The sequence below is a fragment of the Ascaphus truei genome, chromosome 5 (genome assembly GCF_040206685.1).
Source record: "Ascaphus truei isolate aAscTru1 chromosome 5, aAscTru1.hap1, whole genome shotgun sequence".
Classification (NCBI taxonomy): domain Eukaryota; kingdom Metazoa; phylum Chordata; class Amphibia; order Anura; family Ascaphidae; genus Ascaphus; species Ascaphus truei.
This window is the reverse complement of record NC_134487.1, coordinates 138,609,804-138,681,892: the sequence shown is the minus strand read 5'-3', so window position 1 is coordinate 138,681,892 and position 72,089 is coordinate 138,609,804. Positions and strand designations below refer to the sequence as shown.

General features: G+C 44.3%; 3 protein-coding genes across 5 annotated transcripts in view; 2 read left to right on the top strand and 1 right to left on the bottom strand.

Moving 5' to 3' along the window:
* GRPEL2 (GrpE like 2, mitochondrial) overlaps positions 1-10,307 on the top strand; it is a 34,018-nt gene extending 23,711 nt beyond the window's left edge. For both annotated transcript variants that reach the window (XM_075600960.1, XM_075600961.1), the window contains 3 exons: positions 3,375-3,531; positions 5,032-5,113; positions 7,600-10,307. In XM_075600960.1, the coding sequence (XP_075457075.1) occupies positions 3,375-3,531; positions 5,032-5,113; positions 7,600-7,934 (574 nt within the window). In that variant the 3' untranslated portion in view covers positions 7,935-10,307. The remainder of the gene's footprint in view (positions 1-3,374; positions 3,532-5,031; positions 5,114-7,599) is intronic.
* A 16,624-nt stretch (positions 10,308-26,931) lies between these two features.
* PCYOX1L (prenylcysteine oxidase 1 like) lies at positions 26,932-48,252 on the top strand. 2 transcript variants are annotated; one of them, XM_075600957.1, is made up of 6 exons: positions 26,932-27,069; positions 27,948-28,154; positions 32,145-32,319; positions 37,709-37,920; positions 40,237-40,377; positions 45,760-48,252. In XM_075600957.1, the coding sequence occupies exons 1-6, from the start codon at positions 26,979-26,981 to the stop codon at positions 46,425-46,427; spliced, it is 1,494 nt and encodes a 497-aa protein (XP_075457072.1). In that variant the 5' UTR covers positions 26,932-26,978; the 3' UTR covers positions 46,428-48,252. The 2 variants fall into 2 exon arrangements, with proteins under 2 accessions (XP_075457072.1, XP_075457073.1); XM_075600958.1 differs by lacking the exon at positions 26,932-27,069 and adding an exon at positions 27,075-27,156.
* Positions 48,253-56,838: 8,586 nt separating this feature from the next.
* IL17B (interleukin 17B) lies at positions 56,839-65,128 on the bottom strand. The gene is made up of 3 exons (XM_075600959.1): positions 64,744-65,128; positions 59,682-60,016; positions 56,839-57,830 (listed from the first exon to the last, which is right to left on the bottom strand). The coding sequence occupies exons 1-3, from the start codon at positions 64,762-64,764 to the stop codon at positions 57,575-57,577; spliced, it is 612 nt and encodes a 203-aa protein (XP_075457074.1). The 5' UTR covers positions 64,765-65,128; the 3' UTR covers positions 56,839-57,574.
* Positions 65,129-72,089: the final 6,961 nt, after the last annotated feature.

The window sequence follows — 72,089 nt, the reverse complement described above, 5'->3', positions numbered from 1 at the left end:
TGGGTGATAAAGTGGACACACTACAAATAAGTGATATACAAATGCTGGAATTAGTGAGCATAGTTACAATTACCATATTGTTGATGCATATTGCACTTGTACCAGATATAGGGTATATGAATTGAATTAAAACTAATTTTACAACAGTAACGTTCTCACAACTAGTGGGGAATAATATATCTTACCTCCTTTTCTCCAGGGGACACACTCCAATTTGTTAGGTCATGTTTGTGTCGTTTGTCCTGTGTGTACACTTTTTTTTAAATTTTACTTTTGATACCATTAAAAATTAGTTTTCATTCAATTCATGTACCCTACATCTGGTTTAAATGAGTGCTCTTTAAGCTGAGTTCTTTCCTCTTTTGTAGATTAGTACATATCTCAGCACCGCACCTATTTCACTATTTAACCCCATATAGAACATAGCAGGACAGGGGCACTATCTTTCCCTTACCCCTCCCCCCTGCTCCCCAGCAGGTTTATATTGCACTTGTACATTGACTGATGCAAGGAAGGTTGGGAGGTGAGATCAGCACTTGGACTATTGTGATAATTGGTTGGGCTAATGCAGAAATGGTTCTTGAAGAGTTGCAGCTTTTAATCTTGTATTAAAGTTGCAATGTTTCCTACTCTGTGGCAGAGGCAAACTAACCATATAGGGTTTCAGTGTCCTCCTCCCTCTGCATCTCCTCTCTGCCTCACTACCTTGGTGCACCGAAGCTGGAGTTCAAGCTGTCGTCAAAATGTCATTCAATATGTGGACACTAGTGTTTTGACACAGTGATTGGCAAGTTTTTTTTATTTTTTTTAATGAGAAACAAATGTCAATATGATCACATTTCAGAAGTGCTCCATCAGTAATGAAGTTAATTACATTCCTGTAGAAGTGGGTGTGACGGTAGGGGTAAATATGGCTGCTGTTAATAAAGGTTAGTCTGCCATTACCCCTACCTGTCAGTAATACATTGGTATTGTATTAGATGTTATGTATATATGTATCTCTTTGTATGGTTCCAGCACCTCAGGAATCGGGTTAATGTTTGCTGGAGAATTGTTGCAACGTGGTCTGTGACCTTTCCCTGTATCCTTGTTATGTTGCAAATGTTATGTTGCCGTTCTACCCACCAATCAGGGCCTGGGCATGTAGGCAGCACTTTGCCCTGAGTGGTGCAATACAGGCAGTCCTCGGTTATCCGACACAATGCGTTACTCAAAATGGCGTTGGATAGCGAAACGTTGTAAAGCGAAACACGTTTTCCCATAGGAACACTGGTTAAATGAAAGGTTCCGTTCTTGAAGGCATTTTTAATGCTAAAATACACAAAATATTTTACGCAGGCAATAAGATATGCAGCACACACATAAATTATATAGTGCATATACTGTATCATATACATAATATATAATATAATATAAAAATATAATATATTATATAGTATAATATATATTATATACACAACTTTGCAAAGCGTCGTAATAGCGTTGGATAAGCCGTTTTGGCATTGTAAAAATGAACATAGGTATGTATTGCATAGCGTTGGATAAGCCATTCGTTGTAAAACGAGGACTTCCTGTATTATGTTTTAAGTGTATAAAAAGGTGGGGAGGGAGACCCCTAGCAGACAGTCTGCAGATTTAGGCCAGGTCCATAGTGCCTTCGACTGTGCAGAGGCGTGTGCGGCCGTGAAGTCACCCGCTTTTTTTGGCCATGGTACGTGTGCCATCTGTGGTCGTGTCTAGGGGAGTTCCAGTGACGGCACGGAGCTGGTTGAACCGCTGACGTGACCTGTGTTGCGCTGATAAATTTGTCACGAAAAGCGCGCTGCTTGCTTCCGCGCCCGCACGCCGCATTGTCTGCGAACACTGCCTTAAGGCAGTCTGTTCGCTCAGCGTGCAGACGCCTCTGCACGGTCTGCAGTACCATGGCCCCAGCCTTACAGAGGCGTTGCTTTGACAAGAAGAAACTGCAATGTCCACTCCAGTGCTGGTCTCGGGCCTGAAAACCAGTCCTGTAGGCACTGGGCAAGAAGAGAGAACAGGAAATCTCTGCAGGGAGGTTCCTGCAACTAGGTATGCAGGGTAGCCCCCAGTTGGGTATGTGTTATGTTTGTGTGTTTTGTATAGTTGTGGATATGCTTTTCCAACAAATTAATTTTATAAACTCTCGTGTTCTGTCTGGCAATATTGATCCCTGGTATTAGTCCTGGTCTCTCGTGGCAGTGGATACTTATGACATTTTCTATTGAACTGCAATAAAGAAAATGTGCGTTGAAGCGACAGTTTGAAAGTGTAATTGTAGTTTAAATGAAATCCTAAGAAGTGATGTACAGTTGTATCTTACCTTGTTTTCCCATAGGGACCCGTAATGTTAATCCCGTCACCCTTGGGCCGTGTCCATGGTTAGTCTGTTAGTGCGTGCGTGTGTTTTCACGGCGTCACACACACCTGTAGCAGGAGAGATCTTGAGTCCTGCAGGTAGATGCGACGGGGAGGTGTCGGGGCGTGGTCGTGACGCCACGGAGCTGGTTTGCTCTCATTGGGCGAACCGCTCACGTGACCCTGCTGTCGCGCTACAAAGACACACTTTTTTTTTTGTATTCAAGCATCGCTCTCGCTTTCACACGTGCACTAGAGACAATCTCGTTTACCTAATGTGTTTAATTGCACAGTTCGCGCGCACGTGATAAGCATGGACGTGGCTTTAGTGATACAAGAATACAATATAAGGCCTGGGACATAGAGGAGCAAACAGCGCTGAGCCGCGCTCCTGCTCTTCCTCGCCTGCTCCAAAATGGGGCTTTTCCCTGTCCTTGCAGACGAGGCAGTGAGCGCGCTCAGGCGGCGGAGGCGGGGGTGTGCCAGGAGCGGGAGGCGGGGCTAGTCCCCCGCTCCCATTGGATGGGAGCGATCACGTGACCGCTCCTCCGCTTCCCCGAGCGGCAAATTTCAAAACTGCCTGTCTAAGGGAAGTTTCTCAGTCTCCGCACGCATCAGCGCGCATGCGGAGGGAGAAACTATAGCCGCGCTGATTACAGATGCAGGGGCTTTGTGCATCTGTTCAGCGCGGCTCAGCCCGCCTCAGCGACGCTGATTTTACTATGTCCTAGGCCTAAGAATACCTAGCCCTATACAGTTTCTCCTGTACAATGTTTACATTTGTGTATCACGCAGTGATCCCTAATTGTATTATTCTTCCGTGTATTATGTATTGTATAATATCTCTTTAAGAGTCGTGTACACTGGCTGGAGCTAAATCAATACAAATATCATCTGCCGTCCGCTTTATATATGTGAAATTCTGGGGTTCATCTCTTGGGAAAGGAGTGCTCCCAACATTAGTTGGTTAGTGTCACAGAGGGATTTCCTCGTTTCAGGTGCTCCTTGTGCGCCTTCAGTGCAGCGGCTCAGCAGAGGAGTGCAGGGGATCAGACCACCACAGATGACGGTGCTGAGGATCGGAGCCACTCTTACACCACCCGATCCCTGGAGAGGAAAGCTCTCAAACTAGAGGAGGAAGTGCGAGATTTAACGGTGAGTTCCATACAAGCTTGTTCACATGCATGCATACATACATAGTGAGTCTGACACGAGGACGTTTCTCCAAGTAGGTTTTGTTTTATTTAATGTGAAAACAACCCGACTGATAAGCTCAAAGGTAACATACCTGAAGGCTAAGTGCCTTTGTGAAATTGCAGTAGGAGCTAAGGAGCATTTGTTTTATTTAAGCCTGAGCAAGCAATTCAGATTAATATTACAGCTATGTCCTCGTGTGATGAAAGGCACCCTGGTCTAGAAAAAATAAATGGTATTCAGGGCATAATACTTATACTTTTTGCAGAAGCGTTTGCACCACATAATTGTTTCAACATTCTCACACACTAATGTCCTCTGCTCATGCTTTCGGTCTTCTTATCTCCTGTAGCTTCTGTAACTTTTCTTCTTAAGCATAATGTTACTCATTTTCCTGGGCTTGTGTGTGGGATGAGTCCTGTTTGTACAGATGTGTGCTGGTATTTGGGGTAATTGCTCCCCCCCCCCCATCCTGATCCTTGGAACATTAACCCATCCCTTACTGGTTTACACTGTCCTAATCTTCAAACAAAACACTCTCCCTACCCAGAATCCTCTTTGGGTCAAGCCCAGGGGGTTCCAGAGCCAACACACACATACATATTCACACTTTATCTTGGGTTGTATCCCCTAATGCAGCAGTCATGGTGAAGCCTTTGGTTACGAAGGCTGAGTTGCCTTGAGTCATACTGGTATTGCCTTCAGTCAATGGATGCATGATTTTGCTGACGGTTGTGCCTCTTGGGGCTGTTCACTTGGTGAGATAAAAATATAATAAATACAGTACATTGAACACATGGGGGACTGTTGCTTTAGCACAATCGCTTGCCTGCCACATGCCGTGATTGTAACCCTCCGCTCACCCTGGATTAGCGCCAAAAAAGGAAAACTGTTTGTGTCCATTTGAATAGCCGTGAAGCTGTGTTTTGTAAGCGATATAATGCTAGAAGAAAGGATTTGTGTCCATGGCGTGACCATAAACTCCATCAGCATGTAATGCACATATGCTCTTTCTGTAACAGAGGGGCCTTTATGGAGGCTGAGGATTTATTTTAATGTAACAATTTTGCGGCTAGAGGGGCTTGCAACTCATTTTTAGTCCAACTGTTGGTTGCTGGTAGAAAAAGTAAAGATTGGCATAAAGGTTATTGGGACCTTGGTGCAGGGACTTCTTGAGTCAGATTTGTGTGATGATCAGCGTTATTTACACTGCCTGTGCTGTATGCACTGCTGGAAGCAGTGGGGTTTTTTAAAGGTGTAACACACGATTTACAAAGCACACAGTGAAGTGAAGGATTTGGGTGTTGTGACATGGTCCTTCTCCTCCCTGGCTTCATTTAACCCCTCCACTGCCTAAAAGGCCTATTTCTGTCCCCTCTGGTAGTAACAGGGTTAAATGTTTTGAGTGGTGTGGGTCCTAAATGTTCTTCGGTTCAATCTCTCTCCCTCTGCTTTCACTAGGAGCGCTATAGGAGAGCCCTTGCCGACTCTGAAAACGTCAGGAAGAGAACTCAAAAGTTTGTGGAAGACGCAAAGCTGTTTGGTGAGCAACTGAGCCATCCTCACTGGGACTTTGAGCAATGTTTTATGCGCTGGGAAATGTAGCCTTGTTAGCTGATCGATTGGTTACAAGTCCGGCACAGCGTATCAGTGTATGAAAGCTCAAACCAGGAAATACTTACCTTGTTTCTTTTAGCAAATCAAGTTGGGCTTCATGTCATGTTTCCTGCAAGTAAACATGTTTCACTTTATAAGGATACTGTATACTTGTGTCCTCGTCTTCCAACCCGCTAAAGGTAAAATGAAGTAATTACTGACGTGTTGGCCTAATCCCAACATTTAAAATCTCCACCATATGAATATTAAGGTGTATTACATAAACGTTCTGAATCGTGTGTGTGTGTGTGTGTGTGTGTGTGTGTGTGTGTGTGTGTGTGTGTGTGTGTGTCCTAAAATGTTATTAGATCTATTAGGAATTTGATTAAGATAACTTGATCAAACAGGTGACATAAAAGCATGATATTTTTAAAACATTTATTTATCCACAAATCCTTCAACCTTCAATATCCATGTGTAAAAAAGTATTTGAATCTTTAGATTCAGTACCTGGGGGGACCCCCTTAAGCAGCAATGACTTCAACTAAGCGATTCTTGTAATGGGTCCCTCACATCGGTTTTGAGGAATTTTGGCCCATTCCTCCTTACAGAACTGCCTCCTTGTATGTACAGCTCACGCAAGGTCCTGCCACAACGTTCCGATGGGGTTTAGGTCCGAACTTTAACTAGGCCATGCTAAAATGCTAAATTTCTTCTTCAGACATTCTTTTGTAGATCTGCTTGTATGTTTAGGATCATTCTCTTGCGGCATGACCCACTTTTGCTTCAGTTTCAGCTCACGAACGGATGGCCTGACATTCTCCTCTAGAATCTTCTGGTACAATGCAGAATTCATGGTTGTGTGAATGATGGCAAGCCGTCCAGGACCTGAGGCAGCAAAGCAGCCCCACACCATCACACGTTCACCACCATGCTTGACGGTTGGGATTCGGTTCGTCTGTTTGAACACAGTGTTTGCTTTTTGCCAAACAGAACGTTTCTCATTAAGGCCAAAAAGTTCTACCATTGACTCATCTGTTCAGAAAATATTGTTTCAGAAGTCTTGTGGATCATCTATGTGCTCTTTGGCAAATTTCAGACAGGCAGTTACTTTCTTTTTAGAGAGCAGTGGTTTCCTCCTGGCTATCCCTCCATGAACACCATTCTTGTCCAGTCTTTTTCTGATAGTCAAGTCATGAACACTCACATTAGCCAGACGAGAGTGGCCTGAAGATCCTTGGATGTTACAGTGAGGGTTCTTTGTGACTTCCTGGATGATTTGCCAGTTTGATCTTGGAAAGATTTTGGTAGGATGACCGCTCCCGTGGTCTTGAACTTTCTCCATTTGTATACTATCTGTCTGACAGTGGATTGGTAGAGCCCCAAATCCTTAAATGGGTTTGTGACCCTTTCTAGACTGATGAGCATCAATAGCTGCTTTTCTGAGGTACGCAGAGATTTATTTTGATCATGACATGAGGTGTTTCCACACACGGTGAAGACCAAACTCGCAAAGTTTATGATCTTCATATAGGATGGGGACTCCCAAACTCTCACCTGAAGATCTCACCTGAAGATCTACCTAGTTATTCAAACACCTGATTTTAGTTATCCCCTTTAATTTAGCTGATAAAACCAGGGTTTCATTTTTGCACATACCCTGATTCTTAATTACTTAATTTGTCTAATTCATACATCGTTTGTTTGCAAAAGACATGGAATTGGTTACTATAAACCGTATTGATATTTAAGAAAAGACTGGTTTTGATTCAAGAAGGTTATCATGGAAAAATGACATTTTCCATAATTATCATTGGGGTTCACAAACTTACACGCCATACTATACGCAGGAATGCTCAGTTAGACTTTAGTGGATATGTAATAAACCCCTAAGTCAGTTGTTTGCAACTTTTTTTTTTTTTAAGGGAATCCCAGAATTTGATTTTTGAAATTCTGGGGAACCCCAACCCTCGCCCCCTGCCTCTCTCCCCCCCTATGCTCTCTCTCTCCCCCCCCCCCCCTATGCTCTCTCTCCCCCTTGCACGTGTGCACATACTCCCACTTACGCGCGCGCACTCTCCCACTTACGTGCTTACACACACGCGCGCACACCCTCTCTCTGACCTCCTGTCAGGACCAGTTCAGGAGTGAAGCTCTTGGAATGTGTTTCCGCTGAATAGATTGGTAATATGATTAAAAAAAAAAAAACGTATGTATGTGTATCACATTTTTGAGTCTACTATTCACTGTCTTTTTATACACTAAATTGCTATATAATCTAATATACAATATTTTTTCTGCCTTGTTAGAGAGTATTTCTACTGTATTCCCCTGCTTTCCACATTATATTTTTTTCTTTATTAAATGTGCCACATTACAGGGTCTATTGTATATATTAAACGCCTGTTGCTGACTCGCGTGCTTCTCCCGCAGGCATCCAGAGCTTCTGCCGGGACCTGGTTGAGGTGGCAGACATCTTGGAGCAGGCGGCGGCGCAGGCAGCGGCGCAGGACGGGATGAAGGATATGTCCGATGTCCTATCCCAGCTAGACGGGAAGCTGCATAGCGTCTTCATTAAGCATGGACTGCAGAAGATGGCACCGCTAGGGGGCGCGTACGACCCCTATGACCACGAAATAGTCTGCCATTTGCCTGCTGAAGACACTCAGCCTGGCAATGTGGCGACTGTAACGCAGGATGGTTACAAGCTGCACGGCCGCACCATCCGCCACGCTCACGTGGGCATCGCACTAGAGACACATGAGTGACGGATGCTAAAACTGGCAATAATCCCCTTCTATGTTCCCCTGAAAACGCCTCTTTATTTATTGCATTGTTTATAGCGTAGCTTAGATTTTGTTTTAGCCACTTTATCGTAGAGACTGTTTTTAAATCCATCTTTAGTGCTCCGAAGTAAGTCGCAATGGTCACTTGGCTCCCGGAGTACATTATTTCAACGACGTGCAGGCTAAATATCCCACAATAGCCCCAGGGGGAGGTACCTGCATATAGTGTTTGGTGTGTGCTTTAAAAGGGCACCTCTGGGACTAAGGGGTTTATTCATCTGGGTTTTTTTTTTAAATATATATTATTTATTTTACATTCTTACTCTGCAGAGCAGAGATTGTGTTCACTGGATAAACATTTTAAGTGGAAATGATCTGCTAGCATTTGAAGGAAAGGGAGGACTTAATTCTTTAGCATATTATTAAGATCACATCCCTTACAAGACACACAAGCCCCTGTTAAGTAGGATGTGAAGCAGTTTGCCCCTCATTTGGGAAGATGTAACCTGTTTGCTGCTAAGGGACCAGAAACCTATTGCCTTGCAATGCATGTTGGGTCCCACTGGCACAAATGGGGTTTATCCCCATTCAAAGGAATGGAGCCTGAATCTTCCCAAGCAAGGGGAAGACTCTTTCATGGAATATTGAATAGGGATTCCTAGTTCCACTTGGCAATATATCCTGAGTAAAAGCACCCAGGCATTTCAACACGTGTGAAAAGTTTATTTCATATTTTAAGTAGTGTTTGATCACTCGATCGTCCTCTCACACGCCTGACTTTCTCGAAAGCACAATCCAACTCCTGGCATATTTGAAAATGAAGTGTAAATCTATTAACAAGGAAGAATAAAGGCCATTTAAGTGGGGTGGGTTCCTACTGAAAGTGGGATGTTTTGTATGTTCAGTCGTAATGGTGGTTTTTCAGTTTTGACTCATTTTAAAACCGATTGTCCCGTGCCTTAACCTTTTTATAAATTGGTTGAGTGATGTTGCAGGGTTTGCGTGTAAAATTTTAACGCCAATATGTTTCCAAGTGGTTTTGCTAGAATGACTGCAGAAAACATGTCTGTGAATATAAAAACATATACTTTTCTACAAGAGGCAAAGGTGAAAAAGGGCATTCATGATTTCTTTCAGTGTTTTTAGTTTAGTGCAAAAACTCCAAACTCCGTCCTCAAGAGCCGCCAACAGGCCGGCTGTTGTGGATATCCCTGTTTCGGCACAGGTGGCTCAATCCGTGGCTCAGTCTTGAGCCACCTGTGCTAAAACAAGGATATCCAGAACAGCCGGCCTGTTGGCGGCCCTTGAGGACGGAGTTTGGAGACCCCAGGACTTCAGTGCAATGCAATATAGACCTGTCTGTCAGCTCATGGGTTAAAGCAGCAAACCAGGTGAAACCCATTGTGCCTGTGAAAGCAGCTGTGCACTAATGGGTCTGGGAAAAAGCAGAACATTTGGATAGACTGTAGAATTTGACTTTTTTTTTTTTTCCTGTCAGCAACACGCCCCTCTGGTGCTGAAAGTTTTTTTTTAATTTTATTATTTATTTTTTTAAATAGCAATTCTTTTTCTAGCAATAAAGGGCCTGCATATTTGCAATGGACTTTAATTGTACACCAAAGTGTAATGGTTCCCTGTGTCTGACGTACAGGAACGAAATGATGTCCAACAAGGTTCACGTAGATAATGGTTTGCAACATGATAGGACGCCATTTCTGGTTAGAGCTCCATGTTATCTGATTTGTGTGCACATAAGATGTATGTGCGTTACCTTCATTCTTAATTTATAGTAAATGTTTAGAGCTTCCATTGTTTATCCCCAGTCACATGACCAAGGCATCTGCAATGTGTAGGGTTAGTGCAGCAGTCTGTGTTCATTAAAGGAGGAGTCAAATTCTCTCCCACCTCCCTACATAGTACAAGTGGATGTCCTGGATTCGGTGTCGATATTAGGTGTCAGAACTTCAGGCCCCCATATCTTCTTTACCACATGTGGTACCGACTTCCCAACATGACTGTCACCATGACCCTTGTGTTGGTTACCCTGCTATACATTTATTAACACGGTTTTCTGGGTAACAGACTAGAAAGCGCTGTGGACTTATTTTTTTTTTAAGGGGCTCCATTCTTCGACCCCTATGTTGCCAAAGAGTTGTGTAAAGCTTTGCAGATTAATGTATTGCAGGTCTGGCAGCAGAAGGGGTGTAACGAGAAGATCTTTTAGGGAGGTATAACAGGAGGACATGGACGGTTTCTCAAATCGGGGGACACATTTTTTTATTAAGAAAAAACATTGGGATTTCACTAATGCCAGTATGGTGCCACATCAAATAAAAAAAAATATTTTTTGATGTTCATATTTGCAATTTCTTTATTTTCTGTGTGTATTTCATATCATCTCGGTGCCTGGGAAGGCTCTTCGAAGCATCATGCACATCCCTATACAACTTTGCCAATTTCTGATCATATCTAAAGTTGCTGGTTTTATTGGAAGGTCTTCACATCTGAAGGGTATTCACCATTTGTCACATTCATTCCACGGAAATGAAAAAAGTCTGTCTTGTAGCCTGCTTCCCGTTTCATACAACAGAGCTAGCAACAGCTCAAGCGAAGCGGTCTCTGACATTTACCGTGGCTGGAATACGTTGCCGCTGGATATTTTGCAGCCATGTCCGCTGTTTTCCCCACCTGTCCTCTCCCGCAAGCCTGGTCTGATAAGTGCTCGTTTAAATGTCCTGCGTGGGACATTTAAAGATGGTGTCAGAGCTAGGCAGTGTAGCGGTCCCGCACAAAGCATTTAAACATGCACTCAGACCAAGTTCATGGCGAAATGTCCAGCGGCAAGCTGTCCTGTGGTGGTGTGTCCTGGCGGCATTTTGTTCACAGCCAAACGTTCCATTTTGCAAGCGGAGGAGGCCAAAATAAAGTATATTTATATACTTTCTACTTCCTTAGCTTGACTGTACCTGCTGTATAATGCAGCAGCCTGCAACTTTAAGCAAGTTCCCATTTAAAGTGAATCCGAAAACTACTGTAAAGGAGACATTCTTCCCAGAAACTAAATGTCTGCTGTTTCAATAGTGTTGTGTTTTAGAAAATTAGATGAGACATTGATATTTTTTCATTGCTCTCCTGGTTTTTTAATAAATAAATTGGGTGCAGCATGTGATTTAAACTTGCATTAGATGTTAAGAAACTGGAGATTGTCTTAAAAGGAGCAGCAACAGCAGGGGATCAAAATTAATAGTTTTGTCATGGGTGAAAGATACAGTAACTTAGTGTTGTCAGGAACACAAGCGACTAAACCAACACTCAAGATCTCAAACCAGTTTGGATAAAGTGAGAGCGTCCTCATCAGACTTAACAGAGGTACAATATCCGCATTTCTCAGAAGCAGAATACGGTGATTCCTCAGAGCAAGGTAGTCAGACAGAAGAATCACAATTCAATCTAGAACTGGTGGAACCTCTAATAAAAGCAATGAGGGAAACATTGGAATTGGAAGGTAAGCCAGAGAGCAGATAACTTATTTGGTGGAACCTAAAAAGATTAGGTGTTGTTCGTTCCATCAAGTCATCAAGGATACAGTACATGCAGAATGGGTTCAGCCTCAAAAAAATAAAATGGTGATTTCCCAGAATTTCACCTCCTTTTGTTAAATTTCTTAGAAGTAACTCCAAAAATGGAGGCAGCAATATCTAGTTATAAGAAAACCAGCTGATGACGCAGCAGCATTAATGTGCGCGATCAATTGAAAGATGGAAAGTGGCGGTAGGTACAGCGTGCAAACCTGCAATATCAACCACATTGGGATCAAAAGCTATGTGCATATGGATTTCTAATATTGAGGAAGCATTAGAGAAAGGAGTTGAGCGATGTTGAATTCTAAAAACTTTTTCAGAGCAAACGAGCATCAAACTACATCCCTGAAGCTTCACTAGATGCTGTGAAATTAACAGCCAGCTTAATCGCATGTTTTGTAACCGCAAGATGGCGGATTCGGTATCTTAAGAACCGTTTATATAATTTACCTTTTTTGAAGGAGAATTCCTTTTTGGGAAAAATCTAGGATTCTATTATCCAAAGCATCAAGAGGTAAAAGCACTATTTTTGCCTCAAGAAAGAAGAGCAAAAGTCGTACCGTCCAGGGAGCATTTTCGAGACAAACTTCATGGGGAGACGGACAAAACCAAATTCTTTTTTTTGTAACATTTATTTACATTTTTGAAAAACATAGGGAAAGGGATACAGAAAGGGGGGAGAGGAGGGTATCATCAATTTAACACCGGGATCCAAAAATACAAAACAACGGCGTCATACATAACCACCAATTACCCAGAAGTACCAACTGTCAAAGAGAGAATACAATACACAGTCTGCAGTGACTCAAAAATTCACCTATTGCCCCTCGTGTGCCAGGGCTTCTAAACTTTTTGTAATTTTCTTGGGTTATGTCTCACATAAGCTGTTAGTCTTTCCATAGATTGCACCTCATTCACTCTTGATCTCTTTCCTAGAGGGGAGCTGGATCTTTTTCCAGGCACCTGAGATTGTCAGGATATGTAACAATTTAGATTTATTTTTGTTTAAATTATCTTAGCGGCTTACCAAGAACCATCATCATCGGGTCTAGGGGGATTCTTATCCCAAAAGTTTCCCGCACCAAATTTAGCATTATTCCCCAGAATCTCTGTATTTTGGGGCAAACACACCAGATATGGGCCATATCCCGACACCACCACAGCCCCTCCAACAAAGATTTATAAATATTCTCTTTAGGGATTGTGCATAATGATGTATTCATTGCATTGACCCAGATAGCTTGCCAATCTTCACAAGGAATCTCTACCTGAAAGTCATGGGCCCATTGATCCATATAACTGTGTGTGCAGGGGGCCTTAAATTCCAGAGAAATTAGAACTTGGTATTGTGTTGAGATAAGACCCCACTGCTAACTTCTTATTCTACATAGTTCTTCAAATACAGAACATTCTGGGAAAGACCCACCCGGGGACAACTGCCTAAGATAGTGGGAAACCTGTAAAAATCTGAAGACCTCCAGCACCCGTGAAAGTATCACTGGCAAAAATCGTGACCATTTAATACTTTTCCATTTAGAAGCATATCCCCCACATCTCTTAACAGTTTTGACCTTCCATTAATCAAAAATACCAGAAAACCAACCCGGATCGAAGTAAGGGGCACATCTCGAAGGAGCTGAGGATAGTTGATTATAGCTTTTGACCTTATATCAAATTTTAAAAGAAAATGTTATTACTGCTGAATCAAAGAGATCCGGTTTGGAGCTCTTTATTGTCCTATTATTCCACGTAAGGGCCGGGAGTGCTGCAGAGCTATTAAATATATTTTCTAAATCTACCCACCTGTATTGATTTTCTTGAGTGCCAAAAAACTATCTGTTTCAAATGAGAAGCTAAATAATATTTCCTGATATCAGGGACTGCCAGACCCCCTCTTTCTCTGTGTGCGAGCATAACTGATCTCGGTACTCTTGGTCTTTTGTTACCACACATAAACTGCATGATTTTATTCTGTAAATCCCTTAAATATTTTATCGGAATAGCGGCCGGTAATGTCTGGAAACAGTAAAGCAGTTTCAGGAGGACATTCATTTTGACTGATACAGTTGAACCCTGTTATAGCACGCCCCTATATAACGCGAATCCGCTTATAACGCGGTTTTCACGTGGCTCCCGTTTTTAAAAAATAAAATTTACATTTTTTCTGCACACTGCACACTGCACACTGCACACTGCACACACTCACTCAACACTGCACACTGCACACTGCACACTGCACACACTCCCAGCACTCACTGCACACACTCCCAGCACTCACTGCACACGCTCCCAGCACACTGCACACGCTCTCACTGCACACGCTCTCACTGCACACGCTCTCACACACACGCTCTCACTGCACACGCTCTCACGCACACGCTCACTGCACACGCTCTCACTGCACACGCTCTCACGCACACGCTCTCACTGCACACGCACACGCACACGCTCTCACTGCACACGCACACACTCTCACTGCACACGCACACGCACACGCACACGCACACACTCTCACTGCACACGCACACACTCTCACTGCACACGCACACGCACACACTCACTGCACACACACGCACACGCACTGCACACGCTCTCACTGCACACGCACACGCACTGCACACGCTCTCACTGCACACGCACACGCACTGCACACGCTCTCACTGCACACGCACTGCACATGCTCTCACTGCACACACACACACACTCTCACTGCACACGCACACGCGCTGCACACGCTCTCACTGCACACGCACACGCACTGCACACGCTCTCACTGCACACGCACACACTCTCACTGCACACGCACACACTCACTGCACACGCACACACTCACTGCACACACTCTCACCGCACACGCACACACTCACTGCACACGCACACACACTGCACACACTCTCACTGCACACGCACACGCTCTCACTGCACACGCACACGCACACACTCTCACTGCACACGCACACGCTCTCACTGCACACGCACTGCACACGCTCTCACTGCACACGCACACGCACTGCACACGCTCTCACTGCACACGCTCTCACTGCACACGCACACACTCTCACTGCACACGCACACACTCTCACTGCACACGCACACGCACACACTCTCACTGCACATGCACACGCACTGCACACGCTCTCACTGCACACGCACTGCACATGCTCTCACTGCACACGCACGCACACGCACTGCACACACTCTCACTGCACACGCACAAGCACTGCACATGCTCTCACTGCACACGCACACGCACTGCACACGCACACGCACTGCACACGCACTGCACACGCACACGCACTGCACACACTCACTGCACACGCACACACTCTCACTGCACACGCACTGCACACGCACTGCACACGCACTGCACACGCACACGCACTGCACACGCACACACTCGCACTGCACACACTCTCACTGCACACACTCTCACTGCACACACTCTCACTGCACACACTCTCACTGCACACACTCTCACTGCACACACTCTCACTGCACACACTCTCACTGCACACACTCCCACTGCACACTGCACACACTCCCAGCACTCACTGCACACTCTCACAGAACACAGCGCACTCACAGCACACTCTCACAGCACACTGCACAGCACACCACACTCACACCTCCCACTCCCCCTCCCTACCTTTGGAGATCGGAGCGGAGCTGGCATCAGGAGGAGGGCGGGGGGGTGTCGGGAGGAGGGTGAGTGAGGAGCAGGCTGGGACTCGGAGGGCCACGTGGGCTAGGCCCAAAACTGATTATGCTGCGGAGGGCCGTTAGTTGTGGGGGCCTCAGGGGGGGAGGAAGTGGATGCCGGTGGAGGGGGATGGATGCCGGTGGTGGGAGGTAAGGAGCAGGTTGCGGCTGGACTCGGAGGGCCGCTGCTGGGGGACGTGTAGGGCTTCCGGCCACCTCTTCCTTCCTTCCCTCCTTGCTCCCTCCCAATCGGGCGTGCGGCGGCCATTATTTTTTTTTCAGCGGCCATTATTTTTTCCGCGACCCCATTACTAGCGCGGTGGTCTCGGGTGGACCCCGAGGACCGCGCTATAACGGGGTTCAGCTGTATAATACGGCCTATCCAGGAGATTTGGTGAGCGTTCCACAGTAAAATATCCCGTTTTAATCTAGTGGAAGTCTCAATATGTGCAATTTAAGGCAAGAGAGTATCAGAACAGTGAGTATCAAATGCCTGTTACCAACAGGTGTAATATATCCAGCTCTGTAGTGATAAGAATCTATCACATAACATAGTATAGCTAGTCTTGTAACTTGTAACTTGGAGTATGTCTGTGTTCCCACCGTGGAAAAAGTAGAAGGAAATAGAAATATATTATTTCCAGGCTCCGCTGTATTGCATACAAAAGAGAGATATAGTATGTTCTATTTGTCACGAGAGCTTGCGACAGGCTGTAATTTACACCAAAAAACTATATATATAAATATATATATATACCTGGGTTTGAACTGGGACGAGACTTAGATATGATAAATATAATTTATTCCTTGATAAAGGTGAACACAACAGATTATACAATAACAGGCAAAATATAGACACTTACGTAAAAGATGAAAATAATGAAAACAGTCCCATCTGAACTGGCAGTTTCATCCAGCAATCAGGAAATCATTCAGCAAACGAAGACAAAGGATATATGGGTGGACAGCAGTTTATAAACCGTTTGTCCCTCTATCTGTAACCTTAGGTGCCGAGACGGCTAGCAAATGTCCCTTGGAAGCTTTTGAAGCTAGGTGGTCAGTGTGAAGAGTTCCACTTCCTCTGGTTAATTCCTTTTGTCCGTTGGGCCAAGCATAAGCAATTAGCCCAATAGTCTTTGATGATCAGGTTTGTAAATTCTAGCCTTTCCTGCTCATCACCACAGGGGTTCCTCAGACTTAACCAAAAGTTCATATTTACTGCAAATCATTGCTTAACTTCCGTTCCGTAATACACACAGTCAGGTGAGGTATATTACTGCATTCTGGGACACCTGACGCTCGTAGAGAGACCCATCATTACATTGTAATATGAACATTAATAGAGATATTAATATCTGGCATTTAGCAGCAGGTACCTGTACAGGGTTTACACTTCCCAAGATCGGCTTACTCTCGCCAATACACTTATGTAATTCTTAGCCGGTTCAGCCAAGGACATCTCATAGTATTCTTATATTTAATAAAGTTACTCACTTTTGATATCCTGTTGGGGAATACCTTTTGCTGGAAGGTGTGAATAACAAACCCTTCCCTTCCTTTTGCCTGCTTCCCGCATAAACAATTCCCCTGGGAAGCCAGGCTCAAATCTAGCAGGATATCCTATTTAGCATCCTACTGGCCACGTCATTAAACCTTTTGAAGTGGGCTTTTGCTTTTCGCATAACCAATTAGGTCAGTTACCTATTGATCAGGGCGATGTATCACACCTCTCTGTTGATATACACTTCCAGTGAATACTCATATGAGGCACCATTTGGTTCCTTACGCATTACAAAGACAGGCATTCTGCCTGTACATTAGCACACCATTATTAGCATTCTGCCTGTGTATTTCAAAAACTGCAAAAAGTCACTTTATCAAAAATATATGTCCCTCTTATGACAAAGTTATATTTTTAATATGTGTGTACTTGGGGGGTGACCCGGAGGCTGTACCCCAAGGCTCAGGGTCCTGGCTTACTCCGTTACCAAAATACCAGTTTTCAGGTAACTGTTTATTCAGCACTGCCTTTTGTCACCAACCTGGGTTTAAATCCCAGGACAAAATCAACTGCAGGGCAGTTTTAAAACACAGAGAACCAATATTTAGGCAAAAGCTTGCATTCCCCCATCTGCATCTATCATGTGGGGTTCTAAAACCTTCTCTTTTCACATTAAACTTCAATTAACCCTTTGAAGTCCAGATTTCCTTAAAGGACATAATACAGTGGGATTTCCTTAAACTGTAGCTCATTAACCCCTTAAGTCCCAGTGGGTGGGTTATGCAGACCCTGATCCAGCAACAACATCATTTACACAGGGGAATAAGCATTTTCATGTTATTTAGCAAGGGTTAAGTCACAGTTCTGGGCCTCAGCCCAGTTAACCCCTTGTCTCCCTGGCGAGGTTAGAGGGGGGCCCTTGGGGAGTAACCCCGTTAATCCCGGGCCAAACCCTCACTATCGTCACACTATTCTCTTAGTGTATTTAGGTATTGCGCAATAAATACAGTGCAACCATCAATGGAGGCATATAACCACAGCGGGTAAAGAATAAACACAGTAGTTTCCGTCGCTAATACAAGCCTGGCTGGAAAGGAGTCTTTCTGCTGTCTCTGTGAACAGACGCTGCCCCTTCTGATGACGTCACCTATGACGTCATCAAGTCCCGACGATCGTTTCGCTTTGGCTAACACGCTTCTTCAAGGGGAGGAGTATGCTTCCTGACTGACTGTTCTGTTCTTACTGGCAGATTAAATCTGTCAGTGGTGATATTGGATACCGAGGCTTGAGCCTCATTACTCCAAGTTCTCTTGTTGAGTGTATTGTCGCACTCTTTAGGAAGCTACTTGATCTGTGTTACTTGCCACAGTTGAGTTGGTTTCACAGGGTCAGCGCTGTGGGTATGCTTCCTGGCTTTGCCGGGTACTATTTATAAGACAATGTCCCGCCCCCTATGAGTCATATAGGCGTGGTTTATGCCGGTGATCCAATCGGGTCATAGTAAACAATAATAAGCTTCGCTATCGTGTTGCAGTAGGAGTGTCAATACTGACGATTATGCTGTCAGACTGGTATACTCTTATATTAATTAATGAATGTACTGTCTTTATGGCATCCTAGTAAAAAGAAAAGGAGAGAAAAGGAGACGTCCCACAGAGGTAGGTGAGTATGAATCTAGATATCAGGATGCGTAGTGATGTCGTTTGTCCTAATAAATAATATTCAAACAAGGGTATTCAGGAGTATATCTCTTATTGTGTATAATTATTGTGGAACAGGTATACAAGTGAAAAAAGTGATAAAATAATGAGTACAATAATTAATGTAGTTGTTATTTTCCCTCAGTGATATAGGAGTGAAGGTGTTTGAATTGGCCTGCCCCTAATGGTTAAAGCAGGTCAGACGGTGAATACACATTATATACCTGGATCCCAAAGTGATATCCTTATTATCCTTATAAATAAAGTTTAATAAAAGTGGTGTATCTTATTGTGTGTAATTATTGTAGAAAATACCAAGTGTGCAAGTGAATATATCTAAGTGGAATATAAATATATAATTAATACATGGCTATTTGGTTTCACTGATGTAGGAGTGAGAGATATTTAGGTGACCTGCCCCTAATGGTCAATACAGGTCTAGTAGTGATTAAATACTATATACCTGGATCCCCATTCAAAAAATATATTTATTCCCATCAAACTATCAAAAAATATTCTAACGTGATAACATATAAATGGCCTGCCTCTAATAATCAAGGTGGGTCATGTGATGATGATAGATACCTGGATCCTCCTGTATGTACTCCTAAAAATTCCCTTGCTGACGGTCCATAATGTAAGTATTGGATGTATCACTCTAGAGGAAGGAGGAGTATATGAAACCCTCGTTAAGTCCCAAAGGTGAGAGGGTTTGGAGTTGAAAAATCCAACGGCATTCTTTTTGGAGAAGTCGTTTATCCCAATCACCCCCTCTAGGATCTCTAGGGACATGCTCGATGCCACAAAAATGCATGGCTCTCGAGTCTCCTTTATGGTGTTGTATGATATGTCTAGCTACCGGTGTGTCTGTTGAATTCCGTACGTTGCCTATATGTTCCAAAACTCTGGTTTTAAGTTGTCTATGAGTTTTGCCAACATATTTAAGGCCACAGTCGCAGGTCATTAAATAAATCGTGCCAAAAGTAAGGCAGTTGATGAAATCTTTAATTTGAAAGGTCCTGGTATTCGATGAATTGGAGAACTGTTTTGTAGTTAGCATAGAACGACATGCTTTGCATTTAGAACATGGGATGATCCACAAGGTTTGGTACCCAACCATGTTTGCTTATGGATTTGTGTAAAATGGCTATGTACCAATCTGTCCTTGATGTTGGCACTACGTCTGTAACCTATAGTTGGATATTCTTTCAGGATTTTTTGTAGATCAGTATCCTCCAATAGGACATGCCAGTGCTTACGGAGGACATTCTTCACATCCTGCCATTGATTATTATAAGTTGAGATGAATCGAATTGTTTCATCGTTCAATTCTCTCTTCTTATTGGTTAACAATTTCGACCTAGGTTCCGTCAAGGCTCTGTAGTATGCCTTTTTAATAAGCTTGTTGCTGTAACCTCTCATCTTAAACCTTAATGACATTTCTTTGGACTGTTTGGTGAACTCAGACTTGGTGGAGCAGTTCCGGCGTAATCTAAGGAATTGACCTATTGGTATGTTGTTAGTAATGTGTCTCGGGTGGTGGCTGTTTGCCATCAACAGAGTATTAGTAGCTGTGGGTTTCCTGAAAATAGTGGTTTCCACATTTCCTTCCATTGATCTGGAAATACAGAGATCCAAAAATTCAATTTTTTGTTTATCTATTTGCGCTGTTAGCTTCAGATTATGTGAATTCTGGTTCAATTTACTGATAAACTCGTGAAGTAAATCTTCTGTTCCTTTCCAGATCAAGAAAATGTCGTCGATGTATCTGACCCACAATTCCACAGACTCTGTGTATAGTTCTTGAGTCTCTATGAAGACCACCATTTCCTCCCACCAGCCTAGATATAAATTGGCGTAGGTGTAAAACAAAGCGGTAGTAATTTCTTTCCTACAATGTCATGGATGGATTGGAAAAAAAAAAAGAGCCAACAAATTCCAACACAATCATTTAATTCCTGGGAATAAAATTTCATATGGCAGAAAAAGAAGTTTGTTTGCTTCACTCAAGGGCCTAAGATACTTGGACCTGACGAGCACTCAGGATGGCGAGCTTTACCTCCACAACAGATTATATGAAACTCCTGGTAAAATTCATGTCCACAGTAAATATAGATAGATATATAGATATCGATAGATATATATAGCGCTGTTTCCCCCACCCTATGGGAAATGTGGTGGCTACTGAGTGTGTGGTGCTTTACCTGTGGCTGACGGGACGCCTGAACTTCCGCTACTGGAAGCCTGAGGTGTAACCTGATCCGTCTGGTGACAGCGCCTCCACAAGTGAGGGATCCTGACGGCACCGGATTACCCCTTCACAGGACCCAATGCAATAAGATCACTCACTTGTATTTAATAACAGTTTACTGAACACAGGTACAACTAGATATACCATTAACCCACATACAATATAGGCCTCGCACGGCCGTAGCCCCACCGTGCCCTCCAACCGCAGTATCCACCCCTGATGGGATTTCCCCAAAGTACTGAGGGGCCCCTTGACACCCAACATCCCTGGTGTCCACAAGAGCCAACCCTCCCAATGTGTGAGACAGCGCTGCCCACAGTAACCGAAAGTGTTATAGTTAGTGCACGTTGTGAGGTACCTACCCAGGTGCTCCAGCACCCAGGTATGGCTGAAAAGCAAAAGGGATTCACTGATCCAGCGACGTCGATGTTAGCGAAGCCTCCACCTCTGCTTGGGGTGAACTCCGGTATGAGGGTCTCACCTTTGATAGTCTATGATAGTGTGGTGGTGGTCCTGCCCCAGACCGCAGTCCGCAAATCGCTGTGCGGCGTCTTCAAATGGCACTATACACTAACTATACAGTTACAGGGGAAATGTCCCTAGCTAGGGGTTTCCCTGTAACATCCACAATCTGATTAGGTGAGTGGGGCCTACCTTGGACCTGAAGGGTTAATCTGGCCTAGTCTGGATGCCACTGACACCCAGACTCTACCTTCCCTTTCTCTGTCCTGGCTCCAGCTATCAGTCCCCCTAACTGTCAGAACCCCAACTGTCAGAATTCTAACTGCCATGCATCTCTAAGCCCTATTGGTTGCCTGGCAACATGTGGTCTGAAGCTGCTGGGACTTGTAGTTCCCCTGCTGTGCTATACTCCTAATGGCCGACGCGCTTGCTACTGCGCATCCCCCTCGCACTCTCCCCAGCCACCGCTGCCTATGGAAAGATAAGGAGACAAACGGGACCAGCGGGACCTACGAAATTGTTGTTACAGATGTATTGCACTATTGTATTTTTTCTTTACACTTTTATATTGACCTGCGCTCCCCATTACCTGGAAATCTGCATACTAGGATTGAAAAAAAGCAACCCACCCAAGGGTTTGAGGAGAGAGAGAGAGATACAGACAGACAGACCCATGTTTATTTTTCTACTACACTTGTAGTTCACCTCTAAGTGTTAATAGAAGTGATTAACTCATTCACTATCAGTCACTTTCAAGTACATATAATGCAAATTGCTGACCCATAGTGTTAGAGAGGATGATGGAGACATCCTGCAGTGGCCAGCAGCTGACGGCGTAGGGTTAGGAGGACCGTGGCAACATCCTGGTGGTGGTAGAAGCATAGGAAGACATCCTTCAGCCTGTGGGAGCAGAGGAAGACATCCTTCAGCCTGTGGGAGGAGAGGACGACAGCCTTCAGCCGGTGGTGGTGAGAGCAGAGGAACATGTGACCAGAGCAGGAGCATTACTAGAGGACAGCCGGGGAGGAGCTGCACTGTAGTAGTGGCAGATACTGGAAGTCGGTAGACTTTGGGGTCAGACCACTGGGGCGCGTTCCTAATTACAGACTCAACCCACCAAATTATTATAGATGTATTGCACTATTTTATTTTTTATTTTCACTTTTATATTGGCCTGCGCTCCCCATGTGACCAGTTTACCATTTTGTGCCTAAGTGATATCTCCATTACACCTTAACCAAGAAATTGTAATTCCTTAATTCTGCCAAGACCAGGGAATAACAGAAAGGAAGTATTACACAATTTCGATGTGGTAAGGTGTTTGAAAATCTATATCAACCGGGTGCAAGGTATCAGAAAGTCGGATAGGCCGTTTATCCTCCCAAAAGGACCGAGGACTGGGCAAGCAGGGTCCAAGGCAACACTATCCAGATGGATTGTGTCATATATAAGGAAAGCATATGAACACATATCAGAAAATCCACCTTTTAAGACTAAAGACTCATTCAACAAGGGCTATGGCCACATCATGTGCGTTTAAAGCACAGGCATCACCTGCATAGATCTACAAGGCAGCCAGATGGTAATTTAACACATTTATGAAATACTATATGCTGGACATTCATGCCTCAGCTGACTCAAGTGTTGGTCGCAAAGTACTTAAGACTGTCGTAACAATAAATATGAGTTGAAATTGATATTGGTGTTATTTATTATTGCCCTCCCTTATTGTAATGCTTGGGTATGCACCAGTATGTACCTACAGGCAGTCCTCGTTTTACAACGCTTCGCTCTACAACGAATGGCTTATCCAACGCTATGCAATGCATACCTATAATCATTTTTACAACGCCAAAATGGCTTATCTAACGCTCTTACGATGCTTTGCAACCTTGTGTATGTGTGTATATATATATATATATATATATATATACACATTCACATAAACAACGTTGCAAAGCATCGCAAGAGCGTATATATATAATATTATACTATATATTATATTATACTATATATTATATTATTTATTATGTTATATTATATATATAATACAGTATATACACTATATAATTTATGTGTGTGCTGCATATCTTATTGCCTGCATAAAATATTTGGTGTATTTTAGTGTTAAAAATGCCTTCAGGAACGGAACCTTTCATTTAAACAGTGTTCCTATGGGAAAACGTGTTTCGCTTTACAACGTTTCACTTTACAACGCCATTTTGAGTAACGCATTGTGTCGGATAACCGAGGACTGCCTGTACAGTGCCCACTGCCATGGGGAACTGGAAAAGAGAAAATATATCCAACTTACTGTAATTTTCTTTTCCTGGAACCATATGGAAGTGGGAACATGGTTACATGCCCTATGTTTAATATTTATCAGTTGTATTTTTCAGCTATGGGAAATACCAAAGACCACCTGCAGTAGGAGGAGTGGCCTTTTATGGGACTACCTCCAGATATCAATGTCCTGCTCAAGCTAAGGATGGACTTAACCCTACGGTGCCCACTGCCATTTGGTTACAGGGAAAGTAAATTGGATGCATTGTCTCTTTTCTCAAGATCGTGTTTTTAAGTGCTCTATAAAGATTTTGATGTTTGTTTTTGAGCTCTTTTGTTTCTCTTCCGAGGTTTATACCAATCGGAAGATTGGTGATTCAGTGAATTGGAGCCACATAGAGATCAATCTCTATTTATAACTTCATTTTTTATTTATATATATTTTTCCACCCATAGACTTGCTTTTGGCCACTATTTGTGGTTATATCCCTGTCCAAATAGAAGGGGGAAAAAAGTATTAGTGGTTAATAGCAGAAATGTTATAAGTTTCTGCTTTTTTCTTCATCTCATGTATACGATAGGTAATCCTCTTTAGCCATCCATCAGAATCAAAATGTTATCTATCATTATCCCCCTTTGATTCCCCCTCCCCCCCCCCACGATTACACAGAGGGACTCATTCCTTTTAGCAGACTAATTTTCTTTAAGTCTACATAGAGCAACTAAGTCCATGCACCTCCGTTCGAGTGGGCACTGATGGTAGAACCATATTCATGCATGTCTGATATAAAATACAATGCAACGATTGTCAGTATGTGTATGTGCGGTCCTTGGGGACACGAATAAATGACAGTTGTACAACAAAAGTTCCTGGCACCCATTTTATTAGATCCTTGCTACCTCACGACCAGCCGCCTGTCATGGTAACCCATGCTGAGTAGTCAACCTTTGCACAACGATGTAAACTCCCTAGGAGCCGGACAGGTAAGGTTACAGTATGTAATATGCAAGTATTACATATTAAGTTGAAGCATACTTTGACATTAGTTAATGAGATTCCGCTACAAGGAGCTTACAATTAAACAAATTCAGAATTTGTTTTTAGAAAGTGAAAAATGCCTCAAAATATTTGTATTTAAAGAACGGTTTAAAAACTCCATTAATCAAGTTTAAAGTTGGAATGAAGAAGTGGCACTTTTTATTTCACCGCCCCATAACAATTCTTGGATTTGCTTATCAAGAGTTGTCTTTACAGTGACTTGCCCAGTTTAGCTAGGGCAGGATGGTCCTGTGTGTACCAGATAAGGACTTTCCTTCTTAGCTGCAATAAGGACCATATATACCACAGTGTACCGTGCATCATGTGTTACTCAGTCCCTCCAGCATGTTTGTCACTCAAATATCGTAGTGTGGAAAAACGAGCTACAAAGATGGGTGGGGGTATGCAATGATCACACTGAGGCCTCTAAGCAATATACAGTACTGTGAAGCTGCTTCCCTAATGCTGTTCAGCTCTATTCAAATGAAAGTGACAAATATTCTTCAAGGCTGGAAAGCCATCAACAGCGTATTGAATAAGGGCTGAAGTTCCTTATTCTGTGAAGTGTGAGTGCTGATCAGACGCTATCGCACAGAAAGCGTGATTGAAGCTCTTCTGCGATGGCACCGGTTTAACTCTCGTGCTGGTTTTTTTGTTATTTTTAATTAAGAAGAAGGACCTAAGCGGCATCCAATCCCATTTTCAAAATGATACCCCTTTAAGTGTCCGTACGTACGTACGTACGTGTGTGATTGCGATTTGCTATCATACTGACCAACCTATTTATGAGGCGGACTCCCTGATTTTTAGCTGAAAAATGTATCCTCTTTTCTGCCGTCTCCCTGCTAATGTTTCCCTAATTCTAATGTAAGTCAATTAAAATGTTACACATCTCACTGAAAGCTTTTACATGTTGGCCAGTATGTGCTCTTTATTACAAGCTAATACAATGCAAGATACAATAGTATCTGATTTCACCTTTCTAGGTTTTTTTCCCCTGCTCATTGCTTTTTTTTAAACCGTATTTGTTCTCTCCGAATTAACCTAAACCGAAATTAATATTCTGCAAATGCCCTCTCAATTAGTGATATAATTGGACTTCGAAGACTTGTATCTGAGCTCAGGATAAGGCAGCTTTTCTAATAAAAACCCTTTGTGTTCTGCAGGGAACACCGCTCAGTGCTGTCTGGCGGAGTGGAGAAAGAAAACAGCAGGAGTTGTGGTGTGAACACTCTACAGCTGTTTTGGGGCCTTTTTAAATAAAACTGAAAATAAAATTAGGAAAAAAATAAACCGTTTTAAAAAGCATCACAGCCTTGTACACCCAAGCTGGAATTGGTAAATGTGCAGTCCTATGTAGGACCAAAACAAATGGCAATTTGCTTTAGGCCTGGGACATAGTAAAATCAGCGTCGCTGAGGCGGGCTGAGCCGCGCTGAACAGAAGCACAAAGCCCCCCTATCTGTAATCAGTGCGGCTATAGTTTCTCCCTCCGCATGCGTACTGATGCGTGCGGAGGCTGAGAAAATCAGAAGAGACAGGAGAGTTTGAAATGTTGCCGCTAGGGGGAGCGGAGGAGCGGTCACGTGACCGCTCCCATCCAATGGGCTGCAGCCTTTTTTTTTCCTACTGTGTCGGTGTTCTGAGTAAGCAGAGCCACCAGACCAGCACAGCACAGAGCCAGCACAGAGGTGTGTGTGTGTGTGTCTGTGTATATATATGTGTATGTGTGTGTGTGAATATATTTATCAAAGTTGCACAATGTTAATAAATAATTTATTCTCACGTCTTTTTTTTTAATTTTTAAAATATTATATAATATACACACACACACATATACACACACACACACAGGTTCCCCAGTGACACAAAAACACACAGACCACTTCAAAGTGACACACACACACACACACACACACACACTGACAGCTACCAAGTGACACACACACAGTGATACCCGCCTCCCAAGCGCTTGCTTTCTCCTCTGCCAGGACAGCAAAAAGCTCCTGGTAGAACGAGCGGCAGCAAGCAAGAGCGAGCAGCATCTCAAAAGTGTTTACTATGTCCCAGGCCTTAGATGTAAGGGTTCATGTTACTATAACAGTAAACATTAAACTCCTTCAAAGAGCATTTATTTCTAAAATTAAGTACTAAAAATAGTTGAAATACTGTTACTTCTCTGCCCTAATTTTAGTTCAATTAAACACTTTGTGGTTAGAGAGTCCATCCATGCATTGCTCTTTTAATCTATTTCTGGCACTAGTGGGGTTGAAGTACATATCACTTTCATCTGTTCCCTTTGGTCCCAGCTGTGGTTTCCCTGCTACAAAAGGCATGTTTGGGCCATTGTGGATGCACGTTAGAAAGTTGAAGTGCGCATGCGCACCGCTTGGTGTAACCTTGCGTTCCACAACTCGGCACGGTGCTACAAGCCACGCCTCCTACGGCAGCTGATTGGCTGCCGGTGATGTCAGCGGCGTGGATCAGGTTCCACGCTGTGTAGCCTCAGCATGGCGTTGCTGCTCCTCCTGCTGCTGACAGCAGCTCAGCTCCTCCAGCTATGCACCGGGCAGGGACCCCCCGAGCCGCCGGGCAGGATCGGTAAAGAAGGGAGGGGACCGCTACATACGAGGCCTGCTCTGATACAGAGGGCAGTGTCTGTAGCTGCCATGTATTTGTGTGACGTAGGCATGTGTCCCCCTGAGATCATTCTGGATGACAGTGACATGTTTGTCTTTTGATATTGTTACTGTAGGTGACAGCTATCACTTGCATTCATTTAGTTAAAGGGTCGCTGGTGTGGGGACATGTATAGTGTCACTCAAGCCACAGGCCCCTCTGACAGCGAAAGTGCAATGTGCCTTAGCCTCATATAAACCAATAGACTCACTCACTAAAGTCATATTATTCTATTAAAATGGCCCAGCTGGACAATGCTGTTTATCTAGTCCAAGCTGTTGTTATTGTGTGTGATGTAATGTGCTAGAGCACTATCACTCCTATTATAAATATAAAGGGACAGCATTGGCTAATCACAGTCCCTGAGGCAGAGACACATGAGCCCAATCATGATAGACACAGACAGACAACGCTGCAGGGTGAATAGCAGGTACAGTGGCGGCAGATTAACGTCGTAAAGCTCAATCGAATGTAAATAATGCAACAACACGTATTGGCATCCCTAATCTTTATGCTGTTTTGTGTGACACTCTTCTTTGTGTCTGTCATCAACTACAGGGGGGCTGACATGTCTTAAGTTATTTCAGTATTGCATTAAAGTTGATGATTATTACATCCGTATTTCATAAGGATGACCATACACTGTCCACATTTAGTTATGACCTGTTGGGTACTAAGCTTTGTGTCGGTCAGCGAGTGACTGTTCTACTGTACATTTCTCTGTAAGTATTGTGCCATTGCCTCAGTCTCTTTACTCTGAGGATCACATCTGTGTAATGTCAGACTGTTTCTCTCTCCAGCTGTGGTCGGTGCTGGTATCGGGGGCTCAGCCACAGCCTATTTTCTGCAACAAAAGTTTGGCCCCCAGGTGCAAATCGATGTGTACGAGGCAGATCGTGTGGGGGGGCGGCTGGCCACCCTGACCGTGAATAGCCAACAGTACGAGTCAGGCAGCCCCTCCATCCACTCACTGAACCTGCACATGCAAGACTTTGTCAAAATGCTGGGTGAGTCACAGATTAAACACAGTTGTCGTGAACATCTTAATATTATATTTTAGTATTATAGTTCCAGGCAATGCAGGATTTAAGCTAACACCAGGCAGTCTTATCAATGGGTAAGGAGGTGGATTTACTGGTTTCTTTATAGTCCTTTCTTTCTTGAATCGGGTTTTCCATATTTGTACCATTTCCCATTCGTCCGATCCCAATTCCTGAAAGCAGACTGATTATTAATAATCGCATGTATAAGGCCTCAACTATTAAACCAAGTTCAAATGATTAGAAAATAACTAAATATACCATACAATCATTTTAATATTAACAAGGACAATAGGTAGGAGCAGTCCCTGCTTCACAGAGCTCAAAAACTGAACGAACAGGAGTGGAAATACAAGGTGTATTGCCTAATGAGGTTTGTGGTGGTGGAGTGTATGGCTGCTCCGTGTGTGCCTAGTAGCTGGTAAGCGCTTCTTTGGGTATTGAATGGAAACCAGAGAAAAAGGTGTGAGACTGACAGGTTGACGTTGGATAGGCATCCTTGAATAACTTGAGTATTTAGAGAACCTTTTTAAGTATGTGAACAGCAGATGAAAGTTGGATGTAGCAGAGAATGGGATTCTGTAGGAACAAAACATCCCGGAAAAAGTCTTGCAGGCGACCATGAGAGGAGGTAATGTGGAAGAAATGTCGTTGCGGACACGGGAAGAGATGAGTGGGTATGTGGAGGAGTATTTGCATTTAGCTTTGTTGCCACAGACTGGCAACCACAAATGTTAATCTCTTAAAATTTGCCAGTGCCAGTGCCACCCATTTGGGTGTGAGGAGGGACTGCAGTATCAAATGCTCATGGAATTCAGGTTTCCTAAGCATTGAGGAATGAAGGAAATGCAAATGAAAAATAGGTGCGCTGATGAACCAACTACAAAGTAAATTCAAAAAGATGTCAAGTGGATGAATGTAGTGGGGATAAAAGGTATGTGGAGAACGGTATGGGGATAAACCTGGCCTAGGAATCTTACCCAACTGCACAATAAAGATAAATGGCTATAGATAGCCCAAATGGCCAAACGTCAGCCTAAAACAATAACAATGTGTGAACATAAAATATATATTAAAATACCAGCAATGTGGTTTCATGACATGAACCAATAAGGAGCTGCAGTATGGGTCCCAATCAACAAAATGTTGTGTAAAGTGTCAGTACAATACAGTCTCTGTGTAGGTGGCCAATTGTCCTATTCGATGCAGAAAAGTTGCAGCCTCTCAAATAAGGATAACCAATCCTTAGAATACCGAAACCTCAGAAATAAGAAAAATATAGATGCGAAGCAATGAATAAAAAGTGCCTTTATATATGAAAATTTGCAATGTTAAAGCAAACAATTTGGCAATAAAAAACGTTTGTGCAAGAAAATAAAAACAAAGACTTTGCCTGATAAATGTGGCTGCTGCCGATGTGCCAATGATAGATGTTAAACAGACTTGTACTCTCCCACAGAGTCCATGGATCTTCTACGTCAGGTGTAGTGAAGGGTGGGGGGGGAGGTGGATGGCTGGCGTGCCGATCTTTACCGCGCAGCTGGGCCGGTGTAGTTGTCTCCTGGGTGGTATCAGCAGACCTCTTTGTCCTGGCGCTTGCTTGCTTACAACTGTTGCAGCTGGCTGGTGCTCAATCCTCTTCTCCGTGAACGCGGAAGTGACGTTAGACTCGGGGCGTGACATCAGTCACCGGATGTGATGCTCGCCTGTGTGTGGAGGAGTACGTTCAAAGGCTGGCAGATTTCAATCCGATTCAGGCTGATTTCGTCCCACAGTGAGCTGGCAAAGCTCACAAACAGTTCAGTTAGTACACTGAATGGTGACCCTCACACGCTCCTCCTACGCATCTTGCCAACGTAATTGGCTTCTTTAGGGATACTGGGAGGGCTTCCCCTTACTGATTATATAACCCATGGTCTGATTAAAAAACTGATATCAGGTGTGATTAACCATTAATGGACATTTTAACCCCTGGGGTACCTTAAATCACAAAGGGATAAGCCCACAGTGAGAAAATATGGTTCATGTCATAAATAAATAAAACAAAATTAAAAATTTCACAAAATTGTCTTCTTTCTTTTAACAAACAATAATAAAATCTTTTTGAGCTGTCGTCAATCAGATGGTTCATGTCATTAATAAAACATTTTTTTTAAATTTTTTTTACACAATTGTCTTTTTAAAAAATTATCAGATATCTTCTCTTTGCATATATTATTGATAATAAATGAGTAGTTCATTCTTGTGATTGTAATTCAAAGTCCTTGTGAAATGATCTCTCCTGTGTCCAGGTTTTTTTTAAATCAGTTCTAACACATGTTTTGTGTCTCTTAAGTATGATCTTAAATCTTTTACATATATCTGTACAAAATAATCTACATATTCGGACAGGTTAGATGTTATAGAGTCTATCCCTGAAATAATAAATCTTGCTGGACGACCTATCACACGCACGCGCACGCGCACACAGACCTCTTCTCAAAAGTACCCAGTCTCTCTCCCCCCCCCCCACAAAGGACCAAAATATGGACCAATACAACCATAAAAACAGATTATCCCCCTTTTTTTCCCAAGCTAACATCTGAATCACCATCGATTAGAACAAACACTAAAGTTATACAATTTTTTTCAATGAAACCAGAACCAAAAAAGGTTTTATTTATGCTCAATGAAGAAATGTAGGGAGTATACAATTTCATCACTTGATATATACAAATTGTCTTTTGGAAATTACAAATATACGTGGGGTTTATGGATATCATTATCCATCAGGGGAGCTAAACACCTCTTTATGCAAGCACTCAAAAACACGCATGCAATTATTCATTAGGGTGCAAAATGTATCTAACATATCCTGTATCTTTCACTTGTAAACAACTTCCTAAGATTGCAAAGCAGGTCTAATTATTTGTATAATCAATCAAAAAAAATGACACACAGGAGAGATCATTTCACAAGGACTTTGAATTACAATCACAAGAATGAACTACTCATTTATTAGAAATAATATATGCAAAGAGAAGATATCTGATTGCTGACAGCTCAAATAGATATTATTGTTTTTTGTTCATTTAAAAAAAAGACGATGGGGGGGGGGAGTTTTATTTATGACATGAACCATATTTTCTTACTGTGGGCTTATACTTTTGTGATTTAAGGTACCTCAGGGGTTAAAATGTCCTTTAGTGATTAATCACACCTCATATCAGTTTTTTAATCAGACCATGGGATATATAATCAGTAAGGGGAAGCCCTCCCAGTATCCCCCAAGAAGCCAATTACGTTGGTGAAATGCGTAGGAGGACCAGCCTACTGAGGGTCACCATTCAGTGTACTAACTGAACAAGCACTGTTTGTGAGCTTTGCCAGCTCACTCTGGGACGAAATCAGCCTGAATTGGTTTGTAATCTGCCAGCCTTTAAACGTACTCCACCACACACGGGTGAGCGTCACATCCAGTGACAGATGTCACTCACCCGAGTCTAACGTCACTTCCGGGTTCACAGAGGAGCGGATTGAGCACCAGCCAGCTGCAACAGTTGTAAGCAAGCAAGCGCCAGGACAAAGAGGTCTGCTGAGGATACCACCCAGGAGACAACTACACCGGCCCAGCAGAACAGCAGCGCGGTAAAGATCGGCACGCCAGCCATCCACCACCTCCCACCCACCCCCAACCTTCAACACCTGACGGAGAAGATCCATGGACTCTGTGGGAGAGTACAAGTCTGTTTAACATCTATCATTGGCATATCGGCAGCAGCCACATTTATCAGGCAAAGGCATTGTTTTTATTTTCTTGCACAAACGTTTTTTATTGCCATATTGTTTGCTTTAACATTGCCAATTTTCATATATAAAGGCACTTTTTATTCATTGCTTCTGTGCACCTCTATATTTTTCTTCTCATTGAGTAATTAACCTGGAACTTCTATCCTCCTCTCCACCCCTATTATCCAGGACTAAAGCACCGGAGGGAGGTAGCTGGGAAGAGTGCCATCTTCAATGGGGAGCATATGGTACTGGAGGAGACAGATTGGTACCTCCTGAACCTGTTTCGTCTGTGGTGGCACTATGGCATCAGCTTTCTGAGGCTACAGATGTGGGTGGAAGAAGTCATGGAGAAATTCATGAGGTTGGTCTTCAAAGGTGTAATTTATCATAGTGACACATGGGATCATAGGACCTAAACCCATACTAATGCTGCCGTTCCAACCAAAGATTTATACAATATGGAGACTGAACAAGACTCAACTCTATTGCGTCTGCCTTTTCTAACACCATAGAGTGGGTCTGCAACAGAAACAAATGACCTGGGACCTAAGAAATTGTCAGTGATACAGACAGAAAGGATCTGTTCTTTTTGTACTTTTGCTCCCAAAGATTGATACTGCTTAAAGGGCCACTTTCACTTCTCATACAAAATGCAATTTATCAATGAAATTGGCTTCCTAAGAAAGATTTAATCAACCTTTGCCCTTTCACTGCCAGGGTGGTTTCTACCTGTACAAAATGTTAGTTTCTTTTGTTCCTATCATGTCTGGGAATTTGAAAGCTCCACAAAGAAAGCATTTTATTCCTGCAAATACGTATGTGCTTACCCTTGAAAGAGAGGGATCACTGTCACTCACAGTTATCCCCATGTTTGTAGGAATACAAGTGTCAGTGTTGTCTTTGAAATGTCAGCATCTAAATTGTATTTATGCCAGATGCGCATTCAACTGGTAATGTGTATAAATTAGACATGAGGAATTTTTCTACTGTATATGTTTTTTTTTCTTTGTGGGGGGAGAGAAACCGTATAAAGAGACACAGAAAATCTTCGGGTGAAGATGTGGGACTTCCCTATCAATTACGTGCATCTATATTAGCCAGTATCATAAATAGTCATCTAGATTCATACATTACCCAGACCAAATGTACTAATCTGGGGGTGGGGGAAGGGAAGGGGACAGGGGAAGGGGAAGCTCCCGCGTCAGCAAAATGAGGATAGTATATGAAATCAAATAACACACAAACTGGTGCAATAGAGGATAAACTATAATAACAACATAAACAGACAGACAAGTTCCTCCTTGAATGCACTCAGAAAGGTAAGTCAGAGCGATATGGTTGATAACATTAAAAACCTTTTAATCACCAAATAGTAAGAACATATTGTATAGAGGGAAATGGTAGAAGTAGTCCACGGCCAGTCCCTTAAAACAAACCAAGAAAAGATCTTCCTAAGTAGGTGTATGGAAGATAGTGGGGACAATACACCACCTAGGTGTGGGCTACAGAAAACTGCAAAGTCTCGCCACAAAATAACTTCAGACTTGAGAACCTGTCCTGTTGGCAGGAATTCTATTATCAAAAACCAGCACACCTATAGAAAAAAGTATGCTGATACTAGATCTGAAGAAGGTGTGGGCTACAGAAAACTGCAAAGTCTCGCCACAAAGTAACTTCAGACTTGAGAACCTGTCCTGTTGGCAGGAATTCTATTATCAAAAACCAGCACACCTATAGAAAAAAGTATGCTGATACTAGATCTGAAGAAGGTGTGGGCTACAGAAAACTGCAAAGTCTCGCCACAAAGTAACTTCAGACTTGAAAACCTGTCCTGTTGGCAGGAATTCTATTATCAAAAAACCGGCACACCTATAGAAAAAAGTATGCTGATACTAGATCTGAAGAGGCGGTTCATATACAGTTCGTGAGTAATAAAGCCCTTACATCCGTATACATAGACCACAAGGAATGGGGGTGTATGTCAACTCCAGAACACAAATGAAGTCAACGAATGATGTGGAGAGTAATACATATAACATAAATTAAACCACATACATAGCTATTAACTACGTGGCTAGTGAGTAGTAACCTCTGCGTAGGGCAAGCACAAAGCGTGCTCTGCTAGTGCCCAGAGGCACGGTTCAGTGACCGTATCCAGTTATGGCCTCAGAATAATATAACACAGTTAATGCAGAGGTCACTGCCCAAACAGGTGTATGGACGATAGTGGGGACAATACACCACCTAGGTGTGGGCTACAGAAAACTGCAAAGTCTCGCCACAAGGTAACTTCAGACTTGAGAACCTGTCCTGTTGGCAGGAATTCTATTATCAAAAACCAGCACACCTATAGAAAAAAGTATGCTGATACTAGATCCGAAGAAGGTGTGGGCTACAGAAAACTGCAAAGTCTCGCCACAAAGTAACTTCAGACTTGAAAACCTGTCCTGTTGGCAGGAATTCTAATATCAAAAAACCGGCACACCTATAGAAAAAAGTATGCTGATACAATGGGGCCTATGCAGAGAGCAGCGAATTTTAAAAATGGCGAATTTAGTAAAAAGTAGCTTTTTTGGAGAGTTTTATTCTCCATATGCAGAAAAGTGCGAATTCTGCTATGTTTAACATGGATGCGTGTGGCGAGTTTAAATTGGCGAGATGCGCGCTTCAAAAACGTGTAAAAACAAATTCGCGCCTTTTTTTTCCCATTGCAATGGCCGCGAGCGGCAGCTTCTTGCCAATTTTTTCTGGCGAGGCAAAAAGGAGACAATCGCGCCATTTTATTGGCGCGAACAGCCGCTAGATGCCGTTCGCGGCTCTCTGCATTAGGATATTTTTAAAACTGGCGAGATTGAGGTTCTCGCCAGCCGCGAGGCGAGTTTTATAAATAGAAAAGAAAAATTGGCGCGTTTTTCGGAACTCGCCATTTTCTGCTGTTTTCTGCGCGATTTTCTCCAAAAAATGGCGAATTTCGAAATAGCGCTGCTCTCTGCATAGGCCCCTAGATCTGAAGAGGCGGTTCATATACAGTTCGTGAGTCATAAAGCCCTTACATCCGTATACATAGACCACAAAGAATGGGGGTGTATGTCAACTCCAAAACACAAATGAAGTCAACAGATGATGTGGAGAGTAATACATATAACATAAATAAAACCACATACAAAGCTACGTAGCTAGTAAGTAGTAACCTCTGCGTAGGGCAAGCACAAAGCGTGCTCTGCTAGTGCCCAGAGGCACGGTTCAGTGACCGTATCCAGTTATGGCCTCAGAATAATATAACACAGTTAATGCAGAGGTCACTGAATAGGGTCTCTGCTAGATGGAAATACAGAGGTTCACTGAGTGGAGTCTCCCAGATAGCAGGCAACAGAGGCACTGTACTTAATCAGAGTGCTCCTGGCAGTATAAATCAGTGCATAAGATGTTGTCCATAATGAGTGTTGCACAGAAGATCTTTTCTTGGTTTGTTTTAAGGGACTGGCCATGGACTACTTCTACCATTTCCCTCTATACAATATGTTCTTACTATTTGGTGATTAAAAGGTTTTTAATGTTATCAACCATATCGCTCTGACTTACCTTTCTGAGTGCATTCAAGGAGGAACTTGTCTGTCTGTTTATGTTGCCAGACCAAATGTATACAGCACAACCATGCAAGTATATATTCCAATGTATCTATCTTTTAATACACATTATTTACATATACTTGCATGGTTGTGCTCTATCAGTTCTCCATACCATTGGCCTGGGTAATGCATAACTAGATTACTATTGCAAAGGGTGACGATGGAGTGTGTGCCCCCCCCCCCCCCCCCCCGTGGTCATAAAACGTAATATATATTTATATATATATATATATATATATATATATATATATATATATATATATATATATATATATATATATATATATATATATATATATATATATATATATATATATATGTGTGTGTGTGTATATATATATATATATATATATATATATATATATATATATATATATATGTATGTATGTATATATATATGTGTATATATATATATATATATATATATATATATATATATATATATATATATATATATATATATATATATATATATATATATATATGTATGTACTATTTTCACCTATGTGTTGATCATGAAAGGCATTTGACTAGGGTTATACACACACACACACACACACACACACACACAAATTGTGTGTGTGTACAGTATGTATAACCCTAGCTCCCAAGGGCATGAATCTAGATTGGGAATTGAATTTTTTTTTAAATAGACCAATCATAATTGTTATAATTATATTCAACTTCTGATTAAGTTCACATAGAGATTACATTTATTCTAATATGGATGTGGTCTTGTGTGGAATTTCTTTTTGAGTTTATTTAATTCCTAAATATGAATTTACATGTTCATAATTTTTTGAATAAGATTGGAGATCGTAAACTAATATTGGTTGATTAATTATATATATTAATGGAGAGATGATTAGTTCTTGTTGGGGCAAGGATGCATTAAATGTATTATTTAATTCAATTATGCAACTTGCTTTATTGAATATAGAAATAGTTGTACATTTATCTTTATTAGAAATCATGTATACATACATTTTTTTCTAATTTTATAGTTTTTATATCTTTCCAATATGATTATGTCAATCAACTTCATGAGAATGCATTCCTTGCCTCAGTATGAATTGTTATATTGTCATATTCTGAAAGTGTTAATATGTTTATGATACTTATACTCTTATCATGTAGTCACATCATAGGATCGTATTAGAAATGATTTATTAATTCTCTGCACCCTTTGATTCTGTTACATTTGGGAGTTGTCATAAGTAATATTGTTGTTCTCTAAACTCTGGACTATTTATATGATTAGATTAGTGACAGTATACTATCATTAATTTTGTTCTCACCATATATGCATTGATATTTAAAAAGTTATGATTTACCATCTATATGAAGGGGTTGCGATTAGTTACTATTCCTCTCTCCATCCACTTGTTCGTTGTTCTTTATTTATTATTGTTTCTTTCTTATATTGATGTTTTTTCTAGTTTTTTTTTCTTCAATTTTGTATAAACTTTATTTGTCGTTTTGTTAACACTATAGATCAGTTCTCGCGCTCCTGTTTGTGACCCTCCGCTCGCGCGTGACGCGTCTCCCGCTGGGGGGAGCCCATTGGCTGATGGGTTCCTCCAATGGGATTTGCGCCATTTTGCGGCGCGCTGCTCCGGTCGTGGGGGCGGGGGATCTCCTATAATAGTGTGAGTATGATCTAGACGCGGACATACTCTTTGATAAAGGGCGTCAGCCTGAAACGCGTCAGAGTTGCTTTCGTATTCCCTATATGCCACTACATTAAATGTTGATCTTTTAACTCTTTACTGGTGTCAGCCCCTGCAATTTCTCACAGCAGTGCTCCGTCCCCTTCTCTGTGTGTGTGTGTTTGTGTGTGTGTGTGTTTGTGTGTGTGTGTGTGTGTGTGTGTGTGTGTGTGTGTGTGTGTGTGTGTGTGTGTGTGTGTGTGTGTGTGTGTGTGTGTGTGTGTGTGTGTGTGTGTGTGTGTATAACCCTAGTCAGATGTCTTTCATGATCAACACATGGGTGAAAATAGTACATTCCCCTTACCGGTTGTGCAGTGGGGGGAGAGATGCTCTATCACCCTTTGTACTTTGATGAAGTGAATATTATAATGTATAACACAATAGGTGAACCTATTAATTGTCTCTCCTACAGGATATATAAGTACCAGGTTCATGAATACGCTTTTTCCAGTATGGAAGAGCTCCTGCGCTCACTCGGAGGAGACCATTTCGTGAACATGACGCAGCGCTCGGTCGCAGAGTCCCTGCAGGTGATTGGCGTGACGCAGCGATTCATTGATGACGTCATCGGTGCGGTGATGAAAGCAAGCTATGGCCAGTCAGTGGCCATCCCGGCTCTAGTGGGTGAGTCAGATTCAGAATTCAGTCTGTTCCTTTTTGCTTCTGTAGTTCTTGTGCTGAGGGGTCCAGGTGTGAGTGCATTTTAAACCCCCTCCCTGTTCCTTGCCATAAGAAAAATAAATAAAAATAATAATATATATTTTATATACGTGTGTAGCCTACTGTAGATAGATATTCTAATTCAGGTGTTGTTTTTTGAATGATACATTTCAATCTTCATAATCTCTTTTACATGTAAATTGGAAATGGGGGAATTCCTCTTTGTCATGAATTTAAAAGGCAGCAAAAAAGGTCAATCTACTTTTTCCTGTGCTGCTTCCAGTCTTTTAAGCTCTTTGGCACATCTTCTCCCCTCTTTTTTCCCTAAACTTTCCTTCTTTAGGACCTCCTGCTCTGTTTTCATGAGCGAGTACACTTGTTTGATTACCAACATCAGCTCTGTTATATATGTTGTTGATGACCATATCTCTGCTCAATCTTGACTCAACCCAAGCAAGATTTTTTTCCCCGCCTTTTCAACCTTCCCCAACACTACACCAAAGTTATTACCGTCTGTGACATCACTATTCTTTCCAGCTCAGAAACCCGTTCGGTTTAAGAACCTCTTTTCATCCCTACCTCTAAGGCTAAGGCCCCGTTGCACGCGTCCGCACGGCTGTCTTGCTTGCCGGCGGCGCGTGCAACTCACTGCACCGCGATCTGCGGTCTGCAGGAAACTTTTTTCGGAGCGGGGGGGGGGGGGGGGCGTGACCAAACGGGTCGGGTGGGCGGGGCCATGACGAGGGGGGGCGCGGCCATGACGTGTGTCCGTGTGCTGGAGTGACATATCTCCAGTTTAATCCGGTGCTGTAAAGTCCAGTCCCGTCCACCGCCCCCCCTCTCCCCCCTCAGTTTGCCCTGAAGCGGGGCCCCGTCCCCCAGGCCCTGCATGTAAATGAGTGAGGACAGTGTAAATACGTGTCCCGCTCCCCGAAGCCTCCCTGCTCCCCGAAGCCTCCCCTCCTCCTCCTCTCCTCAATGCCAGGGGTTCCCCGTGCATCTGCTTACACTGCAGAGAGAGTCAAAAAGCCGGCAAAAAAAAAAAAAAAAAACAGGCCGCCTCCCTACGAGCTCCTTCCCTGCTCACCTCCTCATTGGCTCACACGCGCACCACGTGACGCGTCAACGCTCCAGAACACCTTCTTCTGGTAGCGCTGGCCGGCTGACGCGTCACAGCACGTAGTGAGCCACGGAGGGAGGAGGCAGCGGGGACCAACGGATTGCAGGTAAGGGGCTGGTGGCGCACGCGGCCGCACGCACCGGGACCAAGCCCTTAGGCCGCGTCCATGTTTAGTGCTTGCGGGTGGAGGCGCGCTTCCGCTCGGCACTGAGCCCATACAGCCGCAATGAGAGCGGCTTTAGTAGGGGCTCGCCTACGCTTCTTAGGAAAATTTTAAATCTTCGCGCTTGCCAGAGCGCAGGGCCGGTCACGTGAGCGGTTCGCCAATAAGGGCGAACCAGCTCCGTGACGTCACTGACCCGCCCGCCGACGCCCCCCGGACGGCACGCTGTCTAAGGCCAGGGAAAGCACCCGCTTTCCCTCAGCCTGAGCGCGCCTCCGCCCGCCAGCAATAACCATGGCCGAGGCCTAACATTGCCAAAATTCCTTGACTAAAATCACAAGTCTCTTGTATCACCCTACTTGATTTGGCGCTTCAGCTTCATATATATATATATATATATATATATATATATATATAATCAAAGGCTCCTTACCAGGCAGACCAGAGAATCCAGGGAATCCAAAGCAGGCACAGCAAGGAAGAGACAGCACACTTGTTAGCAAAAAGAATTGTATTAGTGAAGCAGGCACAAAACACCGGTGTTTTGTGCCTGCTTCACTAATACAATTCTTTTTGCTAACAAGTGTGCTGTCTCTTCCTTGCTGTGCCTGCTTTGGATTCTCTGGTCTGCCTGGTAAGGAGCCTTTGATTGTATTCATTCATATGGGACTAAGCACCTGTCCTCATCTGTATTTGTGTGCCATCTGCTCTGTTACCTATATATATATATATATATATATATATATATATATATATATATATATATATATATATATATATATTTCCTTGTGACCCATCGTTTATTGAGCTGGTGCTGCTGAATTCTCTCTTACCCCCCTACTCTCTGTCTGATTAAAGTTCCACTTCCAGACTCCTCTACCTGGGCTACATCTGGTCTCCTAGCTTGCTATGCAAATCCCTGCACTGGCTCTTTCTTACACTTGAGAAATTCAGGTTCGAGAACAAGTTGCATTGTCGTCTTCCTTCAATCCTCCAGGGGCCATGTCTTTGGCAGGAGCTCAGGGAAACACGTGGGCCGTGGAAGGAGGGAACAAGTTGGTCTGTTCAGGGCTGCTGAAGGTGACCAAAGCCAATGTGATCCATGCAAAGGTGACAGCAGTGACTCTGCACAGCACAGGTACAGTGTATATATGTGTCCCGAGTACTGGTCTGTGAACCTAATTATTAAAGAAAGATGCAGCCACGCTCAGCACACTAACTACTGTTTGCCTATGTAGTTAGTATATTGTAATAGCGAAGCTAGGATGGACTGGGATTAGGGCCTGGCTGTGTTTGTACAGCTGGGATATTCTTTTTAGCACCATAGACTGATGATGCGACAGTGAATCCACGCAGCCGAGAATCACATTCTCTAGTATATTAATGTTGTTTTTCACTATTTGGAATATGTTTAATATCCTTCCAGGTTTAGGCAGAAATGCCTTACGGTGAAAGGCACAAGAACAAATGTATACAATGCACGCTGCTTTTGTTGGGGACTAGTTTTAGGTTCACACAAAACAGAGGAATGAATGCAACCAGAAGCGGAAGTAAGAAACGGTCAGCCCTGTTGTCAGGATATACCTTTCTCTATTTGCCCTCTAGAATTCCTAGAGGTGACCACCACCTATTGTTCTGCCACTGAATGCAACAGTGATTGCAAAGATGCAGTAATTGGGGAAGCACAACGTCAGCCATGTTAAGGCCCTTCAAAAAAAAAAATACATGGGGTACATTAATACATATTTTGTACTATACAGAAGAGATGGGAACCCTCCAGCATGTAAATATGCATACATATTGCTATAATCTTAATCACTGAGCCCTATTATGTCTAGAGACTGGTCTATCTTTTTCATTTATTTTTTAAACCATTTAGCTTTCTGGAGCCATGTATGTTCTGGGGCCATTATTATAGTCTTGGTTGTTCTTATTTTGAGCTATGTTTGAAGCGGTGTACTTCACCACATCACAAAGCAGATCCACTTATATGATGTATTTTTTTTCCATTTTATTTCTTAATATATATATAAATATATACTATAAAAGTCTTGCTTATCAAGTGCAAACTTAATAAACCTTGTTTATCAGGTCTTCTTTTCACAAATGTTTAACTTATTATCACAAAAGTAAAAACTGTAATTATTGTATAATACAACAAAAACGTTCTTTTCATCATGTAGCCACTTTTATTGTTGTACAATGCTCTGAGACCCAGCTTTATCCCATGGGATACAGTACATGATAACCTGATGTGCCTTCTCTTTAGCTCCTCTTGCTTACTATTCCACACCCATGTACCACATGAACTCTTGCAAAGTTGTCTTCCCTCTAAAATAAAATAAATAAGATGGGACATTAAAACAAACAAAAAAAATCTTAGTGCTAGCTGTTCTAAGGCTGAGATTATACTCTGTGCGATGGTGCTGGCGCGGGCGACAAATGGCATAATCCCTAGTGCGGGCTCACGACCGCGTTTTGAAAAGACAAAAAATGTGTCTTTTCAAGCGCTGCCACGTAATTTTATCATCACGTGAGTGGTTCAGTCAATGGGGGCGAACCAGCTTTGTGACACATCCGCCACGCCTCTCCAATCTCCTGCAGCCAAGTTCACACATCACTGGGGCTGCAGGCGTGCCTGAGGCTATGCGGTCCGTTGCGCGCAAGAAAGGAGTATAATCTTAGCCTAACCTAGCTGCTGCCCTCAGATCAAACAGCAGAGAGCGCTCTAAGCTTGGGTTGTCATGACTTGTCTGACCATTGTGCAGACCTTGTCATTTTGCTGTCTTGTACTCGGCACTTTATAGAGCAGGGAGGGGTGCGCAAAATTTTCCCTGTGCGCTCTCCTGCGGCTCGCCACCCCCCCCCCCCCCCACCACCCTCCCCGCTCGCACCTGACATCAAATGATGCACGGGGTCATGTGATGTCACGTAACTCTGCGGAGTCATTTGCCGCCGGGTTACCATGACGACGTGTCGCGGTAAGGTAAGTGTGTTAGAGGCCTTGTGCGGTCTCCCGGCATTTAATTTAAATGCTTTGGGGGAGAGCGCGGGACCTCCTGTAACCGCTGCGCGCCAGAAAATCTTGCGCACACCTGCTTTAGAGCAATATTATACAAACTCCTAATTGGTGGTATATACAATTTGAGGTGCATTCTATACAGCAGGGAATGCTGTGGTTTGAGCAAATAAAACAAGACTCTTCAACTGGCAAAGCACTTAGAGTACAAGTGACCTGCAGGCCTCTTCTGCACCTCTCTCCACAATGCAGAGGGAGCAGAGAGTCTGCAGACTGCCCCCATCACCTCTATCTGCCCCTCCTCCCCCATGTTATCTGCTCGCCTTCCCTTCCCTATATTGCATCCCCCATGTCTCCCCTCCCCATATAGTGCCTATCCTGCCTGCCCCCCATATCATGTACTATTCAATCTCCCCATGTCTTCCACTCCCCCATATATCACGCATTTACCCTCCATTACCTCTCAATCCCCTCATTTCTTCCACCCCCACCATCTCTCATACCATGTGCGACTATAGACCTAACACAAGGGAAGAACAATGCAAGCAGAGCTCATCGCATCATACATAAAAGTAAACAAGATGGCGTTCCTGCCGCAGGGACTTTACAGCTGGAGTTCTCCTAGCAGCTGTTGGATTATAAATACTGTGAGGTAGTGGCGTGTATGTGGATGGTGAAACAGAGCAGTAATCATGCAGGGCAGGAATGAGATGCAGCGTGACTCACTGCTGCTGTGGCAGAGTTTGGCTAATAGCAGGGACAGCAGTAGGCGTATGTGTAGCTGACCACGCTGGAATAAGAAGGTTGCAGCATGGCAGGAATAAAATACGTTGGCAGAGAGGTGGTTTGATGTGCACATACTGGAATAACAGGAAGGAGGCACTACAGGGCTGTAATGAGGATCCAGAGGCTGTTGTGTGCAGTTTATTTTTCTGGACAGGAAATGACTAATACTAAATTGCCAAAATAGACTCTGCAAATTTGCCCAGATTACAAGTCTCAGGCCTCGTCCAGGTGGCGCTGGGCGGGCGGGCGCGCTCATACTGGCCGCAATGAAACACATTGCGATAGCATGTGGCCAACGTGAGCAAGCGCCTGCGCCCGCTCGGCGCTTAGAGCAAGCAAATTTGACTTTGCTGCTCGCAAGCGCATCACGTGAGCGGTTCGCTCAATGAGGGCGAACCAGCTCCGTGACGTCGTGGCCGTGCCCGAATCGCCCGGCCCGAGCAGGGCGCACGAGCACCTGCGTGCCGTTCCCTGCCTGGCCGCAGCCTTATTAAAAAGGACAACACAAAATTGCAGCAATTTGCAGCAAGCAAACTATCTGGATCGAGTGCAGGTTTGGTGCAAATGTTCTCACTGTAGAGCCGGTCATTCCTTCACTGTCACGTCAGCAATAGCTGGATCCAGTAGGACAGCATGAACTTCTCACTGGACTCTGCTTTGTTTGCATTTGGGAATGCAGCGTTTCCATGTGGTTGAAATTAAAGGGGCCGTCCCACACAGACGGGCAAAAAATAATCATTGGTTTCCTTCGATTCAATCACAATTAAAGCAAATAAAAATCACTTGTGAGCGCATTCACATGTTTCAGACGGGTCTGCGCTTTTCCCCTTCTCTCTTAGCATATAATGCTTCCACTGCTGCCAGGGATTCTGGGAAATTACATGCAAATTTTACTTCCGTCTATTTTAACATGGACCCTTATAAGCTTATGCCTGCCGTCTTTCACAGCTTTTCAGCACAGCCTGGGTTAACGAACTGTATAGTCCGTAAACCTCCCCACGGACAGACAGCGGTTTTGACCTTTTTTGGGTCTCCTCAGTGTGAGGCTGGTTATACTGGCTCTGCAATGTGAAGCTGGGATAGGTTTCGGGTAAAGATTACAGTAACTGTTTTTCTTATCTGTATCTTGCACACACAAAAAAAAGTTAGCTTTTCTCCAGGTGCGGAGGATTCAGACGTATTTGCTGCTTATGTTGATGTGATTAATGATGTAGGCATAATTGCTTTGGAAACGAAGACCATAACAAACCATTTACCTGTAGCTTTGAGGACTGACCTTGGATAAAGATTGCAAAAAACACTGAAATATTTGTTTGCAATGGAAACAAATGTAAATGTAAAAACACTTACACTGGTGACATTATTATTTAGAGAGAAAAAAATGATTACATTCCGTTTAACCTTATGAAACATGACATTGTCCTTCGTTCGCTTTTGGCCTATTAGAATCTGCCCCATTAGAAAGCGCAAGCCACTCAACACCAAACATGTTTGTGTATCAACATTTACATCCCTATAACCATATATAATGTCACCATTTACAGCTGTTTAATAATCTATTAATCGGGTGCTGATCATTGTTTACTCTAAAATAAGCGATTCTGATCTCGGTGTTAAAGTTTCCTTCAGCGCTTCACAGCCGGAAGAAGTCACTGATCTCCCTGCACTGCGACCAGATGATTGCTTGGGGGGCACTGGTCACATGGTTGTAGACGGCCCCCAGTGACATGAACATGGTCTTCACTTCAGCTCGCATTCCCAATCCAGAGTGCAATCTTCCACTAGATTATATAAATCACAAATAGCAGGACGTTCCCTGCACATCATAAAGTCCCCTGGTGGGCCAGCCCTCCGTGATGTACAGGGAACGTCCTCAGCGCAGCCTCAGGGCTGGACCCCGCTGGCTACTGCAGCGCCCGCTGTGGCAGACGCTGCAGGGACGAGAGCCCTCCCCTCAATGGCGCCAGGCCCGCTGCGAGGGGGGGGGGGGGCGCAGCGCTGTGGCGCGAGTTGCTCCTGCTCTCAATAGAATTGAGAGCAGGACTCGCTACGGAGCGCTAAGCCACGCCCCCCGGTGGCTCAGCCAATGAGGGCGAACCTGCCGGGTGACGTCATGGCCGCGACCCCGTCACTCCCTCGCCACGACCCCCCTGCCAGTCTCACGGGCGCACGTGCAGCGGAGGTACTGGGGCCTCAGCCTAAGGGCTCTGTTCACCACACTAAGTCAGTGAGACGTAATAATATTTGTGTTCCACCAGTTTTTGGAGCAGGCTGTTAGTTTAATTACTCTGTGTTGTACATTTATCTGGTCACAAAAAGAAGAATCAATAAAAGAGAATACCATTGAATCTTTTTTTTTTTTTTCTTGCTGGATGTTACAAATGGTCAGATGAGTGGTCCCAAACCACAGTGACTAGCAGGGGGCAGCACACTGCAGGCAACCCACTCAGTAAACTGCTTGTGCAATTAAGGTTAGTGAGGCCATAATAAAATGACAGTAAAAATGCAATATCAGATTTGATAAGAAGGTGAATAATCTCATGAAAAGCAGCGTCTTTTACTTTTTACTATTTTGTCAGTCATAGTGAAAGGCTATCTAATGATGATTTAACTCAAGCTTATTAATGACGCATTCAGACACTAAATGTCTTTGGTGTACTGTACTTTTTTTTTTGTTATGCACTAGTTGTCATGTTTGTGTGATTTTCCTTGCAGAAACCAGGCCCCAGTATGAAGTGCAGCATGAGCGCGAGGGGGCCCCTGGCTCAGATTACTATGACCTGGTGATTGTGGCAGCTCCTCTGCACAGGGACGGTCATCCTATCTCATTCCTGAACTTCCAGCCTCCTGTGAAGGAACCCACCGGTTCCTACCATCGTTTGGTGTCCTCCATTGTCCACGGCTACCTCAACTCTTCCTATTTCGGTTTCCCAGATCCCAGACTCTTTCCCTTCTCTAACATCCTTTCCACAGACAGCCCAGACTCTATATTCCACAGCCTTGAAAGCTTGTACCCTGTCAACGTGTCCGTGGGCTTCCGTCGCAAGCCCCCGCAAGAGGCTGCAGTCTGGCGGGTGCTGTCCCCGCGACCTCTAGACAGAAGAGAGCTAAAGACCCTGTTTAGGTCATACTACTCTGTTCAGGTGGTAGAGTGGCAGGCATTCCCCAGCTATGATTCCACAGGCTCCTCCCACTCATTGCCCCCCATCCTCCTCCATGATGGTCTGTACTACCTGAGTGGAGTGGAGTGGACCGCCAGCTCAGTAGAGATGAGTGTTGTAGCTGCCAAGAACGTAGCCCTGCTGGCCTTCAATCGCTGGTTCGAACTCAACGAGAAAATAGACCAGCCGGACTTGCTGCACAAACTGAAAACTGAACTTTAAGACTCTCGCTACCATGCAGGACAGCTGTAATGTGCTGCTAACACTGCACTGATGCAATGTAACACTGGCAGTATGCAGAATAGATCACAGCCTCTTCCCATCCCACTTTGTACAAGATAAGAAGTGCAAGATTCACTGGATCTAAAAGTGCATTCTGCCATTTGACAGCAGAGGGGATGAGGAGAGAGGTATGTCACTTGGCTTTAGAGCAAGCTTTTACGGAGTCCCAATTAGGAAGGGTAAGAAGTTTAGCTCCCTGAGGGTGGCAACTCGCCCCCCCCCCCCCCCCCCTATACTTGTTCCCTAGAGCGGACAAGTATGCCTGTATCCCCCTGAAACATACACACGCACGCTCCCCATAGATATTGTAGAAAAGGACTTTCAGAATAACCCAGATTCGTCAAACTTTATTACAGGCAATGCATCCGAATGTTAACTCCAGTTGATTTGAATGGGGGTTAACACCTGTTTGGATACATCCATCTGTAACAAAGCTTGATAAATAACCCCGTAGAAACTTTCCATTTAGCATAATTCACAGAAAGTGTCTTGCTGCTAGTGATATAACATTCATGAAATAGAGCACTGTGATTTGGCTAAGGCTGTTAATATGTATATACTGCACCTATCTGCCCAAATATCAAAGTGACTACTGTATCTAGAATGGTCCAGTCATCTCAAATTCATAGGGCAGCGCTGTATATATTTCATGCGATGTACACAGTTTGCCTTTAACTTAATTTAACTTGAGGTATTATGGTTGTTTGACCCTAGTGCTTAGGCGATTACATTCAGTGTTTCCATCAGGATTTCGGAAGGATCAAGCTTTACATATTGTTACAGAGCAGGTGGGTTCTGATTATTAAGCACAATGTGGGCAGTGCCAGTGCAGACTTTCCAACAGCAGTCAGCCTCTCACATTTGTGGATCAAGTGTGTAATGCAAACACAAGCAGTGCAAGAGGTGTGCCTGTACACACTGGCCCCTATTTATGATGCTGTAACGCTGTAGAGATCTCCAGCAAGGGGAAGAAACGTCTTCACAGCATATTGAAACGGGCCCTCAGTATCTGAAAGCTTTGTTTGTCCTGTACAGATTTCAAATATAAAACCAGTTACAGTAGCTGCAGAAAGCAAATACAGATGTGATCAGGCTTACTGTGTTCGGTGCCTCGCTAAACCAGGTGTAAATCCCTGATATTTATTTGCATGTTGCAGTACCATGGCTGCAAAATTGAGTTTTGTGGCTTCCGCAGTACTCTGCAGTAACGATAGGTGGTGCTAGTGTCTTTAAATGCAATGTTACCCATCACTTATTTCCATACACTGTTTAAATGTGGCAGAAAACTTCAGATAATGAAAAAGTATTTTTAAAGTATGACCTTTTTATTAGAGTAAATTAATGCTTGGAGAGAAATAACGGACTTTGTGAAATATTTCAATCTTCAACCGACATCTTCTAGATGTTTTTTGGACAGTTTCACCTGTGAAATAATCAAGAAGAAAGATGCATTAATTACACTGCTGCTGTAAAGTGTATAAAACGCATATGTGGTTCATTTGTGCGTATGCGTGCTCTATATAAACGGTATGAAACACATATGCGGGTCATTGAATTTGTGCGCATGCACGTTCTACTGGTGTGTGAATTGTATGGAATGCATACGCAGCACAGGTATTGCCAATGGAACGCATATATTACCTTAATTGTCCATTATCGCTGGATATGTTTCCCACGTGAACAAGGTGTTGACGTTGATCAGCCTACTGAATTGGCAAAAAAAGGATTCAACAATGACACAAAATAAATTACTGTATTAACAATTGTATGTATTCAAAAATGGCATATTTTAGGCATCGGTTTAATTCACTGATTAGTTCAGCCCTCAGCCCACATGGTTATGTTCCAAAAACATAAAGTTGGAATTCATTATAATTTTAATAAATTTAAACATTTGTATTTTATCATATTAAAACTTTCTTTAACGGCTCTCTTCTTGGCTGGCGGTGGAAGTCCTGGAGTGGGCGAAGACCTCTTCCTTTGGTCGGAGGTGAGAGGTCGGGATCAGGGTTTCACCTGGGGGGTGGATGGAGACTCCACACTGGGGGAGTAGTTAACAAAATTCTGGCGGCAGTTTTAAAAGTAAACAAGTAATTCAATACACATTCTGTATCTGCAAACAGCACTTCTAAACTCAGAGGGCGATGCGCTGTAACGCCATGCTGCGTCAATGCCATGTGACATCGTTATCGCCACGCGGTGCCATTATAACGGGACCCTGCCGAAGGAGATGCTGCCGGACAGGTGAGAGAGTTAGGCTGCGCTTATAGTGCCGGCGACGCGACATCGCAGCAAAACAAATGTATTGCCGCCGTCGCGTGCGCTTATAGTAAGCGCGGAGCGACGTGGAGGCGCAGAATTTGGAAGCCGGTCAAATTTAATTTTTCAGAGGCTGTCGCCACATGTGACAGCCTCTGAGCCAATCAATGGCCAGGTCGCTTGTGACGTCACTGCAAAGCGAAGTACAACTTTTGCGGGTGGCGATGGTGACGTAATCCGCCGCGGCACGCACAGTATAAGCACGGCCTTACAGAGGCCCCGTGCTCTCCCCCTGCAATCATTTTCATTGTTGTGGGCAGGTGGGTCCTCTGCAATTGGACTGCGGGGCTCAGTACGATGGCACCGATGGAACTGCCATCAAGCTGGTCTTGCACACAGTTGCCACCGCCAGTCATTGACATGCTCAAAACCCATACAATACTAGTGAATGCTTCTACACACTTACACGTGATTAATCATTGGTAAAAAATAACAAAGGATCTTTAGCGCATTATTTGTTAGCAGATGATGTTCCAATTTCATTCTGTCTCTGGGAAGCATCAGCGTTTCCCCTTTCCTGTTTCATACGTTTATTTACAGCCCGGAACAAATACAAAGATATTCCTTTACTCTCACTGCCAAAATGAACTATGTACAAAAAGACCAGAACATGTCCAGAATCAGGAAAATATATACATGTTAAATGGCTCTGTTCTACGTCACAAAGTAGCTCAAATATGTGTAGAAGTAAAATAAGGACCGCTGCAGGCAGACGCAGAATTAGGCCTTCCTGGGCTTAACATACACCGACATATGGAATCACCACAATGGGACAAGTTTCGTGCTGCCCATTAAGTACCATTTAACTAACTTAGTCCAGCAACACAAAACACTGTTCTCTACTGCTGATAGATGCCACATTTAATGCTAGTAAACAGCCTAATAGGTACAAGACGGAAAATGGATAAATCTGAGCAGGGCATTAGGAGAGACTGACCCACTCCTGTTCAGTTTGGCTTCTTTCTCAGTGTGTTCTGGGATTGATAGCCCTGGTTTTCCTATTGATAACAGCAGATTAAAGAAATAAATATGAATGGGTCCTGGTGGCTTGGAGTTCGAGTTGAAGGTGCAGTCCCTTAGCGACATATATGGGAATTGCAAATAAAGAGAAGTCACTCGGCCAGGTCCAACTTGTACCACGTGTAATGCTTGCCTAATCATTTCATGTATGACTAAGATCTATGCAGAAAAAGGCCTCAAGGCCTAACAGTAGAATAGAAATGTCATAGAGCAGGAGTGGCCAACTCCAGTCCTCAAGGGCCACCAACAGGTCAGGTTTTAAGGATTTCTGTGCTTCAGCACAGGTGGCTCAATCAGTAGCTCTGACAGTAAAACCTGACCTGTTGGTGGCTGGCGTTGGCCACCCTTGTCCTAGAACAGGTACATAATGCTTTTCTTGAAAGAATGTAGCAGCAATACCACATTTGCAGTGATCAGAGCTGAGATATTAGGCCGATACATAACTAGAATGACCATTTTTAAGATGTTCTTGCAAAAAAAATTACAAATTTCATACCAATATTTCAAAATTAAAAATTACTTATGTGAACTGGATAAAAAAGGGAAAGGATTTTTTTGGACATCTAAAGGGCACTGCATTTCTTTTTTAAGCAGATTTATCTGATCTGTGGCACAACAGAAAAGCTAGAATAAAGGTATTGAAGAAAGATAGAACAATGTGTATTGTAAAATCCAGTATGGTGGGAAATCCACTCTCTTCCCCCCAGTGTTGTCAGCAGAGAGCCGTCAGCATAGTGCATAGTAAATGAAGCTTTAAAACATGAGTTCCCCTGATTTTTAGCTAAGCTAGTATAAATTAGACCACTTTCCTTCCTGGAAATGACCTAATCCAGCTTGAATATTAATAAGCTGCATTAGCTACTGTCTATTCCATGCCAAATAAAAATACATTCATGTTCTTCACTTGCTTTGTGCCATTGGTTTGGATGTAGGCGGTTTCCTGGGCTATACGTAAGGTGGTGGCTGGGAGAATTGTTGCATGCTTTTAGCCTCCCGCTAGTGGAAGGGTCTGCAATACATCGATACATACAAGGACTCACTGACTCGTCGTGTCTGACACTGGCGCCTATTTGGTATGCTGTGCAGCCATCTTCCCCATGCTGGAGAGGATTTTAATCCGATTCATTTGAGCTCATCACTTCTCCAGCATTATGAAGGCCGACTCAGCACATTGGATATGACCGTGGTGCGTGATCTTGGGCAAACTACTATCTCTGTGTTCATCTTACACAGCTGGTTTATATCACTTTGCTTAACCAGAAAACTAGAAGCTGGTGTGTGTTTGTGAAGTCAGTGATACAAATGTGATAGTACAGGGGCAGGGTTGCACCTTCTATTAAATGATAACCCGGAGACTGGGATGTTTTTTGATTTTTTTAAAAAAAAGGTTTGTATTTATATATTTAACTTTATTACCTTCTCCGGTGGCATCTCCCCCTTCATAGTCCAGTCAAGATGGCTCTGCTACGTCAAATGGTGTGGTGTTGCCATGACAATGGGACATGATGTCATGTCGTGACAAAGGGTTGCCCTGTGGTGCCGTGGTGCCATGCCAACGGGACACCTCGTAGCGCTGTGACGTCACATAACGTCCCTGCAGTAACCTGGAGATTTTATATCACAACCCGTAGCCTGGGGATACATAGCCAAAACCTGTAGTCTCTGGGACAAACCAGGAGTGATCGTAACCCTGTACAGGGGGAATACAATGTCACTGGTTTTTAAATTATAAATACTAACCTACATATTCACTTCTTTTTTTTTTTTTTTTTTTTTTTTTACTGAAAAACAAAACAAAAAAGATACATCTCTGTACTGCGATTATCCTTTCTGTACTGCGATTATCCTTTCAATATAGCATATTTCGGAAATCATTTTTCACCTTTATAATGCGGCTTTCATAGAGCCAAACAAGTAGGGTTACTTTAAAAAAATAAACAAAAATGTAGTGGCATTTTCAGCAATGTTTGTACTCCTAAATGGAAAAGTGTTATTAATTAATTATTTATAAAATATTTTACCAGGAAGTAATATATTGAGAGTTACCTCTCGTTTTCAAGTATGTCCTGGGCACAGAGTAAAACAAATAATACAAGGTTACAAATAGTTACATAAATGAACAGGGTATACATTATATACAAGACATTGCATGCACAGTTAAAGATAATTTATATTATGGGCGTATGAAACAGTTACAGACCAGATTAAAATGTGAGACAGCCTTAGATTTGAAAGAACTTAAACTGGTGGTGGATGTGAGAGTCTCTGGTAGGTTGTTCCAGTTTTGGGGTGCACGGTAGGAGAAGGAGGAACGGCCGGATACTTTGTTGAGCCTTGGGACCATGAACAGTCTTTTGGAGTCAGATCTCAGATGATAAGTGCTGCATGTGGTAGGGGTGAGGAGCTTGTTCAGGTAGCTTGCCCATAAGGAATTTAAAGGCAACACAGGAAAGGTGAATTTTGCACCCAGACTCAAGTGATGACCAATCTAGTTCTTTGAGCATTTCGCAGTGATGTGTGTTGTAGTTGCATTGGAGAACAAAACGACAAATTGAATTGTAGAGGGTGTCAAGTTTGCGAAGGTGGGTTTGAGGAGCCGAGCCATATACTATGTCTCCATAGTCAATAATTGGCATTAGCATCTGCTGTGTGATACGCTTTCTAACCAGGAGACTTAGGGAGGATTTGTTCCTGTAAAGTACCCCTAGTTTGGCATAGGTCTTGGTTGTCAGGGTATCAATGTGCGTCCCGAATGTTAAGTGGGAGTCAAACCATAAGCCCAGGTATTTAAAACTAGTGACAGGTGTTAGGGTGGTGTTAGCGTTGGTTCTAATCAGGAGCTCAGTCACTGGAAGCTTTAAAAATTTAGTCTTGGTCCCAAATACCATTGTTACAGTCTTGTCAGTGTTTAAAAACAGTTTTTTTGGGAAATCCAGTTTTCGAGTCTCAAAAAGTCAGACTGAAGTACGTGTTCAAGGTCGGAGAGGCTATGGCTGCATGCATATAAGATTGTGTCATCTGCATACATGTGTATTGAAGCTTCCTTACAAGCTGTGGGAAGATCATAGATGAACACTGAGAAGAGTAGGGGCCCCAGAACAGAGCCTTGCGGGACGCCACAGGTGATATCCACGGGGTTGGAGTTAGAGCCTGAGATGGACACATGTTGGGATCTACCTGATAGGTAGGACTGAAACCAGTTTAAAGCATGCTTCCCTATTCCAGAGCTCTGGAGTTTGTTAAGCAGGATAGCATGATCAACAGTATCAAAAGCCTTTGCAAAATCTAGGAATATTGTACCAGTGAGTTGACCACGTTCCATTCCACACTGGATTTCATTGCAAACTTTTAGCAGGGTAGTTACGGTAGAGTGTTTGGGGCGAAAGCCAGATTGGAAATGGCTAGGGAAATTTGTCTTGGTATAGTAATCGCTTAGTTGGGAGTGGACACATTTTCCCATGACTTTGGATAGGATTGGGAGAAGGGAGATTGGTCTGTAGTTTGAGATAGTGTTTTTGTCCCCACTTTTGAAGATTGGGACAACTCTAGCAGTTTTCCAGGTCTTAGGGATATGGCCTGCAGACAGGATAGAGTTGACTATGGAAGCAATTGGTTTGGCAATTGCTGGGGCACCAAGTCTTAGGAACCTAGATTGTAGTAAGTCAGGTCCACATTGGCTGCTTAGTTGTAATTTGAGGAGCGCTTGTGTAATCTCCTCTTCAGATACTGGGCCAAATTGAAAATTGTGGGCAGTGTTGGGAGGGGGTGGGGCTATATGGGTACTCCCAGGATGAGATTCAGGTTTGTGGTTTGGGTTGCGTTTCATTAATAAGTTAGTAGCACACCCCACAAAGTAATCATTGAATGCATTTGCAATGTCGGTGGGGTCTGTCAGAGTAATATCCCCCTTAGTGATATTACTTGGTTGTTGATGATTAGAATGCTGGAATATGTTGTTGATAACTTCCCAGAAGTTAGTTGGGTTTGATGTATTCTGGAAGAGATTGTCAGAGTAATATTGTGCTTTTGCATGCCTTGTTTGCCTTGTGCACACGTTCCGCAGGCATCTGTAGTGATTGAGATCCTTGGTAGTGCCAGTTACTTTGTAGCTTTTCCACAAGGCATCCCTGAACTGGTAGAGTGCTATAAGGTCAGGTTTTACCCATGGAAGGTGGGCCCCCCGTACCCTTATTCTGCGTAGTGGAGCATGGGTATCACAGAGTTTTAAGAACTCGGATTGGAAATAGTCAAGCGCAGAATCAGGGTCGGGAATTAACCCTGTGCTGTCCTAGGGAAATGGAGCCGCCGCCTCTGCCAGCAAAGGGTTAATATGAGATCCTTATATCAGAGAAATTCAGCAATCCTGCATTGTTAGAATAGTAAAAGCCTCCCCAGATACTACAAATCCTGCACTGCTCCACTTTATGAACGTGATCATTAATATTTCTTTAATGAGCTAATTATGTGGCTGTGTGGATGTAACCACACACTGAATTTTACACACACAGAACTATGACCACTAACAATGACAACATCTAGTCTTGGAGAAGATACCCAGGGTGACCGTTAATTCTTTAACCCCTCTACCCCCCCTCCACCCAAAATAAACAAAATAAGCCTGGGAAATTCAAACAGACCAGATGTTTCAGAGAACTGACAAATTCTGTGGGAGAACAGACTTCTGTGGACTCGGCAATGAATTGATCAGTAATTGATGATTAAAGATGTGAAGTATCTCTGGGATTCACTAACCCCCCTGGTTTATCTCATCATTAGTGTGATAACTCACATTGGAGATCAATGAATCTCTCCCCTATGTGTCTGGTGCACATGTGGGGCCATGTTTTATTAAGCAGTGATAAAGGGAAAGGGGCCTACTGTAAGGCTTGGCACTATTTAGTAAATATTGCCCATGGTCCTCAACATTGATGCAATTATCAATATCTGTCTCCATTATACCTTGATCACTGTCCTCTATATATGTCAATTATCTCCAAGCTGACAATGTTAGAATGATTCAATACTGGTTTTGTATTGCCATTTGCTGATCTGTTCATAATTTAGGTAAAATAGTATTAGCTCTGAAAGAAGACTGGTCTGGATCAGTATCATACCGTTTGTGACGGTAGGGGTAAATATGGCTGCTGTTAATAAAGGTTAAGTCTGCCATTACCCCTACCTGTCCGTAATACATTGGTATTGTATTATGTTATGTATATATGTATCTCTTTGTATGGTTCCAGCACCTCAGGAATCGGGTTAATATGTTTGCAGGAGAATTGTTGCAACGTGGTCTGTGACCTTTCCCTGTATCCTTGTTATGTTGCAAATGTTATGTTGCCGTTCTACCCACCAATCAGGGCCTGGGCATGTAGGCAGCACCTGGCCCCGAGTGTTGCAATATTATGTTTTAAGTGTATAAAAAGGTGGGGAGGAAAACCCCTAGCAAACAGCCTGCAGAGAGTTAGGCCTGGGACATAGTGGACTTGAAGCTTGCTCCTGCTCTGCCTCGCCTGCTGAAATGGAGCTTTTTCCTGTCCTTGCAGGCGAGGCAGTGAGCGCGCTCAGGGGGCGGGGTGGAGGTGTGCCGGGAGGCGGGGCTAGTCCCCCGCTCCCATTGGATGGGAGCAGTCACGTGACCGCTCCTCCGCTTCCCCGAGCGGCAAATTTCAAACCTGCCTGTCTCGGCAAAGTTTCTCAGCCTCCGCACGCATCAGCACGCATGCGGACGGGGAAACTATAGCCCCGCTGATGACAGATGCAGGGGCTTTGTGCATCTGCTCAGCGACGCTTAAACTCACTATGTCCCAGGCCTCGGGCCGCGCTGATCAGCGCTCCTGCTCTGCCTCGTCTGCTCAAACTGGAGCTTTTTTGTGCCCTGGCAGGTGAGGCAGTGAGCGCGCTTTGGGGGCGGTGCATAGGTGGGGTGGAGGCAGGCCGGAGGCGTGTCGGAAAGCAGGGCAGGGTTAACATGGACTTAGCTGTCCGGTATATGGGTCACACCTCACCTCCCTTGTGCATTTGCCGCTGAGCTAGGTTGGAAGCTGTTGGATTCATTTGCTTTACTTGTGAATGTGTGACTGCGATTGTGTGAATTTGCTGTGTGATAACAGCAATTGCAGGACAGCGTTTCTAAACCAGGATGTCACAAGCACTCTATCTTGGTGTCTTGCAACCCTCAGGCAGTTTAAATACCGATTCATCTGTATCGGTTTACTCTTTGTTTCTCCAGCACTGAAAGTACTAACATTTGGGCAGGTTGTCCCAACAGAAAGATGTTGTTCCCTTTGCACAGTCCCTGTGATGTTTGTGTCGGTGACACAGAACAATACAGCAGCCTTTGGCCTGCACAACTCTTAGCAGAGATAGCTTATCTGCAGTCGGCACTGATGGCCTTTTGTGGAGAGAAGCCACAGCTGATCCGGAGATCCGGGTGGAAACCGGTATTATTTGCTATGTTGGTAACATGGAAGCAGGAGCGTCCAGGGCACATTTTGGAGCAGGGCAACTTAAAGACTCAATACTGGGGCCAAATAAACATACTTTATTCAGCCTCACATATTCCATCATGACATGAGCCGTTTAGTTTGAATATTGATGCAGAATGCATTTAAATTGTAATTCAAACAAGTAATTCTTTGAATATGACTTTATAAATGAGCCTTTATCACTGTAATGCTGGGAGCTAAGCATATATAATAAACGGATGTATCAGATTACGTTTCTTTCCGTCCCTTTTCTTCACTTAAAACTGTAAATTGAAATGGCCTAAACTTCATCTGACTAGCAAACTAACACCAAATATATGAAAACTTGATGAACTAGTTATTTAAACTAATGCAAATGCTGCGGGAGAGAACCAGGAATAATTGATGGAGTGCATTCTAATACTGCGGTCTGCTTAATACAGAAACTCGAGTGGTCCTTGAGGTCTACAGGATTCCCACTGTAAACGGCTCACTATGATTTTTGCTCAGTTTTACAGAACCACTAACGGAATTAATGAAGTGAATTCAATTTTAAATCTGTTTTATTACATGAATTAGGACACTGACAGATTGCAGACTAAATACCTGCATGTGTCTATGATTTATCTATTGTAGTAGTAAAAGCTGAAAAGGTTAGTGCGCCTAATATATCTATGGAAAAGCAGGTCAGAGGTGTCCCTGATGTGTCTTTGTGCGACAGGTGTGGGTTGCTTGATTTTAAAAAGATGAGGAGAATGTGTCCCTGATGTGTCTGTATTAATAAGATGCTGAGTATGTGTCTCTGATGTCTCTATGAGATGTTGAGAGAAATGTGTTTCTGATGTGTCTTTGGGAAAAAGGGGTGAGAGTACGGTGAGTTTGTAGAAGGGATGAGCGGTATGTGTGTCTGTGAGAGTGTATGAAATATATGTGGTATCTGTGGTAGGATTTGTTCTAAAACAATATGTGTCTCTGAAGTCTCTGTTGATGAAGGGTACATGCCCTTGTCCTTGGTGTCTGTAACAGAAAGATGTGGGCTACACGTCCCTGAAGTCTGTGGGCTACACGTCCCTGAAGTCTGTTGGCTATATGTTCCTGAAGTCTGTTGGCTATATGTTCCTGAAGTCTGTTGGCTATATGTTCCTGAAGTCTGTGGGCTACACGTCCCTGAAGTCTGTGACAGAAGGATGCGGGGTGTGTGTTGAAACATGGTAAGTGGTATATGTCTGTGATAGAGGGGTGGGTGGTAAGTATTCCCTTGCCATTCTGTTATTAGGTATCTCAGAAGATACATGTGCAACCTACAGCTATATTCTCCATGACTGATGTGTACTCCTTGTGGCACTTCTTCTTTCTGCGTGGCCTGAGCCCGGGAGCGCTTCCCTCGCACAGCCGCCTCCGTACGGGGATCTTGCTGTAGATGGGAATACTGGACATGCTAAGATCCTCCTGAATGGTGAAAGGGTTAATACACCCGGTGCACAGGCACTGCGCTTCCGGAATATCAGTCGGGATGCGGTTCTCATCGTGATTTATGCTGCAGGAGGGAGAGATAAAGAGCATGAGGTATGGGTTTTTTTTTTTTTTACCACAGGCAATTTTCAGCTCCATGTTGCAGCTACAGTAAGATCTTTTCAGCTCTATGACTGTGTTGTGATCTATATAACAGAGGTGAACTCTTTGGTTATTTCACACACGTGGACAATTAGGTATTTCTATAGAAGGCCAAAAAAAATGCAGATTGTACCAGTCCTGCAGCACCTGGTCTGAGGTTTTCTAAGTACCTCAATTAATACTTAGCGCCAGTACTCATATACTGTACATATTAAACATACTTTAACCCCCTTAGTGCCACTGGACAGCTTAAAAAAAAAAAAGGTAACAAATTAATTACAATAAGGTCGATCCACACTTGGCAATCCTGATCGGTTTTGCACTGACAATAGCGCTTCATCAAAGGATAAAAGGGAGGAAGGGGGAGTGTGGGAAAGAGGGAAAGTGAGAGAAAGTGAAGCTGGGAGAGAAGAAACGGATTAATAGTGCCCAGGGTGATGATAAGATCATCCAATGAGAAAATAAAGCATCTGCAGTAGAGCTACGCATGGCTATTTACCAAAAAGTCTCCACGCTACAAAATGGATACTGCAGTAATGGTGGAAGAAAGCACAAGGTGTGCGACAGGGACAATTACAATTTGCTTTGTGTGAAGTTTTGCAGTTTGGGGACCGTGGTGAGTGGTCCCATAGGTTGCTGACAGCTAATTTCTTATCATTGTGTGGAAATTGAACGAAGTTGCCGATCGATTAGTTCACCTGTGATCGATCGGAATATTCGGCTTGGGGGTTCACTAAAAGGCTGTCAGTGCAGCAAAAGAGGACCAAAGATACAAAGTTCTGTAGGGAAGATCATGTGACCAGGCAGTCACTAGATACAATTGGTGCACTGCTGGAGAGAGTGCAGGGCTCAAAAAGGTGTGTGCCAGAGCCTGTTTCAGAAGAGGAAGGGGATGTGACTTTGTAAATGGTTGCTATAGAAACAAAAAATGCTTAATACATTTAAAGCGTAATTCACAGTTGTTTTTTAAAAAAAATACTACAAGTATTTTCTCATAGTACATAATTGATTTATTTAAAAACATGTAGGATATTGCTTGTTCTGCAGCTTTAATAACAAGCAAGTCAAGTTTTTAACCATTTTACTGACAAATGAGACTGTGCTTTCTTTCCAAGCTATAGTAACAAGGGGTAAAACAAATCAGCAGATATATTCATATTCTGCTGTTGTATTGTTTTGTGTAAACAGGATATTTAACTTGGTGAAAGGTGGAAGTCTCTGGAATCCATTCAATCACTATTCAGACTGCAGTGCTAGCCAACTGTGAGCTTTACACAGGACTATAATCCCCTGACCAAGAGCTTTCTTTACTTGGCAGTGCTAAACCGTAAGGCACCGTACCACCCATTTACTTAAATAAGCCATAAGGGGCAGTATAGGAAAAAGAGGCTACTCACTATTTTGGCCAACTCAATGGGGTGGGTGGAGCAGGCAATTTATTGTTTCTCTACCAGATAAGGTGATTATTAACCAAAGTCACCCAGCTACAACACTGGGGGAAACCAGAGCAAACCAATGATACCAGATATATCAAAGGAAAAACGCACATTACTTTCAATGGGATTTCTTTTCTTTAATAGACATGGTGCAGTGTTGCACTGGTTATGCCCCAGTTTTGCAGTTGGGGGGGTTTAGTTAAAATGGTATGTGGTGTCCCTGTATTCATTTTCTTAAATTGATTAATTGGCCCATATACATGTAAAGGAAAATAAATAGGTTTGTGGTTGAAAAAATAAATGCCCTTAGTACTGGAGCTTAGATCTCCCAGACTCACCTGTAAGCCCAGGGTGAAAGGCTCCTCCTGTTAGAGAGCCACAGCCTCAGATTCACTTCACACCGGTTCCCAGACAGCTCAGAGCTGTTTTTCAGCTGGCTCACCATCTCCATCAGGCTCTGCTCATAATCCTCCACCAAGCTATAAACCTGAGATGGGGCAAATGAGTTTAGCCCTAACACTGGATCCGGGGAAGCCTTTCCCTGGGCTTTGTCTTGTGGTGTCCCAGGAATCTCCTTGACCTTGGAGTGACCTTTCTTTCTGCCTTTGGATGGTTTGAAAGAGTCTGAACTTAAGACTGGAGTTAAAAGCAGAGAAGTGGCAAACAGCAGCACCTGAGAAAAGAGACAGTGGTAAAGCAGTGGGTGTTATTACCACACTAACGTGACATCATGAGTCCACAACACAACACTCAGCCCCCCCTCTAATCCCCCAACAACGCTAAACAAAAACATGTGAGACTAATGGATGTTTCCTTAGGCCGAGTTCACTCTGCCTACTACCTTGCGGTGTGTGCTTGCTCGTGCCTCTGCTGGGCGATGTGTGCTCATCCCCAGCAGACTGAATGACGTGATTGGAGGCGGGACTTTAATAAATAAGAAAAGAAACAAAGTGTGTGTTTGTAATCGGCTGGCGAATCGATGGTCTATGTAAAATGGCAGACGTTTCTTTTTTTTCTGTGCTTTCCATCCTGGATAGAAAATGTATCGATCTTGGTTATATGAAGGTTGGCATCCAGTGCTATCAGGCAATATATCTGTAATGGTGCTTCCCCCACCCCCTGGGAGATTTGGCCATTACTGGTCGTGTGGTGCATGATACCTGCTGGTAACAGGAGGGCTGAGCTGTCCGCCGGTGGTAGTGGGGACACAGGATCAGGTTTCTGGGGTACATTACCCACATGGTTCTCTAGCAGTGCAGCGCCTCCATCTGCTGTAGGCCCCAGTAGATGGAGACAATCTCTTACAGTAGAACTATCACCTCCCCCCCCCCAGTACGATCACATATTAGGAGGGAGTATAACAGGAATGGGTTATTCTCTTGGTCTGTGCAGTACAAGAACAAGGATCTCTGCCCACTGCAGTCTCTGGGATGGTCAACTTGAGGATGGTCCCTGGACTACCACTACAGGTCAGGACCCCTGCAGCTGTCCTAGCTCTTCCCGATTTCCCTATCAGGAGTCAGGGTATAGGTCCACACTCGCTGTCCCCCAAGGGGAAGAGAAACAGGGACGGCCCCAATCTCAGGCTCCCTGTGTGCAACCTGCATCTCTGTGGGGAGAGGCACTACTAAATTTGGGGCTGCACTGCCCTTAAGTACAGCCAGTTGGAGGGCTCGAGGTCTGTCCCATGATTGGTCATGCTCAGGCTTGATGTCACTGCCTTCCACTGTCACTCCTGTGTAGCATCAAGGAGGGGGAAACCCCCATGTTGACTACTGGCAGCCTGATTCTAGCAGGGCTTACTGCCAGGAGTAGGGCAGGTTAGTAGCCAAAGCTGGCATGACTACATATCTTTCTGGCTGATATGGTACGATGTTTAGTTATGTACTGCAGCCCTGTAGCTAATCTGGGTACAATGGAACTGTTTAGTAAGGTAAGATATGAAGCATGAACTTGCTGCTACTGGTTTTCTACCTGGTTCAGTGAGGGGGTTCTTTTTAAACCATGCACTGCCTGGCGTTTGCACTTTCATATCACATCATGATAGGAACTACTGTACCACAAAGCATCCTTGGAAAACAAGTTTAAACTCTAGACTTGGAGAGGATGGTTTCGCTTCTCTCCTGCCCGCAGGTGTGAGCAAGGAACAAGGACAGACTCATGTAAAGCAGAAAGTAAACCGTGAAGTGACATTTCCCATGTGTGTGAGGTTTAACATAAACATCCTTGACTGGGATATTTCAAAAAGATATAACACAAACAGTACATTACCTTCTGTTCTGTCAGAAATGACCCCCCTTCCAAGCACTTCCGCAAAGAGTGTATGCAGAAGAAAAACAGATCAAATGTGAAAGAGAGCGGCAAGCAGAGAAAATTATAGAGAAAATGATAGAGAGACATAAGAGCGATATGTGGTCTTTATATCAATATGCTGTAAAGCTGCTCCCTGTGCTGGAGAACAAATCGGCTCTACTCAAATAATTGGGACTATAATCTTCTCTCCAGGGAAGGGCCTTCGTAGCATATTGCCCTGGAGAGAATGTGAGGGAGAACAGATAGGAAGACAGAACAAAATCTGGGGAACAAGAAAGTAAAACACTTCTGACTCGTCATAAGTATCAACATGTTGCTAACACACAGCACAAACCCACTAGTAGCACACATCACATACCCACTACTAGCTCACACACCACATATCCACTGTAACACACACCACTAACTCACTTCTAGCACACACCACATATCCACTGCTAACACACAGCACATATCCATTGCTAACACACAGCACATACCCACTACTATACTAGCACACAACATACACCCACTCCTAACACCACATACCCACAGCTAGCACACCACATACCCACTGCTAGCACACTACATACCCACTGCTAGCACACTACATACCCACTGCTAGCACACTACATACCCACTGCTAGCACACTACATACCCACTGCTAGCACACTACATACCCACTGCTAGCACACTACATACCCACTGCTAGCACACTACATACCCACTGCTAGCACACTACATACCCACTGCTAGCACACTACATACCCACTGCTAGCACACTACATACCCACTGCTAGCACACTACATACCCACTGCTAGCACACTACATACCCACTGCTAGCACACTACATACCCACTGCTAGCACACTACATACCCACTGCTAGCACACTACATACCCACTGCTAGCACACTACATACCCACTGCTAGCACACTACATACCCACTGCTAGCACACTACATACCCACTGCTAGCACACTACATACCCACTGCTAGCACACTACATACCCACTGCTAGCACACTACATACTCACTGCTAGCACACTACATACCCACTGCTAGCACACTACATACCCACTGCTAGCACACTACATACCCACTGCTAGCACACTACATACCCACTGCTAGCACACTACATACCCACAGCTAGCACACTACATACCCACAGCTAGCACACTACATACCCACAGCTAGCACACCACATACCCACAGCTAGCACACCACATACCCACAGCTAGCAAACCACATACCCACAGCTAGCACACCACATACCCACAGCTAGCACACCACATACCCACAGCTAGCACACCACATACTCACTGCTAGCACACCACATACCCACAACTAGCACAGCACATACCCACCGCTAGCACACAGCACATACCCACCGCTAGCACACACCACATACCCACAACTAGCACACAGCACATACCCACTGCTAGCACACAGCACATACCCACTGCTAGCACACAGCACATACCCACTGCTAATATATAGCACATACCCACTGCTAACACCCCATATACACTGCTAGTACACAGAATATACCACTTCTAGCACACAGCATATACCCACTGCTAACACACAGCATATACCCACTACTAACACACAGCATATCCACTGCTAGTACACAGCACATCACTACTAACACACAGCACATACCCACCGCTAGCACACAGCACATACCCACTGCTAGCACACACCACATACCCACTGCTAGCACACACCACATATCCCTTGCTAGCACACAGCACATACCCACTGCTAACACACCACATACCCACTGCTAGCACACACCACATACCCACTGCTAGCACACACCACATACCCACTGCTAGCACACACCACATACCCACTGCTAGCACACACCACATACCCACTGCTAGCACACACCACATACCCACTGCTAGCACACACCACATACCCACTGCTAGCACACACCACATACCCACTGCTAGCACACACCACATATCGCTACTAACACACACCACATACCCAGTGCTAGCACACAGCATATACCAACTGCTAAAACACAGCACATACCCACTGCTATCACACACCACATATCCACTGCTAACACACAGCACATACCCACTCCAAGCACAAACCACATATCCATTGCTACGCCACATACCCACTCCTAGCACACAGCATATGCCCACTACTATCACACCACATATCCACTGCTAGCACACAGCACATATCCACAGCTAGCACTCCACATATCCACTGCTAGAACACAGCACATACCCACTAATAGCACAGAGCATATACCCACTACTAACATACAGCACATACCCACTGCTAGCACACAGCACATACCCACTTCTAGCACACACATACCCACTACTAACACACATACACCCACTGCTACCACAAAGCATATACCCACTGCTAGCACACATCACATACCCACACCTAGCACACAGCATATACCCACTCCTGAAACACAGCACATACCCACTGCTCACACAGCGTTTACCCACTGCTAACACACACCACATACCCACTGTTAGCACACGGCACATACCTACTGCTAGCACACAATATATACCCACTAATAGCACACAGCATATACCCACTACTAACACACAGCACATACCCACTGCTAGCACACAGTATATACCCACTGCTAGCACACAGCACATACCCAGTGCTAACACACTGCACATACCCACTACTAACACACACATACCCACTACTAACACACATACACCCACTGCTACCACAAAGCATATACCCACTGCTAGCACGCATCACATACCCACACCTAGCACACAGCATATACCCACTCCTGAAACACAGACAATACCCACTGCTCACACACAGCGTTTACCCACTGCTAACACACACCACATACCCACTGTTAGCACACGGCACATACCTACTGCTATCACACAATGTATACTCACTGCTAACATACCACATATCCACTGCTAGCACACCACATACACACTGCTAACACCCAGCATATACCCATTGGCTGACACCCAGCATATACCCACTGCTGAAACATTCCTATATACCCACTGCTAACATATTCCTATATACCAACTGCTTTCATGAATTGATCATGTAAAACTGATATCTGCAACAAGAACTTACCAGTCTATGAAAGCCAACCATTGCGCAGAGTGAGGGACTAGCATACACAGCAAGAGACTTCACAAACAGGAGGAACTATTCCCAAGAGTGTCAGTGGGGCGCAAGCTGCACCTACTTGGAGTCCCTCTGGCAGGGCTGGGCCAGATCCACAGTACAATCCTTTTCTAAAGGTGCTGAGTAAAATGTTAACAAAGGCCCAGCTTGTCCCTTTCTCCCTCTGTTCTGTCTCTTGTTTTGTCCCTGACTGTACATGCAGGGACTGTGTTTGCAGACTGGCAACGCAGTGCACAGCGGCTTCTGTTCTCACACTCTGCACACAGACCTGGCTGATATGCGCTGTTTGTTTGCTAGTTTTGAAACCAAGTTGGGACTGGAATCCCCCAATTAACACAGTTAGATGGAGAATTGTGAAACTGCAGTCTTACCAGCTGCACTGAAGGGCAGGGTATCCCTTTACACAATCTGTTCTGCTTCGGCTAATTTAGGAATAAGCAAGAAGTTCACTGTCAGCAAGTAAATGCTGTGAGCTAGCAGTGGGTTCCTGGTGCATGTAAGCACTGGGTATACAGTGTATGCTGTGTATTTATTTCTAAAATGTTTTACCAGGAAGTAATACATTGAGAGTTACTTCTCGTTTTCAAGCACGTCCTGGGCACAGAGTTAAGATGACAAATACAGGGTTACATTAAATGAGCAGAGGTTAAAAGTTATGTTTACAGACATTTCATGTACAGTTAGAGACACTTAGGGGGCTATGCACTAAGTTCCGAGCTTTTGCGCCAGGCTGAAAAAAAATTGCCCATCCGTTAAAAAGTGAAGCCAGAGGCGCGATTTACTAAGGCCTTGAGCCCATTTTCTATCGGACGTGCCAAAATCTGGCTTATCGTGCGTGCAATGTTTATTCCCTCTGCTAGCGCACTGAAACTTCAAGTACGATAGCTGATAGAAAAAAAAAGACGCCTGTAACATTTGCATGGAGATTCTGCATCTCCATGCACGGCTGTTACAGGCGATCGTACACTAAATAAATATATTTTAATAATAGTGTACATGAGCAGGGGGTCTTCGGAGCTGAACCGCATTGGTTTCAGGTCCAGGGACCCCTTACTTCAGGAGATACAGGCCCCGTTATGGGGTGCTTCCGCGTCACGTGACCGGGACATTTAAATTCTACAAGGGATACCGGCACCCCATAACGGGGTCTGCATCTCCTGAAGTAGGGTGTCCCCGAGGCTGAAATCAATTCGGTTCAGCTCTGGAGACCTCATACACATCTACACTACTGTCAAAACACACAACAATAACCAATAATTCATTACCGTAGCGGCTATCCGCTATGGTAATGAAGCTGCATTAATGTAAATTTTAATAATAGTGTGCGGGAGCAGGGGGTCCCCTGAGCTGAACCGCATTGATTTCTGCCTCAGACCCCCTGCTTCCCGAGTTACAGGCCTGGGTATGGGGCATCGGATGCCAGTGTCACCGCCATCTTTATAGCGTCCAAGACGCGACGTGGATCCCCTGATGAAATCCGCTGAGACGGAAGAAACGCGTAGGGTCACGTGGTATAGGAGCTACAGTGGTGGAGCAGCCCAGACGCCTGAGTGCAGACGCCAGTGCAGGAGTTCCCTGTTATCTCATTGGAGAGGGTTCGTGTGGAGCCGTGCAGACTAGGAACCGCAAGTTGCTCATCCGGGTTGTCGGAGAGACGCTGAGACGGTGACACCAGCAGCAGCACAGCCTTGCAGTTCACACAACCGCATGAAAATGGAAGGAAGCAGTGGAAGGCTGACGTCTGTCTGGTGCATGGGCTTGTCCCATAAAACGCTTTTAATACACTGAAAAAGTGTGAGTGTGCAATTATCTATGTTTATGGTAAATTAAACCTTTTATATCAGATTTTACACATGGATCGGGCGCTTTTTCTTTTGTTCTAATATATATATATGTAGCCAGGTCACCCCTTTCACCTTGCGACCCCCATTCTTTCCGGGGCCAGGATCGATGGCGGGTGCTGCCGGAGGCAAGCGGCAGACCCGACGGCCATTCCGGAGGGTGGGGGCCGAGCAGGGAGCGCTCCGGTGCGCTAGAGATCTTCGGCGGCTCCCGTGCAGGGCGCCACCATGTTGCGCAAGTTTGCGCATGCGCGACTATCTCGTGCCGCCAGGGGCTTACCGCGCATGCGCAAACGTGCAAGTCTAGCAAGTCCAGGCAACCTTTAGAAAGTCGCGCGAGAGTAGGGACAGGTAGGGAGATGTTGCGGCGGCCATTAGGGAGTTGCACAGGCGCAGGGAAGGCACACACGTGGCCCCAATGTAATTGCAGCCTCCACGGGACTACAACTCCCATGAGGCTTAGGGCCAAGCACACCAGGTGCCTCCGTGTGGCCAGTGAGGGCCAAGGATCCCTAGAGGGAGCAAAAGGATACATTTCGCGGGCTTGGACCACGTTAGGCAGTCAGAGCCAGGAGCAGCCCAGGGAAGGAGGTAGGGTACAGGAGTCAGGGACTCCCTGTACTAGGCCAGCACCCCCAGGGCCCGAGATAGCTCTGAGTTACCCCATTAAAGTGAGTGTTGCCAGGGGTTGCCCTAGGTTAGGGACCCTGTCACTGAGGTTTGTCAGTTGGAGTCAGGGAGCTGTGAGGGAAGGAAGGGTGCGGGGAGTGAGTGCAGCTCCTGCACCCACATAGGTACCCACACCCCAGGTAGGCCCCAACTCCCCACTAGGTTAGTGGGTAAGTGCCGAGGGAGGCCCAAGATAGGGACGCTGCCCTTAGTGTAGTGCTGCCTTGTCAGAGTCACGGCTGTCAGTGCTGTGAGGTCTGACAGGCAGGCACAGTGTTGCGCAGCAAGTTGACTGCCAGCATCCAGTGGGTCACAGCTTGTTGCTGTAGGCGCTGGGACTAGTTTAGTACAGTCAGTACTGGGAAGATTTAGGGGAGTGGGGCTGGTTATTAACCCCTGTAGACCCCTAGGAGTTTCCCCCAAAGTCATTACAGGTTGCGGTGCTGTAGGGACGGCCTATAGTATAGCGCGTGTCACTTAGTGCTGTAGGGACAGGTCCTATGTTAGGGATCCTGTCACAGTAGGGTAGATTAGATAGGGACCCAGCGGACGCTGCGGTTCCTGCTAAGAGGTTCGGATCCAAGTTGGGGTCCTCAGAGACTGTTTCCAGGGTGGGATCGCCCTCGGCGGTCCGTGTGCAAAGAGTCCGGTTGGGGATCAGATGACGTCATCCTACGACTGATCCTTTGTGAAGTTGTTGCTGATCTGAGCACCGGAGTGCTCGGCAGGTACTATACAGTTCTAAGTGCACCAACGGGCCCTTAGTGTAATTGTGGCTGCACAGTCACCCATTGCCTCTCTCTGCAAGAGTGCGGGACATTGCGTGGGGTTCTTTGGACACTGGGTGGGATCACCTGGTGTTGGGGAAGCGTCCTGCGGGACGTCGCAGTAAGTGTCTCCTCGAGAGAGGGACACCTGTTCTGATATGTTATGATGTTATTGCCGTGATATGTGTTATATGCTGTTCCCAGTAAATGCTATTAGTTAATATATATCACTGTGTGTGAGTATTGATTATTTGTATGTGTCCTGCGAGGAACTACTCCCCCTATGGTGGGAGCCATCGCAGGTGGAGGCGCTGAATTGAGTAAGTGGTTACCCCTAGTTTATAGTGCCCCAGGTTCCCCGTGGCGAAAGCTCAGCCCTCCTGTGAGCCAACAGGTAACGCACCACACCTATGGTAACACCGTATGTTTCTCCGCCCCCACAGTATAATCTGCGATTGGGGGGGGGGGGAGAAACCCGTTACATATATATATATATATATATATATATATATATATATAACACCAATATACAAATAAATGTTAAAGGATTACATAAACATGCATAAATAAAAACATGAAATCTTAATCTCAAAATCAGCACATTGCATAATAAAATTAAATTGTTTTGATGACGTCATCTTAAAGGCAAATGAAGCTCAGCCATTCTGATTGGCTGGCTTCATTCCCTTTAAATGACGTCATCATTTTGTTTTGTTTTTACTAAATCACATGGTTTACACGGCCCAATCAGGGCCGTGTGAACCATTTAACGAAAATGTGACGTCATAGGCCTATAAAAGCCTTAGTGCCTTAGTGGTAAGTAGGGAAAACATGCAGAGAAGGGGTTATGGTAAGTGTGTGTATGCAAGGGGTCAATATTTTATTGCTACTGAACTGCTTCATTAAAGAGCAGAGTTTTGAGAGGGGCCCTGAAGGTGTCGAGAGAAGGTGCTTGGCGGATATTGGGGAGAAGGGCAATCCAGAGGAGTGATACATTAAGTGAGGTTTAAGGCAGGAGAGGGGCATAGGTTATGTGGTATATTGGTGCATCACCACAGTAAGCTCACAAAAACATAAGTCTCTTTGAAGTAAATCCAATATCCAGGAACAATTACATAATCGCAGAAATAATCTTCCCAGGGTAGAATGGGGACCTAGTGGTGCCCACACAGCTACCACAACGTGTAGTTCCCAATATGAAATCATTCACCCCTGGGGTATAATGTATAAACAGTCCAGCACTAGAGAGGTAACAACAGAGGGGCTATAGCCCTTTACCTGACTGTGTGTTCCAGATAAATGGATTCCTCAGCGTGCAGTCCTTAGAAGTAAAGGTCCAGATGAGTAGAAGAGAGAAGGAGCACAGCTAGCTACATCCAAGATGCAAAAATATGAATAAGGGCAACTCCAGGCAAAGGAAAAATTATATTATCCTTTATTAGACAGCTTAGCAATGGTATAGGACAATGCACCAACGCGTTTCATCCCGCAGGACTTTCTCAAGGACTTTCTGAGGACCTTGAGAAAGTCCTGCGGGATGAAACGCGTTGGTGCGTTGTCCTATACCATTGCTAAGCTATCTAATAAAAGATAATATAATTTTTCCTTTGCCTGGAGTTGCCCTTATTCATATTTTTGCATCTTGGATGTAGTTAGCTGTGCTCCTTCTCTCTTCTACTCATTAAGGCAGGAGAGGGCTGAAGGAGCAATGACACTGAGTTTGAATCAGGGGAACCTGGTTTAATTCCCGGTGTCAGTTCCTAGTGACCTTGGGCAAGTAACTTTATTTCATAGATTGTAAGCTCTACGGGGCAGGGACTGTGTCTGCAAAAACAATATGTACAGTGCTGTGTACTGCATGCTGTATTCTAATTGTGAAGCACTTTGAGTCTAATTGGGAAAAAAGCACTATATGAAATACATTTATTATTATTTATATACAAAAGGGGAAGACATCAAGAGCAGAATGCAAGATACGAGGAGGGGTGTAGCAAGAAATGATGGTTGAGATAAAAGCGAAGGGGGTGCAGAGACATGTATATCCTTGAAAGAGAGAGAGACAATTTTATAAGTGATCGAATAGGAAGCTAAGAGAGGGATTTCAGCAGGAGAGGTGAAGTGTCCCATTTAAGATAGAGAAGAGTGATTCCAGCAGCAGCATTTCGGATAGAGTGTAGGGGATACAGGTGAGAGGCAGGAAGGCCGGACAACAGAAGGTTACAATAGTCAACATGGGAGAGAATGAGGGCCTGCATTACAGTTTTGGTAGTAGAGAGGACCATGCATATCTTTGCAGTATTAGGCCTTGGCTATAGTAAAAGCGACTCTGTGCGTGACAAACCTTGAAACAGGTCGGTGCGGCTGTCGCCTGAACAATGTGTGGCCTCTGTTGTCGCGCGCGACACGTATGATTGGAGCATGGGCAGGAAGCAGGCTAAAAAATTGAAGTTCGCCCTCGGTTCCAACGGCTCACATGACACGGGTATCGTGTGAAAAATCAAATACATTTGTCGCCTCAGAATCCTGCCGCGCCGTTGTGCTGCCACACGGGTCGGACCGGTTCAGGCAATGAGTTTATTTCTGCCGGTTTCGGTGCCGCGTATGTGTAAGGTGATCAGATTTTCAAAATGAAAAACCGGGACACATTAAAAAAAAATTATTAAACAAGTTACATCACGTGATGCCCCTGCAGTGGTTGTGTGTATAGAGGCGGGGCCTTTGCTTGGGTCCTTCAACTCACAGCCAGGGCATTATTGGCCAGGAATGCCCAGTTCAGAGGGGATGATTACTACTTCAAAATGTATTTATTTCCAATTCTTAACATAACACAAAAAAATGTAATACCAATAACTAACAACCACAGACAATGATTATCTAAACCGTCAAATAAAATGTCTAAGGCCCTTGTTCAAGCATGTTTGCAGTACTTACCAGATAAATCAGTGGTTGCAATCCAGGACTGTATCCGCCTCCCCGAGCGTCTGTAAGCAATCCAGCGTTCCTGGTGTGTCTCCCTCCTCTCAAACGGAAAAGAAGAGCAAAAAATAGAGTTAGAACATTTAAGTTGAACTTGATGGACGTACGTCTTTTTTCAAACCTCATCTACTATGTAACTATGTAACATACCCATCATACAGGTATGAGAGATGAGAAAGAGAGAAAGAAAAAGAGAGAGAGAAGAAGAGGAGAGAAAGAGAGAGAAGAGGAGAGAAAGAGAGAGAAGAGGAGAGAAAGAAGAGGGGGAGAGAAAGAAGAGGGAGAGAGAGGGAAGGGAGAGGGGCGAGGGGGAGAAAGGGAAGGGAGAGGAGGAGAAGGAGATGAGGAGAAGGTGTGGGAGAGGAGGGGGAGGAGGAGAGAGGAGGAGAAGGAGAGGAGGGAGAGGGGGAGAAAGGGAAGGGAGAGGGGGAGAAAGGGGAGGGGGAGAAAGGGAAGGGAGAGGGGGAGAAAGGGAAGGGAGAGGGGGCGAGGGGGAGAAAGGGAAGGGAGAAGGGGTGAGGGGGAGAAAGGGAAGGGAGAAGGGGAGAAAGGGAAGGGGGAGAAAGGGAAGGGAGAGGGGGAGAAAGGGAAGGGAAAAGGGGCGAGGGGGAGAAAGGGAAGGGAGAAGGGGCGAGGGGGAGAAAGGGAAGGGAGAAGGGGCGAGGGGGAGAAAGGGAAGGGGGAGAAAGAGGAGGGGGAGAAAGGGAAGGGCGAGGGGGAGAAAGGGAAGAGAGGGGGCAAGGAGGAGAGGCAGAGGGCGCGGAGGAGAGGGAGAGGGCAAGGAGGAGAGGGAGAGGAGGAAGGGAGAGGGGGCAAGGGGGGGGAGAGGGGGCAAGGAGGAGAGGGCGAGGAGGAGAGGGTGAGGAGGCGAGGGAGAGGGCAAGGAGGAGAGGGCGAGGAGAAAGGGAAGGGCGAGGGGGCGAGGAGGAGAAAGGAAAGGGAGAGGGGGGAGAGAATAAAGTACATAAGAGTTTATTGCAGCAAGACCAACATTGATGATAGGGGGGGAGGGAAGCTGCTAGCCAATTCATGGCACACT

Excerpts from the sequence above, each read along its gene's own strand:
- PCYOX1L (XM_075600957.1), top strand. The coding sequence starts at position 26,979 with ATGGCGTTGCTGCTCCTCCTGCTGCTGACAGCAGCTCAGCTCCTCCAG. Across the intron at positions 28,155-32,144 it reads AGACTTTGTCAAAATGCTGG|GACTAAAGCACCGGAGGGAG; the intron begins GTGAGTCACAGA and ends CCTATTATCCAG. Across the intron at positions 40,378-45,759 it reads AGTGACTCTGCACAGCACAG|AAACCAGGCCCCAGTATGAA; the intron begins GTACAGTGTATA and ends TTTTCCTTGCAG.
- IL17B (XM_075600959.1), bottom strand. The coding sequence starts at position 64,764 with ATGGTTGGCTTTCATAGACTG. Across the intron at positions 60,017-64,743 it reads TGGTTGGCTTTCATAGACTG|GTGCTGCTGTTTGCCACTTC; the intron begins GTAAGTTCTTGT and ends CTCTTTTCTCAG. Across the intron at positions 57,831-59,681 it reads CTTTCACCCTGGGCTTACAG|CATAAATCACGATGAGAACC; the intron begins GTGAGTCTGGGA and ends TCCCTCCTGCAG.